Raw genomic sequence first — 72,089 nt, 5'->3', positions numbered from 1 at the left:
ACATGAGGAAACATGCTGCTCTCCATTTCTTCTTAAACCCTTCTGCCCTGAGTCATGCCTTTCCACCTTGGCTGGTAGTTGTGAGTCGTGCCTTTCTGCCTTGGCTGATAATTGTGACTCCTGACTTGTATATCATGTCTGCCTGTCTTGTCTAGGATTTAATTTATTTTGAAGTTTTCCTAACAGGACATGTATACTAATGTTTCCTGAAAGCATTCATGACTCCAGTCCTCCCCATAATTAAGCTTTAAAAATTTTTTTTCTTTTAGAGAAGACTGTGTATAGAGTTTAATATCTCAAATGACTATTAAAGAAATCGAACTGCTTTGCCTTCCCTGTCTTTCAATCCAGATTCTACACGACATTGTTTTATTTAGAGTTAGGGTGTGCATGAACATGAACTTGGGCAAACTTTGGGAGATGGTGAGGGATAGGGAAGCCTGATGCACTGCAGTCCATGAGGTTGCAGAGTCGGACACAACTGAGTGATCAATCAACAACTGGGTGTTGAAAATATTAACTCCTCCATCACTTTATCCTCAGTTTGGAAAACCTGCAGAAAAATTTCTCCTGGATCTAAGGGCAGGAAACCTTTTGCTTCTTCTCTTTAATCAGTACATGTTCATAGATAGTCTTGTGATTCTTATAATAATCATGTTTATTTTTAACTTTGGCACAGGTCTACTATAGTAATTGTGTAAAATGCTATAGCGTGTCTCCTGTCTACTAATTTTCATATTGGGTCTCATCACTACCCAACTTTGTGTGGTTGGTGTTGATTTTTTTCTTAATTTTGGAAGAAGATTTCTCTCCAATGTGCTTATATTTCAAGCTATTTTTAAACTTTTTATTTTGAGCAAATTTTAGGTTCATAGAAAAGCTGCAAACATAGAACAGAGAGGTCCTATGTACTCTTTACCATCTCCTCTTACTTTTAATTTTGTTCTTTTGTATGTATTTGTAGAAGTCACCAACAATTCCTTTTCGAGCAGGCCCACAGGTGTGTCACTGGTTTCATCGTCTAAAACTCTGAGCCTCCGGTCAAACAGGTTGGAAATGACTTATGCATACATCTCTGGAAGCTCTGACATGGGAAGGATGCCTCGCTTAAAAATGAGCTACACCTTCTAACAATTTGCTCAAAAGTGACTTGGCCACAAGGAAACAGGAACTAAAGAATATGATTCAGAAAACTGGCCAATAGGACAATCTGGTTAAAATTCTGAATTTGTAGAAACTGAATTTTTAAAATGTTCATAATCAGTATTAATCATAAGGTGGTTTCATATCTATATAACTGTCTATAAGCATTTGTGTCCATGTATCATATTTTCCCTGTACTATTTGGACTTAAAATAATTCATAACTAGTTTTTCATCAATAGAATATTAGTAATTTTTTCAGCAATTTAGCAATTTGTGGCCTTACAATAGGTTATATTAAAGGTTATGAAACATAGCATGAACATACTTTCAAGGAGTAGATGTGCATGCATGTGTGTGTGTGTATGTGTTGGAAGGAAATAACTCAAGATTTCAAAGTTTCAACTAGATAGACTGAATTTATGTGTTCATAATATCCCTTTTTTCATGTCTATATTTTCTAACATTTTTGTATTGAGTAACTTTGCTTTAATACGGAAAGAAAGTTAATAAAAGAACTTTAATAAAGCATGGAAGAAAACATAAAATTCTGTTTTAATGAATTCCCCTATAAAAGGATAATAAATTATTTTAACCAATCTACTTTTGTCAGCCATTTAGGATATTCCACGGTTGTTGAACAATTCTTTTTAATAATTGGCAACAAGAGCAACACTCAAAGAAATAATTTTAACAACCAGACAGTATGCTACGATTTTACTAAAATCTGAAGTGACATTGGAATTTTTCCATAAAAAACATTTTATCTTTCCAGGTATTGACTTTTCAGGCAATTGTCACAAAGCTAAACTGAATGAAGACATCTAGTGACTATTGTCCCAATGTTCATAACACTTTGCCTTTTGTACACATTGGGATTTGGAAAGGGGAGTCACGGACAGGCTTAGGATGGTTGGTAACCAAAGGTGACTTGGAGAAGAGAATCACGAGTTTAAGTTTTTCATAAGAAGTCTTTTTTTTTTTTTTTTTTTTTTTGGTGCCACATCACCATTCTTAAAACCCTGCACAGTCCGAGGCTGTGATTTCAGGGATTTTTTTTTTTTTTGTTTTACCTCTAGTATCCCCACACTCTACTTGTTCTAAGATAGTTTTACAGCATTTATTTTAAAATAAAAATACTGGGATTTCCCTGGCTGTTGAGTGGTTAAGACTCTATGCTTCCACTGCAGGGAGCTTGGGTTCGATCCCTACTTAGGGAACTAAGATCCCATATGCCAAACAATGTGATCAAAAAATGAAAAATTAAAAAAATCTGCATAGACCAAGCAAATCTGTGGATTGGAAAACAGCCCTAAAACCTATGGTTCTCCTCCTAACTATACAGCTAACTTCCTGAGAGAGCTGCGATAAATCATTGATGACTTTGCTTCTTAGTTTCCCCATCCATCTATATTTCCATCCTTCTGACAGATAATCATTAAGCACCATGACCCTGTGGAAACAAAAATCAGTAGAATCTGATTCCCTTGTCAAGATACTTGGAATTTAAGGGAAAAGACAAGTAAAGAATCAAAGATTATAATTCAGTATGGCAAGTGTGATATTGAAAGTGTGCAAAGAGTGCTAAAAGAGCAATGAGAAAGAACATCAAGTCACACTTGGAGATGTAGAGGGGAGCTCCAGACCACTGTGAAGAAAAGATGATGCCTTCATGGAAAGTTTAACTCTTTTAAATAGGAGAGGTTCATTAGTTGATCTAAAAGAAATGTCTTACATCTATACTCCTATGTTAATTGAAGAAATGCTCATGTGAGCTCCCCATATATGAAGAAGCTTTGCAGAGCTTCGAGGAAGAAACAGAAGATATACATGAATTTGTCTAGTTTATCCATGACCGCCTATACCCTAAAGAGTAGTCTAGGTCTTAATCCCTTTTTCCTAATGTGCCCCAAGAAGAAAATATTCATGTATAGGATTTTCCTGTCACTTGGTGTATTTGTAAGTAGCCATTTGAAGGGTACCTAACCTTCATGAAAAGCAATCACCTCTATAGCCCCCTTCCAACAGGTGTGTCCTCCAAACATTTCCTTGTGGTAAACTGTGTAGTCTTTTTTTTCTAGGTTAATCTAAGTGCTATAATATGGACAGAGAAGCAACCCCCAAACTTTGTTTCCATTTATGGGTACACATAGCCCCAATATTAGTTTTCTGCTAGATATCTCTGGTTACCATTTTTAGATTTCTTTATAAAGCATAAATGCTTTATAAACATTGTATTAGTTACTGCTGTACAGTGAGGTGAATCGGCTGTATATACACATATATTCCTTCCCTTTTGGACCTCCCGCTGCCCTCTCTGGTCCCACCCATCCAGGTAATCCCGGAGCACAGAGCTGAGCTCACTGTGCTTTATAGCTGGTTCCAGGAGCTACCTGCTATACACATGGCGGTGATATGTCAATCCTAATCTTCCCATACATAATACCTCCCTTCTCTGAAAGTGATCTGCTCCAGATCTGAACTAATTATAGACAGAGTTGTCAATCTGAAAAAATTGTTTTAAAAAATCATAAGCAAATCACTTCAGTTTCTAGCAACACTGTTGGTTCCTTTCCCTCTACTTTTTGGTCTACTTTTCCCTCTTCTTTTTCCTAAGAGAATTCCAGTTTGGCTCAGGGTAGATGCTAATTAGCCCAAATCAATCCTGAGAATTCTACCCGCTTCGTTAGTGCTTGGTTTAGGAAAGGGAAATCACCTGGATTGGAGGGACCGAGGAGTTCAGGAAAAGGTTTCCTTCTCCCAAAAGAGAGACACAGGAGGAGGTGTTCTCTTTCCTTCTGGAACACTGCTGGGTCCAGATGTGCCTCTGGAACCACTGAGACCATATTACCTCCAACGGGAGAATGAAGCCAGGCATGGACAAAGGCAGAGCTAGAAGAATCACCCAGGAGTAAAACAGCCTGAAGTATCATGCCTGGACTCCATCTTCCTTGGGCTGTCTTAGTTCTATGAAAGAACAAACAGCCTTGCTGTTTGAGCCATGATGAGTCAAGGTTTTCAATTATTTGCAGCCAAAACACCCTAACGAATAGCCAAGTACACACTAAAGTTTGTGTACTCTGTTTATAGAGCATTATGTCAGGCACTTAGTTCTAGGAAACAGGCTTATCCAATTTCCCAGTTCATAGCAGATTAGAAACAACAGCACATTCAGAAAGAAAGACTTAGAGACAGGTAGCCAGAGAGAGAAGGAAGAGAGGTAAAGGAAGAAACAAGAACTGAGGCTGAAACAGTAGGGGCTTATTTAATGTTGGAACAAACAAGTCCACCTACCTCCATAGCCTTTGTGGGTATCAGAGTGCATCTCAATGACTGATCCATAATGAAGGCCATGTATCATCAATGGAAGTTTGCTTTCTGTTTAGTGTATTCTGTTTTAGAAGGGGATTAAGGCTGATTAGGAGAAGGAAATGCAACCCACTCCAGTATTCTTCCCTGGAAAATCCCATGGTAGGAACCTTCTAGGCTGCAGTCCTTGGGGTCGCAAAGAGTCGGACACGACTGAGCAGCTTCACTTTCATGCATTGGAGAAGGAAATGGCAACCCACTCCAGGGTTCTTGCCTGGAGAATCTCAGAGATGGGGGAGCCCGGTAGGCTGCTGTCTGTAGGTTGCACAGAGTTGGACACGACTGAAGTGACTTAGCAGCAGCAGCAAGGCTGATTAATATTTAAAAAATATTTCTTTGTAAACAAGGAAAAGGTTAAATGACTAAAAGGATAAGATTATCTGAAAAGGCACACAGAGAACAACTCTCTCCCTTTCGAAGCTCGATAAGTGAGTGCTCTGCTGCTGCTAAGTCACTTCAGTCTTGTCCGACTCTGTGCGACCCCATAGATGGCTGTCCATCAGGCTCCCCCATCCCTGGGATTCTCCAGGCAAGAATACTGGAGTGGGTTGCCATTTCCCTCTCCAATGAATGAAAGTGAAGTCGCTCAGTCGTGTCCGACTCTTAGCGACCCCATGGACTGCAGCCTACCAGGTTCCTCTGTCCATGGGATTTACCAGGCAAGAGTACTGGAGTGGGGTGCCGTAAATGAGTGCTCTACACATGTGCAAATAGAATCTGTTAGAAGTTTGCTTCATTGAAAGAAAAGGAGGGGGGATAAAATGGTATTTTGATTGCTACATTGAGAGGCTTTTTTCAGTTTTGATCCCCATGTGGAGCCCCAGCAGAGCAGAAGCAAAGCTGACAGATGAGGACGTGATGCTGCTCTTCTGCAAGTTTCTTTATTTTGGTTGAATGGCTCGGCAAGCCTGGCTAAGCTGTTTCCTCAGAAGCCTGCCTGTAGGAAGTAAATAAGCTGCTTGACTCTTCTCCTAGAGGGGGTTGAACACTCATAATTAAAATGTAAATAATTCTCAGGGCCAACAGCTCGTAGACAAAAATAACTGGAAAGATCATAACCGAAACTGCACCACGCAAAACAGGTCCTAAGTCTTTGTCTACACAAACGCTATGCCCACCAGTTGCTTCAGTCATCTTGGTGAGAAATCATGCAAACTGAGTCATTTGCAAGCATGCAGAGGAAAGCAGCTGGTTGCTGTACACTGCTGACGCCAGGGACTAAAGCTGACAGAGGCTTGTTTACCAAGTTCCCAGGGCATGGGCAACTCAGAACACAAGTGTTACAATGAATTCAGGGCTTTTCTGCAATCAACTGGTGCATTTGTGGGCCCACACACCTTCCATTCCTTGATTGGAAGAGCTGCTCCTGGCCCCACAGCTGTAGGCTCAGCCCAGACCCCCACAAGCCTGCCCACTGCTGAGGCTGGAGGTGTAAGATGAGCTGTCTGTACAGGTCCCCACCCACCCTTTGTTAAAACCCTTCCCTGGTGGCTCAGGGGGTAAAGCGTCTGCCTGCAATGCGGGAGACCTGGGTTCGATCCCTGGGTTGGGAAGATCCCCTGGAGAAGGACATGACAACCCCACTCCAGTATTCCTGCCTGGAGAATCCCATGGATGGAGGAACCTGGTGGGCTATATATACAGTCCATGGGGTTCCAGAGAATCGGACACAACCGAGTGACTTCACTTCACCTCATTTGAAGAGGTTCCTAAAACTTAAAAAAAATGCAAAAGCTCAGTGGTAAAGAATCTCCGGCCAAGGCAGGAGGTGCAAGTTCAAACCCTGGGTTGGGAAGATACCCTGGAAGAGGAAATGGCAATTCACGTCAGTATTCTTGCCTGGGAAACCCCATGGACAGAGGAGCCTGTTGGGCTACAGTCTATGAAGTCACAAAAGAGTTGGACACGACTTAGCGACTAAAAAACGAAAAGTTTAAAATGGAAGAAAACCTAACATCTTTCTATCTAATTACTAACAAATGTTCATGTGCCTTACATAAATAACAAATGATTTATTAACATGAATATGAGAGAGATAAAGAATTAAAGAATTTTATTAAGAATGAAGCTTAAGATGATTTCAGTTAATGGTTTTCAATGGCATTCCCCGCCCCGCCCCCCGCCTTCACACTAGTATATTACCATCCATACTGAGAATATTAGTGATAAGCTGTTGTTGTTAGCCAATATTTTGGTATTTCCTATATGCGCTACATTCATTGTTTCATTCTGTTATCACGATAGCATGTGTATAATTATTAAACCCATTTCACGGATGAAGAACACGAAACTTTGAGATGTAATTGGCCTGGACACATTGAGGAAATGGTTGGATTACCAAACAGGTCCATTCCAGTGGTAAAGCCCTAACCACTACATAGTTACTGACAATAGTTGTACTGAAGGTTTCCAAGATTTTCTAGCTTTTTATTTAAAAGGACCTAAGAATGTCTCACTTGCATTCTAATACGTTGCTTTGAGGGAGGGATGAGGCTAGAATCATGGCTAATATGTGGAAAATAATGAGAAACTATGTATGCTCATGAAATCTCTTGTATGTGTGTCACGGGGAGAAAAGACTGAGATCTAATTTTACAGTTTCTTTTTCAGAGAATTCTAATTTTTGAAACTGAGTTAGTCCAACATTACAGTACTCTCCAATTCAAGGTTCTAAATACTCTTCCTTCTAGTTTTTTCATTCTGAAATGCTTGCTTGATTTTTAAGTTTCATTTAAAAAAACTGATTTTAAAGTTTTTTACACTCTACATTCATTCATATTTTAGACTCATTCTTTCAAATAGTCATTATTTATTGCCTTCATAATGTCTAAACAATTCCAAGTCTGCAGAAAAAGGTATGGCACTAGTGGCTTGTTTCACAGTCTTTCTTGGAAGGCCCCACTTTCCTTCTTGATTACCAGGTTTGGGTTCACAAGATAGACAGGGTTTCATTTTGGTGATCTCCAAGTGGCTTCTACTTAAACTGCCCTTGGGATATATAGGATAGTTCAGGTTTCTGTATTTTAGTATACTGTTTTTCAATATTAAGTATGTATATATATCATATTTAAGTTAAATGATAATTTATATCTATGTATGTATATATGCATGCTTAGTCACTCAGTCATGTCCAGATCTTTGCAGCTCTTTGGACTATAGCCTGTCAGGCTCCTCTGTTCATGGATTTTTCAGGCAGTAATATTGGAGTGGGTTGCCTTTTCCTCCTCCAGGGGATCTTCTCCACTCAGGGATAAAATCCACATCTCTTGTGTCCCCTGCATTGCATGAGGATTCTTTACCCGCTGAGTTATTGGGGAAGTCCTTATGTGTATATACATATATGTATATACATATGGATATATGTTACAAATACATGCTTGCAGTTCCAGTAGTATATACTCACTGGAGTGGAGTATTAAATAACAAGAAGCATATGAAGTTGAGGTGAAACACTTAGATATTTTACTGCCAAATATAAACCAGTTATAAAATTTAGTGTTGTACCTTCCATGTTTTGGAGTTAACTACCTTGTGAAGATTCCCAACTCTCGACCACTTTGGTGGCAACTTCTTTTCCCTTCATTTTTTTAACTGACCCTATTCTACTTAACTTGAGCTTCTTGATGAAAATGAAAGAAGAGAGTTAAAAAGTTAGCTTAAAACTCAACATTCAAAAAACGAAGATCATGGCATCAGGTCCCGTTACTTCATGGCAGATAGATGGGGAAACAATGGAAATAGTGGCAGACTTTATTTTGGGGGGGAGGGGGGCTTCAAAATCACTGCAGGTGGTGACTACAGCCATGAAATTAAAAGACGCTTGCTCCTTGGAAGAAAAGCTATGACCAACCTAGACAGCATAGTAAAAAGCAGAGATATTACTTTGCCAACAAAGGTCAGTATATTCAAAGCTATGGTTTTTCCAGTAGTCATGTATGGATGTGAGAGTTGGACTATAAAGAAAGCTGAGTGCCAAAGAATTGATGCTTTTGACCTGTGGTGTTGGAGAAGACTCTTGAGAATCCGTTGGACTGCAAGGAGATCCAACCAGTCAATCCTAAAGGAAATTCATTGGAGGGACTGATACTGAAGCTGAAACTCCAATACTTTGGCCACCTGATACGAAGAACTGACTCATTGGAAATGACCCTGATGCTGGGAAAGATTGAAGGCAGGAGGAGAAGGGGACGACAGAGGACAAGATGGTTGGATCGCATCACCAACTCGATGGACATGAGTTTGAGCAAGCTCCAGGAGTTGGTGATGGACTGGGAAGCCTGGCGCGTTGCAGTCCATGGGGTTGCAAAGAGCCAGACATGACTGAGCCACTGAACTGACTGACTGATTCTAGTCAATTTGATCTCACTTCCAACAGTTTTTCCTCTGGGTGGTGCCCTGTGCAGGAAGGGAGCTGCTGTCCTCAAATCTACTACTTTGTGTATCTCCTTATCTAAGATTCTCCAGACATCCAGTTGCTCCTCTGCATCCATCTGCACAGACACTGTCTGTGGTTTACTGTCACCTGCTTTTACTTTATGGTCTGTGTACACACCTTGCACACAGTGGAATAGCATATATTATTCATGGGTTTGGGGTACTGTTGTGTTTTAGTCATTTGTTTTTATGCAGAAATACAGAAAGATTCAAAAACCATGTTGCTACTTCCATCTTCCCAGAATCTCCCTCTACCCTCAGGTTTTCTATTTTATAACAAGTTAAGCTAGCTACAGCAAAAGATCAATGCATCTTTAATGGGACCCAGTCTTAGACATGATGTTCTACATGGGATATGTTTGTCAACTTTGGCTCACATCACCATACCTTGGGAGTTGTAGAAGCGCCTGACACCAGGGTCCCATTCCCAAGATTTAATTGGTCTGGGGTGGTTTGCTCCCCAGGTGATTCCAGTGCAGAACCAAGGTTGACAACCAGTAATAGTAAGAAATAAGAAAAACAGTTTTCAAAGCCCAGCAAGCTCTTTAGCAATCTTATCGCATGTGCTTCAGGCTAGGCTGGCTCATACTCTAGCCACTGGAGTAGTCAAGTAACCCAGATGGAGCCAATCAGGGTGCTCGATTCCTGTCCAGGGTAGACACATGACCCAAGTTGAACCAATGAAAAAAATTTCCCAGGATATTTGCTCGAGTTATCATAAAAGAGGTACTTTCTTTTCCTAGAAATTGTGAATTGCAAGATTACTGAACCCTTGAACTTCCTGAGGCTATCATTACTCCAAATGAGGAAAATCTGCCTGAGACTGAAGCACCGAGAGGAAACCACCGTTGAGAGATGGAAAGAGTAGGCAGCATCTTGGTGATGGTATTGACGGAGTTTTTAGGGGTGCAAAATACAACGCCTCTCTTTGCCTAAATTCAGAATAAATTGAGAGATAGATGCAGAGGTTAGGTAAATGGAGATGAAATCATTTTATTACTGAGAAGCCGACTGAGGTCATGGCTTTGGACTGCTGCCCAAAAGAACCTTCTAACACTCTGCTCCTTTGTTAATCTGATTTACAACCAGTCACTGGCAAGGCTGAGATCTTTAGACTTTGCCCTCCATTGCAGGTTGCAAAGGTAGGAGGGCAGACTAGAAGACAGGCTCTCTGACCAGAGAAAATGCAGGGCATTGGGAGAGCAGAACCACGTCCACATGCCAGATCCTTTCCCCAGTTCCCCAGCCGAATAACTCTCTCCAGGGCCATGGCCTGGAGTGGTGATCTGAGTTTCTGTTAAATTTTGGCCCCTACTTGCCCCTACTACATCAGGGCACCTTCAGACCCTGATCACTCCTATTCTCAGGAGAAATGAATGACGAGAAGGAGGATGCTAGAGTTCTTCTCAAGTTTGTTCATCCTGAGTGAGTCACAGCTGCTTGAGTTCCTGGATCCTGCTACTTATAAAGCCACTTGCACTCCTGAATTTCCTGACTGGGGTCAGATAAATTCTCTTTCTTTGTTTAAGTCAGCTTGACATAGGTCTTTGTCATTTAGAAATGAAGTTCTGATGAATATGTCACCTAATTTTCTTATGTTTAATAAAATAAATTTCAAGAAATATGTAATGAGTGGCTGTAGGGAAATACCATTTTTTCTAGTGCCACAAATGAGCCTCCTTTGAGGGCATACATATTAGGTTTGGTATTGGATTTGTATATGATTGTGCTCTTGGAATCTTTGTAACATGGCCTTATCGATTGAGTTCTCACTATTCCTTCACCCTTTGCCTTCTGGTCTGTGGTGATGAGTTTCAGTATTACTGGTCCTAGCATACTGCACCATTTAGAGTTTTTCCCTGCCTACACCTTTGGTAAACAGTCCTTTGATTAAGCCTCCTGGAGTTATTCCACTTGTTCTTGGCCTGCCACCTTTCCCCAGTGGCCTCCTGCCTGATAGCAGAGCAGTTATTATATCACCTTGACACAGACATACCTCCACAGGTCATACCTCCACAAGGTCCGCAGAAGAGCTGATACAGTCACTTTTATTCACAGTTACTATACAAAGGTCAAAACCTTTGAATGTTCCACCTAAGAGAAACTTTTTTTCCACCCCACACACTCCCACGCCTGGCAAACAAGGATAATATTTGGCTATCTACTGAAGAAAAATGAGTTTTTCAAAAGAAATATTCCCCTCCTTTTTCCCCTGGTCAGATTATCAACAATAAAGCACACAAAAATCCAGATAGGAAAAGTGTGCTTACCTCAGAATTCTCCAAGTGGCGAGAAGACATTTAAAAATTCACTTTGTTAATTTAAATTGTAAATATTGCTTTAAAGTATCACTTTAAAAAAGAACTTAAGAATAAAGTGTTTTTTTTTGTGGGGGAGGAATAATGTGCTGTGGCTTTCTCTGTAGCATTCTCAGGTGAGTGAATTATTTCTTTCTAGCTTTTCTCCTCTTTTTTCTCTTTAACCAAGGAAGAAAGAATCAAAAATGTTCTTTCTAATCTTCGTTTTTTCTCATTTCCTACCTACTAACTTCATTTATTGTTGAAAGAGCACTATACATAATTAAAATTACTTTTTGAAAGGGTATTTTAAATGGTATTGAAGTGCTACTAAAGTTCTTTTAGCTACACAGTATAAACAAGTCAATATCCTCACCACATTTCAAAATAACCAATGAGAAAACATAAGGGAGAAAAGACACATCCTATGCACAATAGTATGGAAGAGCATAAAATATTTATAAGTAGCTTTAACAAGAAATGTGCATGACCTATATGAAGACAATTATATAATTTTATTGAATGAATAAAGAAGATGAATAATCATAATAAAAGTTAACATTTTTTTGTACTTTGTGCTAGGCTCTATTTCCCCGTGTCACCTTCTTATCTGTGAAGCACTGCTAGGCACTGCAGTAGCCAGAACATTCCTGAGCCTGACTCGGTTTCCTTAACTTCTCTGTGCTGCAGTTTCTCCACCTGAAAAACCAGGAGAGGTACAATGTGTATCTCATGCAATTGTTATAAGATTTAAATGTCACTGCAAATACTGTGCTCAGAATGGTCCCTGGCAAACAGCAAGCAATTGCTATATATTAGTTATTTTCACCACTTCTTACAACAGTCTCATGACATCAGTCCCATTATTATAATCAGTTGTTGTTGTTGTTTAGTTCCTAAGTCACGTCAGACTCTTTTGCAACGCTATGGACTGTAACCTGTCAGGCTTCTCTGTCTGTGGGATTTTCCAGGCAAGAATACTGGAGTTGCCATTTCTTCCTCCAGGGAATCTTCCTGATCCAGGGACTGAATGCACATCTCCCGTCTTCTCCTGCATGGGCAGGTGGATTCTTTATCACTGAGGACCCGGGAACTGATTATCAGGGAGGCAAGGAGCTTGTCTAATGTCATCCAGGAAGTAAATGACTGGGATTCCTATGCTGGCTTGTCCAATTTAAGAGCTAGAACTCTGCACTTATATGTTTGTGTTTCTAGATGAGAAGGCACTGGTATTTGTTTTGATATTTTGTAGAGTAATTCTAGAGTTCATCTGGTAAAAATTAACAGGTAGAGCATTTTAAAACTAGAGAAGCAATGGGATATTAGTCATAGATGATTGCATGAAAATTATAAATGGTTCTATGTTAAAATAAAAGGTACTTAGGGTGATGGACCTGTTCTCTATCTTCACTGTGGCAGTAAATACACAACAATGTGCTTAGTCGCTCAGTTGTGTCCGACTCTTTGCAACCTCATGGACTGTAGCCCCCCAGGTTCCTCTGTCCTTGGGGATCTTCCAGGCAAGAATACTGGAGTGGGCTGCCACACCCTCCTCCAGGGGATCTTCCCAACCCAGGGACTGAACCCAGGTCTCCTGCATTGCAGGAAGATTCTTTACCGTCTGAGACACCAGGGAAGCCCTTTCCAGCAATAATCCTAGCAAAAACTCTTAAACTTTACACTTACAAGGGGTGAATTTTATGTATGAAATTTTTTCTGCAATAAAACTTGGGAAAAGAAATTAACCATAGTTAAAAAGATAAGCAGTCAAGTAGTAGGTAAATTAGGGAAATTTACCTAAATAGAACAAAGACTTAATAAGCTTGGTATAGCACCAACCAAAGCTAGTCAATCATATAACCTATGATGCAGCAATTCCAGTCCTGTGTATAAATCCATAAGTGTGTGATTATATCTGCCAAAAGATATGTAAAGAATGTTTATAGCAGCCTTATTTGTAATAGTTCCAAACTGCAAACAACCCAAATTTCTGTCAACAATAGGATGAGTAAATGAATTGTGGTATATCCATACAGTAAAATAATAACACAGCAAAGAAAAAGAATAAATGATATATGCAACATGGATGAATCTCCCAAACACAATGGTGAATGAAAGAAGCCTGACATAAGAGTACATACAGGATGTTTCCATTTGTAAGACGTATAATACAGGGTAAACGTATCTATGATGACAGAGATTAGAATATTTGGGAGTGGTGACTACTGACTGGGAGAAGGTGTGGAGGAGTTCTGGGTGCTAAAATTATTCTACATCCTTATCCACCCAAATGTTCATAGTAGCACTATTTAAACAGCTAAGATATGGAAGAAATCTAAGTTTCTATCAACAGATGAATCAATAAAGAAGATGTGGAGTGTGTGTGTGTGATAAAATACTACTCAGACATAAAAAAGAAGGAAATTTTGCCATTTACAACAATATGGATGGACTTGGAGGGTATTAGCTTAGTGAAATAAATCATACAGAGAAAGATAAATATGTTATAAAATACATGGACTCTAAAAAAATAAAACTAATAAATATTAAAAAAAAAAACAAACTCACAGATAGTGGTTATCAGTGGAGAGAGGAAAGGGGGGAGAAGCAAGATAGGGATAGTGGTTTAAGAGACACAACCTACCGTGTTTAAAATAAATAAGCTATAAGGATATATTGTAGGGCACAGGGAATATAGTCTATATTTTATAATAATTGTAAATGAATTATAACCTTTAAAAATTGTGATTCACTGTGATTATCTTCTCCTCCCACCTTCAGTCTTTCCCAGCATCAGGGTCTTTTCCAGTGAGTCAGTTCTTCGCATCAGGTGGCCAAAATATTGGAGTTTCAGCTTCAACATCAGTCTGTCCAATGACTATTCAGGACTGATATGCTTTAGGATGGACTGGTTGGATCTCCTTGCAGTCCAAGGGGCTCTCAACAGTCTTCTCCAACCCCACAGTTCAAAAGCATCAATTCTTCGGCACTCAGTATTTTTTATAGTCCAACTCTCACATCCATACATAACCACTGGAAAAACCATAGCCTTGACTAGACAGACCTGTGTTGACAAAGTAATGTCTCTGCTTTTTACTATGCTGTCTAAGTTAGTCATAGCTTTTCTTCCAAGGAGCAAGTGCCTTTTAACTTTGTGGCTGCAGTCACCATCTGCAGTGATTCTGGAGCCCCCAAAAATAAAGTCTCTCACTGTTTCCATTGTTTCTCCCTCTATTTGCCATGAAGTAATGGGATCAGATGCCATGATCTTAGTTTTCTGAATGTTGAGTTTTAGGCAAAGTTTTTCACCCTTCTCTTTCAATTTCATCAAGAGGCTCTTCACCCTCTGCAATAAGGGTAGTGTCATCTGCATATCTGAGGTTATTGATATTTCTCCCAGAAATCTTGATTCCAGCTTGTGCTTCCTCCAGCCCAGCATTTTGCATGATGTACTCTGCATATAAGTTAAATAAGCAGGGTGACAATATACAGCCTTGACATACTCCTTTCCCAATTTGGAACAAGTTTGTTATTCCATGTACAGTTCTAACTGTTGCTTCCTGACCTGCATACAGATTTCTCAAGAGGCAGGTCAGGTGGTCTGTTATTTCCATCTCTTTAAGAATTTTGCACACTTTGTTGTGATCCACACAGTCAAACGCTTTGGCATAGTCAATAAAGCAGAAATAGACGTTTTTCTGGAACTCTTGTGCTTTTTCAATGATCCAGCAGAGGTTGGCAATTTGGTCTCTGGTTCCTCTGCCTTTACTAAGTACAGCTTGAGCATTTGGAAGTTCACGGTTCATGTACTGTTGAAGCCTAGCTTGAAGAATTTTGAGCATTACCTTACTAGTGTGTGAAATGAGTGCAATTGTGCAGTAGTTTAAGCATTCTTTGGCATTGCCTTTCTTTGGGAATTGTTGTACACCTGAAACATATATTATAAATCAACTATATCACACATGCACAAAAATGTTCTATATCGATCTGGGTGGTGGTTACATGGGTGTGTACATAAGTAAAAATTCATTGGACTGCACACTAAGATTTGTTTACTTGTCTGTATGTAAACTACACCTCAAAAAACAAAAGGATCTAATCTGAATTAATGAAATGGGCAAAGGACTTCAGATCACAAAAGAAGAAATCAACTGACTTAACTCTTATGCCTCATAAAGGCACATTCCATCTGAATAAGCATACAAATGCAAATGAAAGTTATTTTTAAGTTAAAATGCCTATAGCTGAGCAAGATAGGAAGTTATGAGGAAGATGCTAAGATTAAGGTTCACATGCAAATGATTATGAAGGAAGTTCTTAAATAAGAAAGCAGCCAGGGAGTGGAGGCCATAGAATAAGGCCCGAAACTCTGGTGTGTAAATGATATTGCATAGTTTATTCTGTCTCTAGGCAAGTGATCTGGGCTTTCATACTCCTCCTCCTCTATTATTCAGAAGTTGGCTACCTCTTGCCCTGGGGTGACAGGGAAGAACATCAACTTCCTCCCATCCCATTCCCCATTTCTGGCTCCCAGTGCATCCTGCCTAAGAGATTTTTGTAGCCCAAGGGCAGTTCTCCGTAAAAGGTCCAGAAGTTATGCTAAAGTTAATCTTGCAGAAGTTAGGGCAGGGGGTGGGGGTGGGTAGGGGAGTAGACAGATACAACAAGGCAATCCAAGGAATCTAGGTGGAGTGTTGATGGTATCTGCAACAATTATCTTGATGTGATGTTAGGGGTTTAATAGCCTGAGGTATCATCTAGCAGGAGATAGAAATGACCAATTATGACCAGTTGAGCAAGTAGATAAATACAGCCAGGAATGAATAAATCTTCTTTCTTCAAACTACTCTTTCCAATAAACTTCTTATATTTTTATATAAAACAGTTGCTTTATTGCCAAGATTAGCCAAAGGGAAATATAGGTGATTTATAGGCAAATAGGTGAGGAGTTGATTTGTTCAGGAAACTTCAGGTTCTATTGAAATCTTAGAATTTGAGAAGTCATGATTATGTGCCACTTGGGTTGTGAAACTGTGTGTTTGTTTTCTCTGGCAGGTCTATTTGGTCAGCCTCCACTCCTGTCCTACCTTGTACAGTCATACACAGCACCCCTCTTTCCTAGAATATGTTGCACTTTAAGATATTTTACCTTAATGACATCCTGTGAGGCAGCAGGGCCAATTGTTTCCCAAATGAGCAAAGTGAAGTTAGATCCTTTCTTTCTCAGATTTAGCAGCATATCACAGTCTCTCATGAGAGTTATGTAAACTGTTGCTTGGCATGCCTGGAGGTGGAGAGTGATCCCTGTTTTTTAAAAACCTCCCAAGGTGATCCTGAAGTATAGCCAGATGTGGGAGAACTGAGATTAAGTGACCTTCCCAGGTTCCTGAGGAATAAGAAAACACATTCAGGCCATTAATTTATTTCTTAATCATCCACCCACCTATTTACTGAGCATTTCAATTTATGACAAGCATTCTGCTAAATATTGCATCAGTGAAGACAGTTGTAATCCCCTTGGCCTCATAAGAGATCATGATCTGGGGAAGGGCTTAGAGTATAAGTATAGAGTATAAAGTGAGAGCAGTTGGGTATTGCAGCAGACAGTTCCCTGGATGCCATTCAGAGTTAGGCAGACAAAGCCTGCAATGAACATGGGAATGAGATAGACACTGAGCTAAGAATTCCAAATATGATAAACCTTATAAATTAGAGCTTTAGTGTATTTAGGGAATAATAATGTCAATCATCTTCACATATAGGTGTATCTCTGGTCATCTGGGGGCACTGGCTCTTTCCTGTGAAGATAATCAAAATTGCTAACTGGCTATATATTTATATCAAGTGCTCCCTTTCATTAAAATCTTACAGAAGCTACGGGTTGGCTGCTGCACAGAGGTGACCCTGACCACTTGATCTCAAATTCCACAAACCAGATTAAACTCCATATTGTGATTTTTTGTTTTTCAGTTAACTAAGCCAAAGACAGTCCTACAGAGAACTTGCCAAGAGTCCAAAGCGATCTACAATTCATCTCTTATTTCCCATCTTCTTCTAATGATTCAGTAGAGGACTAGAGGATGTTCTCAAAGATAAGACAGATAAACAAATGGCACTTGGTGAAGTTGAACCACAGATTTTAAGGTTTTAAGGTCTTTAAACAAGCACTCATCCATCTCACATGTATGGATGTGAGAGTTGAACCATAAAGAAGGCTGAGTGCCAAAGAATTGATGCTTTTGAACTTTGGTGTTAGAGAAGACTCTTGAGAGTCCCTTGGACTGCAAGGAGATCAAACCAGTCAATCCTAAAGGAAATCAGTCCTGAATATTCATTGGAAGGACTGACACTGAAGTTGAAGCCCCAGTACTTTGGCAACCTGATGTGACTCATTGGAAAAGACCCTGATGCTGGGAAAGACTGAAGGGAAAAGAAGAGGGTGGCATAGGATGAGATGGTTGGATGGCATCACCAACTCAATGGACATGAGTTTGATTAAACCAGGAGCTGGTGAAGGACAGGAAAGCCTGGCATGCTGCAGTCGATCAGGTCACAAAGAGTTGGATATGACTGAACGACTGAACAGCAACAGATAAGCATTCGCCCAAATCAAGTGTGGGCCATTTGTCTGAATCCTGTAGCAGAGAACATGGTGAGGGCAATGGAATGGAATTCCTCTTGCATGAAGACTGGAGAATAAATGCTTTCCTAGATCAGGGCAGCTCCATGGAAAGTCCAGGGAAGAGATGAGGGGACTTGACTCTGGCATGCTTTCCCTTACACAGCGGCTGATAAGACATAAATTTGCCCCATAGAGTTGAGCTCTCTTGGTGTTTAAAAACCTAACCTATTTCTGCAGTGTATTCTTAGCATACTTTTAGCAAGCCTCAAGATTATTTTAAAGAATGATTTAGTCTTCCTGGACCTTTGCTGTTCTGATTGTCAAACTGTCTTTTTTTTTCATGTTGAATTCATCAAATTCTTCGTGACAATCATGTCAATTTCTTTAAATTCTTCTCCTTTTTCTTCCTTTTTGGTATTATTTATGATCTCATTTGGGGTGTGTGGGGGGTGGTACTACCTGAGTTGGTTAAGATTTAGATTTCAAACTATTTCCCTAAAGACAGTATAACATCAACAAAGCAAGTAATTAAACTGAGTAGGTGCTGACTGTGGATGAAGCATATGCCAAGTTGTTAGCACAGCAAGTCATTAAGCAAAGTGACTACTAAACTCAGTAAAGGAAGATGTACCTTGGATAAGCTAACCTGGGATAATATGATAAAAGAGCTGACTGCATTAGGCAAACTTTCAACCAGAGAAAAGTTTCAAGACAAAAGATAATTTGGCACTAAACAACCTTTCAGAGTTGGAGAACTGGAGATCAGAAGATCTCAAAAGATCATCAGGTCCAAGCCCTATTCTTAAATATATGATTAACTGAACCCTCTGGGGTTGGTTGGATGGCATCACTGACTTGATGGACATGAGTTTGAGTAAGCTCCAGGAGTTGGTGATGGACAGGGAAGCCTGGCATGCTGCAGTCCATGGGCTCGCAAAGAGTTGGACATGACTGAGCAACTGAACTGAGTTGAACTGAAGTGGGCTCTACTCCTGTCAACTCTAGTTTTCAAAGTTAATCAGAATATACATGAAACTTACTTATTAAAAATGGCTAGTATTGTAAATGGTTCTTCCTTGCATCCAGATGAATGCTCTCCCTCATTTAAGATGTTTTCCTTGGTCAAATTTCTGACCTCTTGAAAGGAATTGCTCATCATATTTTTCATTAAAGGGATTAAACCTACAGACTCTAGAGTCAGGCTGCCTTGGGCCCACAGCTTCTCAGCCTCTTCCTTAACCTACCTGAGTTTCTTCATTGGTAAAATGAAAATGCTAACAATTAGCTACCTCAGAGAACTGCTATGAGGATTAAATGAAGTAATGTTTTTAAAGCTCTTGATTACTACTGGTATATGCAAAGCATTCAATAATGATGATAATTGTTACTAAATGCTTCTTATATTAAAAGATGGTAATTGAACCAATCCATTCGTCTTCTAAGCATTAAAAAATTCAGTTTCCCTTTGACAACTTCAAAATTGCCTCACTTTTTTTTCTGGACCATCAATCTGAGGCTATTTAACATCACGGTCGATGCCCCTATACCCTCAAAAAACTAAGAAATTTATTATATTGCATCATGTGTTTTTATAATGGTGACCTTGAATCTTTAAAGGAAATACCATATGATATTCAGCACTTTGAAATTCTTAATTTGAAGATGTCAAGCAAGATCCATATTACTTTTTCTTTTTAAACCAATCCTTAAAAGAATCAGCCACATTCTGAAAAAATAGTGATGAAAAATAATAGACATGCTCTTTGCTCTTATAGTGCTACAATCTGGCAGGAGAGACAGATGTTAATAAAGCTGTACTAAAGAATGAGGATGTAATTTATAAGCGAGATAAGTACTATAAAGACACGAAGCATGTTTCTGTGTGACTATATTAAATAGAAGCCTGACCTCACCAGGCTTCCCTGAGGAGGTTAACTCTAGAACCAAGACCAAAGCAGTCAGTCAGAGCCTGGAGCTAAGTGAAGGGGGCGGTGAGGCTGTTTGAAGCAGCTGTGGGAGGGAGTTGCTTTGCCTGAAGGGGCCTGTGGTGAGGGTGGGAGGTGGGTAGAGAATGGGAAGAAATGAGGATCAGAAAGAAAGGCAGTGTGATTGGGGTGCTGACAGCAAGGGGAGGAGTACCACTAGATAAGGCCAGAGGAGAGGCCAGGCCGGTTCCTGCAGGCCCTTACAGGCCTTGCTAAGGGTCATGTTCTTTTCTACAGACTAGTGGGAAGTCACTGAGGAGTCTAAGCAGGTTGTGTAGGACAAGATCTGACCTGCATTTTGCAAAGGTGACTATGACTGCAGTGTGGGAGATGGACAGGTAAGGGGGCTGTAATTGTTACAGGGAGATCAGTAAGGAGACAACAGGAGAAGTGTGAGTGAGATGCACTGGTGATTTGAATGGGTGTTTTCACAGGACAGATGGGAAGAAATGGACTCATGTTATAAATATTTAATAAGCAGGACTAGTTGATAGTTACCATGGTGGCTGAGGAGGAAAAAAGACTTAGAATGACTCCTATGTTTCTGACATGAGTAACTGAAAGAATGAGGTACCACTTACTAAGATGATGAACACTGTAAGAGAACCTCGTATGGGTGTTAGATTACTATGAATTTTGCCTTAGACATGTTGAATTTCATATAATTAGAAGATTTCCAATGAGCATGGAATTCAAACAAAAGATAGGGAGTCCTGATGGACATTGCATCCAACTATGTTTATCTAACATAGCTCTACGGTGACTGTGTTTTTGTTTGCTGGGTTTAGTATCTGTCTTTCTAGAGTAGTTAGAACAAATCTTGCAAATTTTTCTGTAACACTCTGATAATGGCTTAGGATCTGGGTCAGTCCAGTTAAAGATGTCAGATTGAACATAAACATGCAAACCCCTTCCTTCTTTTGCCCAGTTAAGAAAACAACAGAATGATTTTTTTTTTTTTAAACAAAACATAAATGCACAAGGACAAAGGGAATAGGATAGGAGACAATAGCAATAAAATTTAAAAAAACTAGGAAGCAGAGAAACAAGTACTAACTGAATTAGGACAGTCAAGAAAGCTGAATCTTAAACTTAATGATAACCAATCCAATTTATAATACAGAGTCCTAAAAAATGTGAGTAACAGATACTTTAGTGAGCGAGAATGACAGTGGGTTACACAGGGCTTTGGTGGAAAGTCTGTTTAAGAAGCTGGTGGATCAGATTCCTAATTCCCAACTCCTATTCCTTGAAGGCAAGAGACCAATTCTTCCTCATTCAGTATGGAGCTGAAGGCTTATTCCCATGCCAAGAGCTAACAGGGGTGCTCTAGACTGAGACCACCAGGAAAGGAAGAGGACTATTACACTGGAGACTGGGGAATTAAGTGTAAATAATTAAGTTGTGTGTTGACATTTCAACAATCTTCTTCCTCCACTTGGTTCCCAGAACACTGTTAGCCAGGCATATGTTTTCTTGGCAAAAGGCTGGAAGAATCCTCTGGGTAATCTAATCAGCCTAAGAGAAAAAATACTGACATGGTCCTGTATGTTGGCCTATGTTATATCATCCTGAAGTAAATTCAACGGAGAATCCCCTTTCACTTGCAGCACATCCTCTTTTCAGTTGCCTGCTCTTAAAATAATCACAGCCAGTGATCACCAGATATTTGAGGAATGCCTATTAATGCAAGCTACAGACCAAAACAAACAGAAGAAAGCAACTTAAAGGAAACAAATTCTGTCAATAGAAAATTTAGAAAACAAACTATCTTGTCTTTGGAGAGATAAGAGAAGATATGAAACAATAACAGGGTTGTCTATAAAAGGAACAGTTAATAAACTCAAAAGGAACTTAGATATTAAAAATATGACATTAGAAATGAGAAATTCAATATAAGGGCTAAAAGATAAAGTTAAGGCATTCTCCCAAGAAGTAGAAAAGAAGAAAAGACTAACATACAGATAGTAGGAGAGAAAAGTTGAAAATTAAGGAGCAGTATAGGAGATCCAACATCTAATTATAGGGTTACTAAAAGAACCCCATGGGAACTGAGCCAGAACTGTCTTTGAGTGTCTCCTGGGGAGGTACAGGTCAGCAGTGGACTGCCGCAGGGGCAGGGGTTCTGGCTGCAGCAGACCTGGGTGGCATAAGCCCTCTTGAGGGGGTCATCATCAACCCCACCAAAGAGCTGCCAGAACGTACACAGGGCAGGGGAAGTGCCTCTTAGAGGGCACAAACAAAAGCTTATGTGCACCAGGACGCAGGAGAAAGGAGCAGTGATCCCACAAGAGACTAACCCAGACTTGCCCGTGATGTCCAGGAGTCTCCAGCAGAGGCGTGGGTCAGCAGTGGCCCACTGCAGCTTAGGGCACACTGCATACAGCAGGGCATGAATGGGACCTTCTGAAGGAGGTCCCCATTATCTCCATCACCTACACTATAGTTTGGCCTCAGGTCAAACAACAGGGAGGGAACACAGCCCCGCCCATCAACAGAAAATTGGATTAAAGACTTACTGAGCATGGCCCCATCCATCAGAACAAGACCATTTCCCCCTCAGTCACTCTCTGCCATCAGGAAGCTTCTATGCACCTCTTATCCTTCTCCATCAGAGGGCAGACAGAATGAAAATCACAATCATGGAAAACTGACAAATTTGATCACATGGATCACAGCCTTGTCTAACTCAATGAAACTATGAGCCATGCAGTGTAGGGCCACCTAAGATGGATGGGTCATGGTGTAGAGTTCTGACAAAACATGGTCCACTGCAGAAGGGAATGGCAAACCACTTCAGTATTCTTGCCTTGAGAACCCCATGAACAGTATGATAAGGCAAAAAGATAGGACACTGAAAGATGAACTCCCCAGGTCGATAGGTGACCAATATGCTACTGGAGATCAGTGGAGAAATAACTCCAGAAAGAATGAGGAGATGGCGTCAAAGCAAAAACAGTACCCAGTTGTGGATGTGACTGGTGATGGAAGTAAAGTCTGATGTTGTAAAGAGCAATACTGCATAGGAATCTGGAATGTTAGGTCCATGAATCAAGGCAAATTAGAAGTGGTCAAACAGGAGATGGCAAGAGTGAACATCGACAGTTTAGGAATCAGTGAACTGAAATGGACTAGAATGGGTGACTTTAGCTCAGATAACCATTATATCTACAACTGTGGGCAAGAAACCCTTAGAAGAAATGGAGTAGCCCTCATAGTCAACAAAACAGTTGAAATGCAGTACTTGGATGCAATCTCAAAAACAACAGAATGATCTCTGTTCATTTCCAAGGCAAACCATTCAATATTACAGTAATCAAAGTCTATGCCCCAAATAGTAATGCAGAAGAAGCTGAAGTTGAACAGTCCTATGAAGACCTATAAGACCTTCTAGAACTAAAAGATGTTCTTTTCATGATAGGGGACTTGAATCCAAAAGTAGAAAGTCCAGAGATACCTGAAGTAACAGGCAAATTTGGCCTTGGAGTACAAAACAAAGGAGGTGAAAGACTAACAGAGTTGTGCAAAGAGAACGCACTGGTCATAGCAAACATCCTCTTCCAACAACACAAGAGAAGACTCTAAACATGAACATCACCAGATGGTCAATACCAAATCAGATTGATTATATTCTTTGCATCCAAAGATGGAGAAGCTCTATACAGTCAGCAAAAACAAGACCAGGAGCTTACTATGGCTCAGATCATGAACTCCTTATTGCCAAATTCAGACTGAAATTGAAGAAAGTGGAGAAAACCACTAGACCATTCAGGTATGACCTAAATCAAATCCCTTATGACTATACAGTGGAAGTGAGAAATAGATTCAAGGGACTAGATCTGATAGACAGGGTGCCTGATGAACTATGGATGGAGGTTCATGACATTGTACAGGAGGCAGTGATCAAAACCATCCCCAAGAAAAAGAAAGGCAAAAAGGCAAAGTGGTTGTCTGAGGAGGCCTTACAACTAGCTGAGAAAAGAAAAGATGTAAAAGGCAAAGGAGAAAAGGAAAGATATACCCATTTGAATGCAAAATTCCAAAGAATAGTAATGAGAGATAAGAAAGCCTTCCTTAGTTATCAATGCAAATAAATAGAGGAAAACAATAGAATAGTAAAGACTAGAGATCTCTTCAAGAAAATTAAAGATACATCTCATGCAAAGATGGGCTCAATAAAGGACAGAAATGGTATGGACCTCACAGAAGCAGAGGATATTAAGAAGAGATGGCAAGAATACACAGAAGAATTATACAAAAAAGATCTTCATGACTCAGACAACCATGATGGTTTGATCACTCACCTAGAGCTAGACATCGTGGAATGCAAAGTCAAGTGGGCCTTAGGAAGTGTCACCATGAACAAAGTTGGTGGAGCTGGTGGAATTCCAGTGGAGCTATTTCAAATCCTAAAAGATGGTGCTATTAAAGTGCTTCACTCAATATGCCAGCAAATTTGAAATACTCAGCAGTGGCCACAGGACTGGAAAAGGTCAATTTTCATTCCAGTCCCAAAGAAAGGCAATGCCAAAGAATGCTCAAACTACTGCGAAATTGCACTCATCTCACATGGTAGCAAAGTAATGCTCAAAATTCTCTAAGCCAGGCTTCAGTTTCAGTATGTGAACTGTGAACTTCCAGGTGTTCAGCTGGATTTAGAACAGGCAAAGAAACCAGAGGTCAAATTGCCAACATCCGCTGAATCATCGAAAAAGCACAGGAGTTCCAGAAAAACATCTACTTCTGTTTTATTGAGTATGCCAAAGCCTTTGACTGTGTGGATCACAACAAACTGTGCAAAATTCTTAAAGAGATGGAAATACTAAACTACCTGACCTACCTTCTGAGAAATCTGTATGCAGGCCAAGAAGTAACAGTTGGAACTGGACATGGAACAACAGACTAGTTCCAAATCGGGAAAGGAGTATGTCAAGGCTGTATGTTGTCACCTTGTTTATTTAACTTATATGCAGAGTACATCATGCAAAATGCTGGACTGGATGAAGCACAAACTGGAATCAAGATTGTCAGGAGAAATATCAATAACCTCAGATATGCAGATGACACCACCTTTATGACAGAAAGCAAAGAGGAACTAAAGAGCCTCTTGATGAAGGTGAAAGAGAGTGAAAAAGTTGGCTCTAAACTCAGCATTCAGAAAACTAATTTATGGCATCTGGTCCCATCACTTCATGGCAAATAGATGGGGAAACAATGGAAACAGTGACAGACTTTATTTTTGGGGGCTCCAAAATACTGCAAATGGTGACTACAGCTATGAAAGTAAAAGATTCTTGCTCCTTGGAAGAAAAGCTATGACCAACTAGACAGCATATTAAAAAGCAGAATCGTTACTTTGCCAACAAAGGTCCGTCAATCAAAGCTGTGGTTTTTCTAGTAGTCACGTATGGATGTGAGAGTTGGAGTATAAAGAGAACTGAGCGCTGAAGAATTGATGCTTTTGACCTGTGGTGGTGAAGAAGACTCTTGAGAGTCCCTTGGATTGCAAAGAGATCCAACCAGTCCATCCTAAAAGAAATCAGTCCTGAATATTCATTTGAAGGACTGGTGTTGAAGCTGAAACTCCAATACTTTGGCCACCTGATGCAAAGAACTGAATCATTTGAAAAGACCCTGATGCTGGGAAAGATTGAAGGTAGGAGGAGAAGGGGATGACAGAAGATGAGATGGTTGGGTGGCATCACCGACTTGATGGACCTGAGTTTGAGTTAGTTCCGGGAGTTGGTGATGGACAGGGTAGCCTGGTGAGCTGCAGTCCATGGGGTTGCAAAGAGTCGGATACAACTGAGCAACAAAACTGAACTGGAAAGAACAGAGGAGAGTAAATCATAACAAAAATATTAATGGAAATATCCTGCAATCCCATTTTCCAAGGTGAAGAGCCCACCAACTATCCATAACAATGGGTAAAAAAGATGCCCACCTGAAAATATCATGATAATTTTCATTGACATAAGATAGCACCTATAATAGTGTCTAGCACATAGTAGGAACACAATAAATTTGTACCAAGGAATAAACAAAAAATCCAAAACAAGAGGGGCAAGGACATCTAACAAAGCATATTAGATGTAATGAAAATCACTGTATGACTGTCTTAAGTCTGTTCAGGCCACCAAACAAAATACAACAGACTAGGTGGTTTGTAAATTACAGAAATTTATATCTCACTGTTCTGGAGGCTGGAAAGTCCATGGATGAAGGCACTGGGAAATTTGATATCTAGTGAGTGTCCACTTCCTGGTTCATAGATGATGCCTTATTGCTCTAACCTTACATGCCAGAAGGGCTTCCCTGATAGTTCAGTTGGTAAAGAATCTGCCTGCAATGCAGGAGACCCAGGTTCAATTCCTGGGTTGGGAAGATCTGCTGGAGAAGGGATAGGCCACCCACTCCAGTATTCTTGGGCTTCCCTTGCAGCTCAGCTCGTAAAGAATCTGCCTGCAATGTGGGAGACCTGGTTTTGATCCCTGGGTAGGAAAGATCCCCTGGAGAAGGGAAAGGCTATCCACTCCAATATTCTGGAGAATTCCATGGGCTGTATAGTACATGAGGTGGCAAAGAGTCAGACATGACTGAGCGACTTTCAGTTTCACTTTACATGGCAGAAGGGGCAAGGAAATCTCTCTGGGTTCTCTTTTATAAGGACACTAATTCCAGTCATGAGGGCTCTACCCTCAAGTCCTAACCACCGTGGAATGGGCCTAATTCCAAATATTATCACATTGGGAATTAAATTTCAGCAAATGAATTTTGGAGAGCCACATTCAGGCCACAGCAGACTACACAGAATGGGCAGAGGGGAAGAGAGCTCACGATGGGAGTGGGGGATGTGGAAGACAGGGGACTAAATCCTCATTTTCTAGGGTGGAATGACAATAAAGAATGTCTAAAATGTAAAACCCACAAAGTAAGAATTCAAATATGTTATTTAGTGATACGGAGGCAAATTCCTTAAGAATCAGCTGTTTAGGTAGGGAATGACTCTAGACTGTGAGAAATAGGATAGGGAGATAAAGACCAGAGACTGTTGTTTTCAAATAAACCTCAAAGAACTCTGATTTTTAAAATTATGTGTATGTATAACTTTAGTAAAAATAAAATATGAATTAAACAAATCAGACCCTCGAAGTGCCCAAGGGTCCAATTCCTAACACATTAATTGCATGATGTTGGATAGGTTACTTAATTTCCTTGCCTGTCAGTTTCTTCCTGTGAAGAACGGGAATGGCAGTGGTCGCTGTTCTGTGGGGCAACTGAGCCGATCGAGTGAAGTAGCGTGTACAGAGCCTCACCCAGCACCACCCTGGTGCACACTCTTCATCTGGAGCCTCCTTTCACTTTACATCTTGCCAATCACTTTATTTTATTCACTCAGGTTTTCCTTGGATTATCATGTTACCATCACATTTCAGATCAGATTGGCTTCCCAGATGTTAAACCCACTTTATTTTGCTTGGAATTCTGAGTGCTCTCAAATACATTGAATGATTATACCAGTATCTCGCTAAGTGCCAAAAGTATATACAGCGTGATTACATGTACATGAGAAATTCTTCCATAACATCTGGCATGCATTTACCATGAGTCATGAGTAATCCATATTTTCTCCTTTATTGTCTTTTTTTCCCCCCAGTAAAATGGACACATTCCCCCTCTATAAAATCAGGGGGAAAATAGACATTTTAAAAACAACTCTTCTGTGATAAATTTATAATTTCATGTATCTTTCTCATCTATTGTGTGTGAATTTTACTAGTTTGACTCTGTAAGAGCCAAATTATTCCCAAGTTCCTGGGGGCACCTCATTGTTCCTACCCACCAAAGCAATAGTCACAGTCTGTTTGGGGCATAAGTTACTCCACTGTGCCAATACAGAAATTGAGGTTCTCTAGCTTGTTTGAAAATCACCACCAGAAAGGGGCAGGGTGAAGACTCAAGTTCATGTTTTCTCGTTCTAAGCTAAGTATTCTTTCTGCCATAGGAACTGAGTGCCCATCAATAAATGACTTAATCTCTCTGGTCTCAAATTCATGACATGAAGGTATAAAGTAGATAACCTATAAGTTTCTACTAGCCCTAACATTCCATGAATTACTGAGGTATTTCAGTAGATTCTGACTCATAAGAGTTATCCTGTATCATTAACCATATTTATTTCTTCCATATAGAGGCTGTGGTTTCCACCAAGTGCCAAAATCTGTATGATTGTGGAGTCCAAGTTACTTACGTGCAATTTTCAATTCCTGTCTTATTCATAAATACCAAGGCAGAAAACAGCTTTGGGTTTTATTTTCACATTCACAATCAGTTGGGAATTTTATCAAGGCTGAGCAAGAGATTTGGAAACTCATAATGCATTTCCCAAGAACCTGCAAGGGTTGTGAAATTCACAGGGCTCTAGTCTTCCTGAAAGAGTAGGAGCTGACTGGACAAGACAGCTCATTTCCAGTAATGTTCCTGGGTAATTCTCTGGAAATAATGGAGAGGGCATGGTAATTGCTGCCCAGTTTTCTGCTTTCTGCTAGGGCTTGTAAGCAGTGGAACACCCACAGGCTTTTCTTCTCCCTCTGCCCCAGACTTTCACTCAGCAAGCTCCACTTGGAGCTAGGAGAGGTCATAAATGATACAGCCCAGCCCAGTCCCCTGTGGGAACTCAAAGGTGCAAAAACCAAGTTAATGCCATTGACAGTTTCAAACTGGATACAGATCAAAGAGAGTGAGATTGCTTTTTGTTTAACTCTTGGCTAAACTGTGTGTAATTAACTGTTTGACCCACTTTTTTAGGCATTTCACTTCACTTGCCCACCCCTTACAACAATTAGTCAGGAGTCTTCCTTAGTCTGAGTGGTTTTAGGCCTTGATAAATTATACCTCTGTGAAAGATAGCCATCAGTCTATGCTTAAAGACCCATGATTAACTGTCAATAAAATTCTTTTGAAAAAGGAATTGCTATGAAACATCTTTTTAGAGCTGATTGGGAATAAAGGCATAGTACTAAACACCCTTCATAAGAATCCATAAGCAACTAAAGATGGTCTGATGCATTCATTAGAAATTACTCATCCTTGCACATGTCAATACTCAATGAACCACTAAGTAAAGTTAATTATTATAACAATGCAGAGTCAAAAAATCTATCCTGGCCTTTGCTTTTCCCATGCCTCGTAAGCAGGGAGGAGGGTTGGGGCATAAAATTGGGAGAGGAGTGATGGTGGTGATTACACTCCAGAGACTACTCTGAGCAAACTGAACTTTTACTGCATGTCACTGCTTCCTTGTCAGTGGCAGTCTATCCCCACCTGATAATGCATCCATAGGGCTCCCCATTAAAATGGTGTCCTGTAAAGAATATGATAACATCAAGCACAATGATTTATAAAACCTGGTTCCATTTACAGTGTTCCTTCTTTCAGAGAGCTTTCCTGGTGGCTCAGATGGTAATGAATCTGCCTGCAATGCAGGAGACTTAGGTTTGATCCCTGGGTTAGGAAGATCCCCTGCAGAAGGGCATGGCGACCCACTCAGTATTCTTGCCTGGGAAATCTCATGGACAGAGTTTGAACAAGCTCTGGGAGTTGGTGATGAACAAGGAAGCCTGGCGTGCTGCAGTCCACACTAATGAGTGACTGAACTGAACTGAACTCAAAAACAAGAATGCTGTAAAGCTCTTAGCATAGTAGTAGGCACATAGTGAATGCTCAATAAATGTTTTCATTCAATTGTTCGGTCGTATCTGACTCTTTGCAATACCGTGTACTTCAGCATGCTAGGCTTCCCTGTCCATCACCAACTCCTGGAGCTTGCTCAAACTCATGTCCATTGAGTCAGTGATGCCATCCGACTATCTTATCCTCTGTCATCCCCTTCTCCTCCTGCCTTTAATCTTTCCTAGCATCAGGGTCTTTTCCAATGACTCAACTCTTCACATCAGGTGGCCAAAGTATTGGAGTTTCAGCTTCAGCATTAGTTCTTCCAATGAATATTCAGGGATGTTTTCCTTTAGGATGGACTGGTTTGATCTCATTAAAGTCCAAGGGACTCTCAAGAGTCTTCTCTAACATCACAGTTCAAAAGCATCAGTTCTTCAGCACTCAGCCTTCTTTATAGTCCAACTCTCACATCCATACATGACTACTGGTAGAACCATAGCTTTGACCTATATGGATCTTTGTTGGCAAAGTGATGTCTCTTTTTAATATGCTATCTAGGTTGGTCATAGCTTTTCTTCCAAGGAACAAGCATCTTTTAATTTCATGGCTGCAGTCATTGTCCACAGTGATTTTGGAGCCCAAAAAAATAAAGTCTGTCACTGTTTCCATTGTTTCCTCATCTATTTGCCATGAAGTGATGGGACCGGATGCCATTATCTTTCTTTTTTGAATGTTGCGTTTTAGGCCAGAGTTTTCACTCTTTCACTTTCATCAAGAGGCTATTTAGTTTCTCTTTGCTTTCTGCCCTAAGAGTAGTGTCACCTGCATATCTGAGGTTATTAATGTTTCTCCTGGCAATCTTGATTCTGGCTTGTGCTTTATCTAGCCTGGCATTTTGCATGATGTACTCTGCATATAAGCTAAATAAATAGGGTGACAATATTCAGCCTTGACATACACCTTGTCCAATTTGGAACCAGTCTGTTGTTCCACATCCCATTCTAACTGTTGCTTCTTGGCCTGCATACAGGTTTCTCAGGAGGCATGTAAGGTGGTGTGGTCTTCCCATCTCTTTAAGAATTTCAGTTTGTGTGAAAAATTAGCAAATGTTAGCTTATGGATCTTATCACTTAGCTCCTGAGGGTACCGCTGATAAGAAGGTGGTATGGTGAAGTGAGTGAAGTCGCTCAGTCATGTCTGACTCTTTGCGACCCCGTGGACTGTAGCCTACCAGGCTCCTCCATCCATGGGATTCTCCAGGCAAGAATACTGGAGTGGGTTGCCATTTCCTTCTCCAGGGGATCTTCCCGACCCAGGGGTCAAACCCAGGTCTCCTGCATTGCAGGCAGAAGTTTTAACCTCTGAGCCACCAGAGAAGCCTGAAGAAGGTGGCATAATCCACTTTAAATAAACTGCTTGGGACTTGCTCAGAGTCTATAGGCTTCTGGGCTGGTAACTAGAAAGCAATGCATTTAATTTTCTTGACCCTTGATAATGGATTCCTTATGATCCAGAGGCTTATAAGTTTATAAACACTGACAAGAAAACCTTTCAAAGTTTTGGACATATACACACTTCCCCAGAAGGGCCACAAACCAAGAGACTTTGCTGAGATGTCAACTTGAACTGAAAGGAGTTTTCTGAGGCCAGTAAATAAGCTGCTATGCTGATGAACAAGGCCAGAAAACTGCCTGGCATGTGTGTCTCAACTTTCTGGTATTGTTCTCAACTCATTTCACAGGCAGTCAATGGTGTTATTATTTTGTGTGTCTCCCAATTGCTAGTTCTGGCAATGCAAGTGAAATTTTAAGAAAATGATTGTTCTTAGCCAGGCAGCAGAGTTTTGGTGTAGATGAGTATGTAGAATGTATAATTTGGAAGCAATTTCAGTCTATGACAGACATGAATGAGTCTTTTATACCAACAAACAAGAGATTAAAGTGTTTTAGTGAGTAATCCCAGTGCAAAAATAGTTTATCAGGTGAAAATAAAATGTTGGTGAAATGAAAAGGCAGTAATTTATTCAATAGATATCTTCCCAAAATGACATACATCTCAGCTTACACATTACGGCATTGTTTGTAATATCTAAAAATTGGAAAAAAAAAATAACTCAAATATCCATCTGACTCTGCAATCCCGTGAACTGTAGCCCACCAGGCTCCTCTGTCCATGAAATTCTCCAGGCAAGAATACTGGAGTGGGTAGCCATTCCCTTCTCCAGGGAATCTTCCCGACCTAGGGATTGAACGTGGGTCTTCTGCATTGCAGGCAAATTCTTTATCACCTGAGCCACCAGGAAAGCCCATCAAATATACATCAACACGGGATTTATCAAATAAATTATAGTACATTCATCAGAGGAATATCATTAAGACCTGTAAAAGAAAAGCAAGCTATGTATCAGATAAAAAGATCACTAAGCCATATTATAAAGGAAAAAAAGCAAGGGGCAGAATATTGTTAAAAAAGAGATGGAGAGAAAGAGTATATATACATACTTACTTACAAAGGCACATGTTACTTCTGTAATCACAGAGAAGACACCGCTGACTTTGGCAATGGAGGGGGAATAGGAAACTGGGTGACTGGGGACAGAGATAGGAAAGACATCTCACTAGAGACAATTGACCTTAACATTTCTTAATCATGTGAGCATGTTATTGTCTCAAAAATAAACTAGATTAAATTTTTTATTAAAGATGGAATTAAAGAAAAGGCAGTAATTTGTAGGATGTGATTTTGTGTATAGGAAATGACATGTCTACCTGAGGAACAGGCAGAAGTCAAAAACATATATGAAGTTTTTCTGTTTTTCTCAATTTTGTAAATTTCAAAAGTTTTTAGAAATACCCCTTAGAAATGTCAAGCAATGACACCGAACTTATATGATGAACATTTTGGTCATTTATGATCAGTTAAATCTGTGCGTGTCAAATGAGAGAGTAAAAGTGACAAACCAGTATGCTTAATTAGGATTCTATTTTTTTATGCTATATCTTAGCAGAACCTCCATTACAAAATCATGTTTATTACACATGATGGTCTGTCAACATCCATTTGATTCCACCTTTAAGATTAGTTGTCCTATTGTTGGATGGTCAGTGGTGGCCAAGATTAGTATAAAATAATCGCCAGGGACTTCCTTGATGGTTCAGTGGTTAAGACTCTTTGCTCTCAACGCAGGGGGGACAGGTTCAATCCTAGGTTGAGGAACTAAGATCCTTCCTGACATGGCCAAAAAACAAAACAAAACAGAAAACAATCACTGTAATGCCATTTTCCTTACAAATATTTAATTGGTTCAGGAATGGGCAGCCTAAACCAAACCTGAAAAGTTTTTCTGTATGTATTAGTTTTCTATTTCAATTCTACTAATTTATTGGTAAGGTTATATTTTTATAGCAATGATATTATTTAATGCTTTTCTTCATACATGTTTTCAGCTATCATGTTACCTAGACAATAGTCTTTGTAATGAAATTCCTTGATGGACAATAGGCCAGGGCAAGAAGAATTGACTCATTTTATGAAACGCTTCCTCCAGGATGGGGACGAGACCACAGATTCCCCAGCACCTCCCTAGCAGTACAGCTTTCCAAGCGTCTGACGTTGAACCTCACTCCCTGACACAGCACTGGATATTGATTGACAAAGGTTCTATTCCAGAGGTTGCTACGGTTTTTCTATAAAAGGTCAGAGAGTAAATATTTTGGGTTCTGAGTGGTCTCTATCACAACTACTCAACTCTGCCCTTGCTTAGAAGCAGCCTTTGGCAATGGGTGTGGCACTATTCCAGTAAATCTTCATTTACTAAAACAAGTTTGAGGTCATAGTTTGCTGACCTCTGTTCTATTTTTTTTTTTTAATTCAATTTTTAAGCAGAAAATTTCATTTGGGGGATGATATCCAGCATAGGCTACATTTAATTAGAGCTATTTATATCTTGTGATCTGATAACCTGGCCTCCTATATATTGGAGGCACAAACAGAGACACAAACTCTGGAGTCAGAGAAACTAGGTTGAAGTTTCAGCTCTGCTCTGCAGTGGTTATGTGGCCTTGGGGTTTCTCTCTCCTAGCTTTATTTCCCATCTGCGGAATGTGGATCAGGGTCCTACTTTAGACGGGTGTGTAATGATTAAATGAAAGTGTATGTTAACTACCTGACACAAAGAAAATGATCAAAACATTTTAGTTTCCTCTCCACCCCCACAAAAACACATGCAAATTGGGAAATACCCGACCTTATTCACACATATTTTGCAAACCCTCTCTTGGATGGCTAATGTTGGAAATTAAAAATTAAATCTAATTACCTTTAATTTCAGATTATGCTATTTTTAAAAATCTGTTTTCAGTTTCTGGGAATCCTTTTTTTTTTTTTTTTTTTTTTTTTTTAGCTCTTGCAAACTCCTGCATGTTAGCAGCTGGCCAGGACATGTCATCAAAGCATTCAAGCAAAGGCCTTAATTCTGATAATTCTGATTAACTCTCCAGGGAAATAAAGAAAAGCTATAAAAACATACGACTGGATTTTAAAAGCCCAATACTCAAAAGAGATTTTGTGAAAAGAGTAACAGTTTAGATTCTATTTGATGTTTGCTATGACCATGACTCAGCTTTTTGAACTGATTTTATTGTAAAACTTCTTAGGGAAATTACTCTCAGTGCCATAAGTGGTGGATTTTAAAAGCTTGAAATTATTCCCCTTTGATACTTAATACTACTTTAAATTACCCCCTTCAATAAGTTTAATTTAAAAATATACATACATATATGAGGCACTAGTAATAGGAAGTGCTTTCATAGCAGGAGAGTGATTCTGTGTGTTTATTTACTTGTGTAAACATACTATTTCCACAACATTGAGTACATTTATCGCATGCTTTTTAAGTTGGGAAATATTTAAGTCCTCCCATAATTAAAAAAAAAAACTTCAAAGCTTCCTCACTAAGGAAATGATGTGAATCAATGTTAATATGGCTATTTAACATCAATAAAACAATAACATCTTCAAAAAAATAATGTACCACAAAGGCAATATAACTTTGGAAAGTAATAAAACATCCCAATAGATATTTATTATTTCAAGCATGAGAACCGAGAATTGAGTGTCTTGGTCAAGGAGTCTTGTCCATTACTTCCAGAATCAGAGTTCTTCAATAAGTGACTCAATACATCTGTTTCTTGGTTCATTCATTCTTTCATTTACCAAATACACATTTATTTTAAAAATTACCATTTGTGAAGCACTATGCTAGGTTGTTATCAGTCTCTAAGTTGTGTCCAACTCTTTGGGACCCCGTGGACTGCACACGCCAGGCTTCCCTGTCCTTCACCATCTCCCAGAGTTTGCTCAAATTCATGTCCATGGAGTCAGTGACACCATTCAACCATCTCATCCTCTGTCACCCCATTCTCCTGCCTTCAGTCTTTCCCAGGATCAGGATCTTTTCCAATGAGTTGGCTTTTCGCATCAGGTGGCCAAAGTACTAGGTACTAGGAACTTAATTCATTTCAGAGATAGATGCATAATGAGTTAATTACAGGATGTTTTACAAGTGTTACTGCAGAAACATAAAGCTGTAGCTAAAAGAAGAGTGCAAAGGGGAGAATTCTTTTAAAAGATGGCAGACGAGGATTTGGGTAGAGAAGTGGTCAGAGACACTTCATAGAGGATATGAACAGCATCCAGGCTAGGTATTTTCTGAGGATGAAAAAATAGGAATTCTAGACAGAGTGAAGTACATGATCAAAATTTTAAGAGGATAAAAGTGTACTTAGCACCTTTATTAAAAACTATTAATATAGTTGTAATTTAATAAAAGTGGAACATAGTTTCATGGTGGTATGGCGTGGCTAATGCTATATTACAAATCTGAGTCCTTTAACCTGTTGGCCAATGATCCCTTGATCACTATATTGATTTTCTCTCTAACATCTGTCCTTTGAATGGCTGAAAAAGCAGTTGTATTAATGAGGCACTTTCAGGTTATGAGGAGCATAGACATGACGCTAATCTTGGGTAATGGGCATTTACTATATGAGGAGCCTGGCAGGCCATGGTCCGTAGGGTCACCCAGAGTCGAACACGACTAAGCACACATGCATGCACAAGAGGAAACTAGGAAGCAAATATATGGGAGGTCATTTTTGATGAAACAGTTAGGCCTCATGAAGAGCACTGTTCATTGGTCTCCAGGATCACCTTGTAATTCCCATTTCCACAAAGAAATACAGGGGTGATCATCATGTAAGGGTGCTTATTCCTCCTGCACAAGATGCCCTTCCATTCATTTGATTTGACTTCTTTGTTCTCTGCTTCTTCCTCCTGCTGTTGTTTCTGCCCTCTGGCTACTCTACAGTTTATTTATCTCAGGGCTTCTGAGCAGCTGAACTGAACTAACTCGTGGAGTCTGCTTAGTCTCTGTTTAGTTTGCTGGCTCATATTCTGCTTCGCTTCAAAGAGATCTCTCTCTGTGCTTTTATGCAGAAAATAGTTAATAACAGGTCCAAGACTACTGTTCTTAGAAAGATCTGTTTGCAAGAGTGGTCCTTGACTGGCATCTGAGAATTTAGGTTTCTGCAGAGTTCTGACCATTTGCTAAACGATAAGCATAGTTTTTCCAGTGGTCATGTATGGATGTGAGAGTTGGACTGTGAAGAAAGTTGAGTGCTGAAAAATTGATGCTTTTGAACTGTGGTGTTGGAGAAGACTCTTGAGAGTCTCTTGGACTGCAAGGAGATCCAACCAGTCCATCCTGAAGGAGAAAAGTCCTGGGTGTTCATTGGAAGGACTGATGCTGAAGCTGAAACTCCAATACTTTGGCCACCTCATGCGAAAAGTTGACTCATTGGAAAAGACCCTGATGCTGGGAGGGATTGGTGGCAGGAGGAGAAGGGGACGACAGAGGATGAGATGGCTAGATGGCATCACTGACTCGATGTACATGAGTTTGAGTAAACTCCAGGAGTTTGTGATGGACAGGGGGGCCTGGTGTGCTGTGATTCATGGGGTCGCAAAGAGTCGGACACGACTGAGCGACTGAACTGAACTGAACTGAAGCATGGTTTACTGTGCTTAAACTGTACAAAAAATATGGCTTATGCTAGGCATCTGCTTTCCTTCTGGCGGTCAGAAATTGGTATATGCTAGGAAGAGGGTTACCTATGTGACCAATTCTCAATTAAAAACATTGGGTCCTGAGTCTGTAAAGAGCTCCCTGATAGCATTCCATACCTGCTGTCACAATCTGTTGCTAGAGGGATTAAAATCTCCTGTGTGAGTCTACTGGAAGAGGACTCTTGGAAGCTTGCACCTTGCTTCCGCCAATCTTTGCCCTATATGCCTGTTACCTTTGCTGATTTTTCTTTGTGTCCATCCATATCATAGACTAAAGTATGACTATAAGCTAAGTCCTTAGCTTGTGAGTACTCCAGGCAAATTGTTGAAACTGGGAGTGATCTAGAGGAAATCTGACACAACTTGGCTTTCAGGCTCCTGAAAAAGAATATCTTATTCCCAATCTACTACTTGGTCATCATTATGATCTGGATGCTGGCTATGTCTTCATCCTTATCTCTTTTCCCTCCCTCACCCCTTATTTTAGTTATGCCAGATTCCCTACCATTTCTCAAACATTCCAGGCACACTCCTGCTCCAAGGCCTTTGTACTTACTGTTCCTTCTGCCTGTGCCTTTTCTTCCAGCTATCTGCATAGTTGTGTTCATTCATGTCCTACCTACCTAAAAGAGCTATCCCCTCCCACTCATATTTCTTAACTGTCTACTCCTTCCTCTAGATGAATTCTTCATAGCAATTATCAATTTTTTACTTTATATTGTTTGTTTATTGCCTATCTTTCCAAACTACAGTATAACTAAATGAAGGCAGTGACTTTGTTTTGTTCACTGCTCTATTTTTTGTAGCTAGAAAGGTGCTTGGCACATAGAAAAGACTCAATAAATACTGTTTGCAGAAAGAATAATTGATAGCACATCTCTGTTGGGCATATGTCTCAAACCAGGCCACATTATATGCCCATGGACAGTGTACTGATGTCTGCCTTTAGGCTGAGCACTGTGGCAGAGGCTGCGGATTATCCATCTATATCTACTCTTTCCTTATTCTGTAATAATAGGGCCCCTAAGTTTTGGCTCGGCACATAGCTATCAGAAATAAAGAATGTAGTACCCAATCCCCTGTGCTGATAGGTGTAGTGGTGTAAGTGCAGGTCAATCGAGTATGAATGGAAGTTGGATGTACAATACCTAGGAAGTATCCTTATAAAAGTGGATTCTGTTTTCCCTACCTTTTTTCCTTCCTGCTGGGTAAAACAGGCTGTAATAGTTGGGGTTTTGGCAGTCATTTGGATCATGAGCAACCTTGGTGATGGAAGGTACAGTCAACTGAGCAAAACAAGAAAGAAGAGACCAAATAATGTGGAGTCCAATGCCAATTCTGAAGAACCTACCTCTTTGACAAGAGTCAGAAATATACTTTTATCTTCTTTAAGCCATGAATGGTTTTCTCTCACTTGAAATTGGCTCTAATCCTAATAATACAAGCATGAATCTCCAGTTTGACTTCTTGAAGCCAGGTGGAGAGTTACAAAGTACAGAGCATGATAACATACATACTATTTGCTCACTTGTGTAAAGGGAAGTTGTGGGCATGATAGGAAGGTCAGTAAGCGGAATGTTATCCTGTAGGAAATGGCAGCTGTGGGAAAGCATTATACTAATGTCCCCCAGTGATTCATACCTTCCTGAGTCCACATACTTCTTTGCAACTTCCATCAAGAAAAGGAGCCTATCTCTCCACCCCCTTTGCATCTGGCTTGGCCTATGTGACAAAAGTAACATAATGCCTGTTCCAAAGTCTAGTCTGTACAAGACCTTGTAGCTTCCACTTTTGCCACCTGGAATCCTGAGATCACCAAGCTCTGAAGCCTGGTGTAGCTCATAAGAGGATGTGAAACCCTGTGGACGGCAACAGAAGCACCCCAGGGCAGAGCCAGCACCACCTGGCAGACATGTGAATGAGGCCACATAAGTGATGGCAGGCCAGGCAATCAGAAGTCACTCTCAGATGGCCAGTTGACAGAATCATGAAAATGAAACAGCTGCTGTTTTAAGTCACTAAATTTTGACAAGGTTTGTTATTCAGCAATAGGAGCATGAAAATTAATCTAAGTGAATATCTATTTCTTGCTGCAGAAAGATCTTATGACAAAGGCAAATATAAATGAAAAGTACTTAAGTTTGGCAACTTTTCTCTTTTTTTGGCTGTACTACATGCCTTGTAGGATCTTAGTTCCCCAAACAGGATTTGAAACCTGGGCCCCAGCAGTGAAAGCTCTGTATCCTAACCAATGAACTGCCAGGGAACTCCCAAGTTTGGCAACTTTTAAAGAAAAATATAAAATCTTCAGGTTACTGACTTTAACATTAAAAACTAGGAACACATTTTTATTAAAAAATTATAGATTTTTAAAAAGAGTAGCATAAGATAGTCGAAGGAATGTTAGGTGAGAAATTGGTAGAACTGGGTATGGTTCTCTTTTCATTAACTAGCTTTATGACCTAGAAAAAACTGCTTAGCCTTTTGGTGCCTCACTTTTTTTCAACATGAAGCATTGTGTAGTCCATGGAGTCACAAAGAGTAGGCCATGACTGAACGACTAAACAACAAAATGAAGCCTACCCCTTGCTCACTCACTCATTCATTTAAGAAAAACACTGATTATCCTTAACTGTTAGGAGACACTGTCATGAGGGGTGAGATGATAGGAAACTTTGACTTTTATTTACACATTTCTATATGATTTGACTTAAAAAAAATAGATTACTTTTATAATCAACAAAGATTATAAACATATTATGGGCTGAATTTTGCCCCCCAAAATTGGTATGTTGCAGTCGTAACCTCCAGTAACTAAGAATGTAACTGTTCTTGAAAATAGCGACTTTAAAGAGACAAGTTAAAATGAGGTCATTAAAGTCCTAATCCAGTCTGACTGGTACAAAGAATGATAGTCACCCAGTCTGACCAGTGTCCTTGTAAGAAGAGGAAATTTGGATGCATAGACACCAAGGATCCATGTGCCCAGAGAAAGGACCACGTGAGAACACAGTGAGAAGGTGGCCATCTGGAAGTCAAGGAGAGAGGCCTCAGAAGAAACCAATCCTGCTGACAACTTGATCAACCCACCCAATCTGTAGTATTTTGTTAGAGTAGCCCTACCAAACTAACACAGGTATTTTCATCCTGAAAAAGAACTAGTACCTTCAGTGAACACATGGTCCTGATTCTTGAGGTGACCATGTTCAAGCTAGAGAGAGACAGTACATTTTGATACAATGCAATGTGATAAATGCTGTGGTGGGACCATATAAAGAATATGGTTGGAGTCCAGAGAAAGGGGACCTGACCGGCTGTGGAGAGGGAGATGATGGCAGGTCCAGTGCAGAGAGTTTAAGAAACCTATCCCGTGTTGAGATGCCACCTTCAGTATTGAAGGAGAAATAGAGATGATCACACTCCTAAATACTGGCCTTTCTACTGACCCTCTGTGCTTGGTTGTCATGTTGGTCTTAGATAAGGATTGTGAGAATCAGTAAAATCTCAACAAACAAAGACAGAGAATTTGAGGAATGGGTGTATTGATAGTAGTTTTGCTAATGTTCTATTTTACCTGTTTTTAAAAAGGACATTTAAAATGCTGTGCATATCATTAAAGATATTTTAACATTTTCTCATAATAGTCTCTTACATTGAATATGTTTAGCTTTAAGTTTCTTCCTTGTCCTTGGTTTTTGCACTGAACATGCATTAGTAGCATTAGACCAGCATTTGTTGGCCACCAGGGTTTTGAGGCAACTTTTATTAGTTAGGTTAGGAGAACAATATTTAATTTCTTTATATGGCAGAAACTAGTTTTTCTCCAAAATCCATACTTGCCTTCTTCCATAGAAAGAGATTACACTAGGTACATGGCTACTCAGCTAAAGATTATATACCTCCATCCTCTTTTCACAGTTAGATGTGATTATGTGGCTAAGTTTTGGTTGGTGGAATGTAAGTGGAAATGATATGTAAACTGATGTTATATGTAATTTCTGGACCATCTCTATAAATAACTTACCTTGGAGTTCCTCTTTTCCCTCTCCACAGGTTGGAACCCTGAATGTGCCCACATGAATTTTGACAATGAAGCAGTAAATGAAAGGAATCTGGGTCCTTGAATGAATCTGTAGAGTAGAGATTGCCTGCCATGCTGGACCTTATTATAACATTAAAAAAACAAGTTATTTAAGCCTCTGCATATAGATGTATACTTTTTGGGGTTTCTTTCTTGGGACAGCATAATCTTTATCCTAATAAGCAAGTTCTGCTTTCTCTTGCTTTTATAGTCATATTTGCCTTCCAACTTTCCCTTCAGAAATCCCGTGCTACTCCTGTGTATCCCACCCACATGAGATGCATACACTAGTAGGTCACCAGAGACAGACATTAGCAGAGGAGTTTTCTACCTAAGTGTGGGATTCCCCCAGAGGAGAAGGCCAGTTACCTCCCTTCCCCTTTTGCATAGTTTCTCCCACACATCTCTACCTTGTTCCTTTGATCTACTTAGACTGCAGTGAAGGGAACCTTTCACCTGGTAGTTCAACTGCTCAGCCAATGGACACAGCCCATCGTCAGGACTTTCCATCCTGCCTCTATCACTTCCCTTTTTACCTTCTGAGCACTGCCTCTTTTTACTTTCCACAGAACCAGATAATACACATTCCCTTTCAAATTACAAGACACTTTCAACAAATAGTCATTGAACTGGCACTCTATAATGTGTACAATGATGAAACAGGGAAAGTGTTTGATTTTTCAGTCCACTTGGAGAAAGTAGACGACTAAGTTGGCAATTATAAATTAAAATGCAAAGTTCTAAAATTGGAATAAGAACAGTGTGTCGTGGGAAGACTGAGAAGAGGCACCTAACCCAGCATTTGTACAGCAGGGAGTGTTGTCAACAGTGCCAAGTGAAATAAAGGCATAGAAAAGGTCAAGTAAATGGTATGTTGGCTGCAAAATCACCTGTTAGTAACACATCATTTTAAAACTTCAAATAATTTAGAGTATGTGATATAAAAAGTGAAAGTTCTTACTTCTACGCATACTAATTTTAATACCCATAGTGGTTTGCTAATTTTTAGTTCATATTCTTCCAGGTGTATAGATAGGAAAATAGATTTATGAATATATATCCATGTAATGACTGTATCCATTTTACTTCTCAAAAAACCTAATCACAGTATACATATTGTCATGCAGCCTCCTTTATTCCATATGGACTTATTTCCTTATCATGCATATATATTTACCTAACTTAAAAATAGTTTATAGACTTCTCTACTAAGGATACATTAACTCACTTAATAAATGTCTTCCTTTTATTATAACTTTGTTTATTTGTTTTTGGGTGTGCTGGGTCTTTGTTGCAGCTTGGACATTTCTCTAGTTGCAAAGAGTGGGGGCTGCTCTGCACTGGGACGTGCAGGTTCCTCACTGCAGGGCCTTCTCTGCTGAGCACGGGCTCCAGGCCCATGGGCTTCAGCAGCTGCTTGGCACAGGCGCAGTCGTTTCAGTCCCCCAGCTCTGGAGCACCAGCTCAGTAGCTCTAGCACAAGGGTTGAGTTGCTCTACGGCATGTGGGATCTTTCTGGACCAGGGATCAAATCCATATCTCCTTCATTGGCAGGTGGATTCTTTACCACCAATCCACCAGGGAAGCCCAAATCTCTTCTTTTGAACACTTAGGTTGTTTTCCAGTTTTCCCCCTTCTAATAGTAATATTTCAAAGAACATTCTATCCATTGGACTTAGTGACAAATACTGAGAAAAGGATTACAATCTCAAGATTCTACACTTGCCCAAGATATGATAGGTGGCTCATTGGTAAAGAATCTGCCAGCCAATGTAGGAGATGTGGGTTCAATTGCTGAGTTGGGAAGATCCCCTAGAGGAGGAAATGGCAACCCACTCCAATATTCTCGCTGGGAAAATCCCATGGACAAAGGAGCCTGGCAGCAGGGTCCCAAAGAGTCAGATATCACTGACCATGCATGCACACAGAAGGTATAATATGTGTATGAGAAAAAAATTAGACATTTTTGGATTGTAAAGTACTGCTTTTTCTGGGGAATTTACTTGAGAAATTATTCTAGCAAAATCAAAAGCAAAACAAAACTATATCTCAGGGGGATTTAAAATGTACAAACTCATGAATGAGTGGTTAATCCGGCAAAATTTAAAAGACTAGTGTAGAAGATGATAGCATTGTTTCTGAATGGGGAACTTGGATATTATAAAGAAATTGATATTTCCCAAAATAATGCTTAGGCTTCTTTCAATTCCAAACAAACCCTGAGAAGGGTCTATTTTTGAATCATGACAAATTTTTCTAGAAAAATAAGTAAGTAAGAATGGTTAAAGAATGTTTATCAAAAGGGGACTGGAGGTTGATATTTACCTTATTAGATGCTGAAGAAAGCATGTTAAGTACTGAGAATAGTCAAATCAGTGACTCAGAAGTGATATTGTGGAATTAGAGTTTATAAAACATGAAACAATATAAGAACACAAGAGAAGACTCTACACATGGCCATCACCAGATGGTCAACACTGAAATCAGATTGATTATATTCTTTGCAGCCAAAGATGGAGAAGCTCTATACAGTCAGCAAAAACAAGACCAGGAGCTTACTGTGGCTCAGATCATGAACTCCTTATTGCCAAATTCACACTGAAATTGAAGACACTGGAGAAAACCACTAGATCACTCAGGTATGACCTAAATCAAATCCCTTATGACTATACAGTGGAAGTGAGAAATAGATTTAAGGGACTAGATCTGATAGACAGAGTGCCTGATGAACTATGGACAGAAGTTTGTGACATTGTAGAGGAGTCAGGAATCAAGACCATCCCCAAGAAAAAGAAATGCAAAAAAAGCAAAATGGCTGTCTGAGGAGGCCTTACAAATAGCTGTGAAAAGAAGGGAAGTGAAAAGCAAAGGAGAAAAGGAAAGATATTACCATTTGAATGCAGAGTTCCAAAGAAAATAGCAAGGAGAGATAAGAAAGCTTTCCTCAGCAATCAGTGCAAAGAAATAAGAGCAAAACAATAGAATGGGAAAGATCTCTTCAAGAATATTAGAGATACCAAGGGAACATTACATGCAAAGATGGGCTCAATAAAGGACAGAAATGGCAGGAACCTAAGAGAAGCAGAAGATATTAAGAAGAGGTGGCAAGAATACATAGAAGAACTGTACAAAAAAATCTTCATGACCCAGATAATCACGATGGTGTGATCACTCACCTAGAGCCAGACATCTTGGAATGTGAAGTCAAGTGGGCCTTAGGAAGCATCACTATGAACAAAGCTAGTGGAGATGATGGAATTCCAGTTGAGCTATTTCAAATACTAAAGATGATGCTGTGAAAGTGCTGCACTCAATATGCCAGCAAATTTGGAAAACTCAGCAGTGGCCACAGGACTGGAAAAGGTCAGTTTTCATTCCAATCCCAAAGAAAGGCAATCCCAAAGAATGCTCAAACTACTGCACAATTGCACTCATCTCACACGTTAGTAAACTAATGCTTAAAATTCTCTAAGCCAGACTTCAGCAATACGTGAACCGTGGACTTTGAGATGTTCAAGGTGGTTTTAGAAAAGGCAGAGGAACCAGAGATCAAATTGCCAACATCTGCTGGATCATCAAAAAAGCAAGAGAGTTCCAGAAAAACATCTACTTCTGCTTTATTGACTATGCCAAAGTCTTTGACTGTGTGGATCACAACAAACTGTGCAAAATTCTGATAGAGGTGAGAATACTAGACCACCTGACCTGCCTCTTGAGAAACCTGTATGCAGGTCAGGAAGCAACAGTTAGAACTGGACATGGAACAACAGACTGGTTCCAAATAGGAAAAGGAGTACGTCAAAGCTGTATATTGTCACCCTGCTTATTTAACTTATATGCAGAATACATCATGAGAAACGCTGGGCTGGGAGAAGCACAGCTGGAAACAAGATTGCCGGGAGAAATATCAATAACCTCAATATATGCAGATGACACCACCCTTATGGCAGAAAGTGAAGAAGAACTAAAAAGCCTCTTGATGAAAGTGAAATAGGAGAGAGAAAAGGTTGGCTTAAAGCTCAACATTCAGAAAACTAAGATCATGGCATCTGGCCCCATCACTTCATGGCAAATAGATATGGAAACAGTGGAAACAGTGTCAGATTTTATTTTTCTGGACTCTAAAATCACTGCAGATGGTGATTGCAGCCATGAAATCAAAAGACGCTTACTCCTTGGAAGGAAAGTTATGACCAAGCTAAACAGCATATTAAAAAGCAGACATTACTTTGTCAACAAAAGTCCATCTAGTCAAGGCTATGGTTTTTCCAGTGGCCGTGTATGGATGTGAGAGCTGGACTATAAAGCTGAGCACTGAAGAATTGATGCTTTTGAACTGTGGTGTTGGAGAAGACTCTTGAGCATCCCCTGGACTGCAAGGGGATCCAACCAGTCCATCCTAAAGGAGATCAGTCCTGGGTGTTCATTGGTGGGACTGATATTGAAGCTGAAATTCCCAATACTTTGGCCACCTGATGCGAAGAGCTGACTTATTTGAAAAGACCCTGATGCTGGAAAACATTGAGGACAGGAGAAGAAGGGGATGACAGAAGATGAGACAGTTGGATGGCATCATTGACTCGATGGACATGGGTTTGGGTGGACTTTGGGAGTTAGTGATGGACAGGGAGGCCTGCTGTGCTGCGGTTCATGGGGTTGCAAAGAGTCGGACACGACTGAGCGACTGAACTGAACTGACTGAAGGGTAAGGAACTGTTTTCTTAATAACTAATGTAGAGAAAAGGGAACTTTTTGACAACTACTTTATTAAAATTTTGCATCACAGAATACATATGGATAGATTAAAGAGAAAAATTCAACTCTAAAAAATTAGGGTACGTATAGAAATTCATGGGCTTCCCTGGTGGCTCAGATGGTATATCATCTCTTTATGAGGAAGGATTTCTTCAAGCCAGAAAGCGATGAAAGAAACCATAGGAACAGATAATAGATTTTACCATATAAAAATATAAAATTTCTGTGGTTCTAAAAATACATAGATAAAAAGGAAAAGGCAAATCCCAAACTGGGAAATATTTGTACAACATACATTTTTGCAAAAACCAGGTTGCTATTGCTTGTCAAAAGAACTGGTTAAATCCAATTCTTAGCCTAGTTTATGCCTAAACCTTTATAGATGAGTGTGTCTGCAGAGAAATACAAAACTGTGTGCACTTGTTTACTGTTAATTGTTTTCAAGGGAGACTTTAGTCCTGTTCTAAAATTGTAATACATTTCCCTAGGTCAATCACTCTGCCATGTTCTTTGACAACTATTTAGTAGCACCTTCTCATCCAGCATCTCCCCATCTTCACTCTAATTTGATGATCTTGTTTATAGTGGCAATCAGAAGAGGATTTACATACATTTACATCACCATATCACTCCACCCAGTAGCATCTCTCTTCCTGTTGGAGAAGAATCTTCTGTGCTCCCATCAACACCTTCACAAGGGCACTAATTCCCACCCCTCTCAACTATTCACAGACAAGAACCTACCTCCAGAAATTCCCATTTCTCCTTTTCTCTAGTGAAACACTCCCTTCAGCCCCAGTCACATATTTTTTCACATCTTAAAAAAAAAAAAAAAAAACTCTCATCCCAGTTTTCTCTCAAGTTATTGTACCATTTCTCTTTGCTTTGCAACAATCCCTCCAGAAGGAGCTATATACACTTGATTTAACATTTCTAATTCCTTAACTTCTGTTCTCTCTTGAACACAATCCATCGAGGTTTCCATCCCCACAAACTCCTCTGCAACTGCTCTTGTCCATGTCACTAATGACCTTCATTATTGCTGAACCCAGTGATCAACTGAGTTTTCTCTCACGTGATCAGCAGCACTTGATGCAATAATCACCCCTTCCCAGAAATATGTGATTCATCTGGCATCCAGAACACCACTCTCCTGGCTGTGTTCTTCCTGCCTCCCTGTTTTTCATGTCTAAATGGTCCTCCTGATCTTCCACAACCCCCTACGCTGTTTGCAGTGTAGTAGTCTCCATTTCAGTGAGTAACAACTCTATCTTTCCAGGTGCTCAGGCCATAAATTTGAAAGGCAAATATAACTCCTCTCATTTTCTCATATTCCACTTCCAGTCAGACTGAACCTGTTGGCTCTATCTTCAAAATAGATCCAGGTGCTGATCATATTTTACCATCATCACTGCTCCCACCCTGGTGCAAGCCAGGGCACATCTCCAGGGATTAATACATAACCTAACTGATTTCCCTGCATCCACACTTGCTCCTCTTATTCTCCACCCTGCAGTCAGAGTGATGCCGTTAAGTCAGATTAGCATGCCAGGTTTTTGCTGATCACATTCTGAAGGCTTCATGTGTGATAATGCCCCCTCCTCATCCTCATCTTTTACACTCTCTCCTAGTTCACTCTGCTTCAATCCCAGCAGATGGCTTACTGTTCCTGGAAAAAAGTCAGGCAGCTTGAGCCTTTTCAGTAGCTCCCTTCCCTCCTTTGTATCTTCAAATATCTCTTTAGCCATTTCTGATAAATCCCTACCCCTTTCTCTGCTTCATTTTCCACCTCAGTTCTCATTACTTTCTAATGCACTATATAAACAGCAGCAGAAGATAAGAGGTGGCAAGGATACACAGAACTATACAGAAAAGATCTTAATGACCCAGAGAACCATGACGGTGTGATCACTCACCTGGAGCCAGACGTCGTGGAATGCGAAGTCAAGTGGGCCTTAGGAAGCATCATTGTGAACAAAGATAGTGGAGGTGGTGGAATTCCAACTGAGCTGTTTCAAATCCTAAAAAATGATGCTGTGAAAGTGCTGCCAGCAAATTTGGAAAACTCAGCGGTGGCCACAGGACTGGCAAAGTCAGTTTTCATTCCAATCCTAAAGAAAGGCAATCCCAAAGAATGTTCAAACCACCACACAATTACACTCATTTCACATGCTAGCAAAGTAATGCTCAAAATCCTCCAAGCTAGGCTTCAAAGGTATGTGAACCAAGAACTTCCAGATGTTTCAGCTGAATTCAGAAAAGGCAGAGGAACCAGAGATCAAATCACCAACATCTGTAAGTTCATAGAAAAAGCAAGAGAATTCCAGAAAAACATCTATATCTGCCTCACTGACTATGCTAAAGCCTTTGACTCTGTGGATCACAACAAACTGTGGAAAATTCTTCAAGAGATGGGAATACCACACCACCTTACATGTCTCCTGGGAAACCTGTATGCAGGCCAGGAAGCAACAGATAAAACTGGACATGGATCAACAGACTGGTTCCAAATTGGGAAAGGAGTACATCAAGGCTGTATATTGTCCCCCTGCTTATTTAACTTATATGCAGAGTACATCATGAGTAACGCTGGGCTGGATGAAGCAGAAGGTGGAATCAATATTGCTGGGAGAAATATCAATAACCTCAGATATGCAGATGACACTATCCTTATGGCAGAAAGTGAGAAGGAACTAAAGAGCCTCTTAATGAAGGTGAAAGAGGAGAATGAAAAGACTAGCTTAAAACTCAACATTCAAAAAACTAAACTCATGGCATCCAGTCCCACCAGTTCATGGCAAATAGATTGGGAAACAATGGAAAAGTGAGATACTTTTTTTTCTTGGGCTCCAAAATCACTGCAGATGGTGACTGTAGCAATGAGATTAAAAGATCCTTGCTCCTTGGAAGAAAAGCTACGACAAACCTAGATAGCATATTACAAAGCAGAGACATCACTTTGCCAAGAAAGGTCAAAGCTATGATTTTTCAGCAGTCATGTATGAGTGAGAGTTGGACCACAAAGAAGGCTGAGCACCAGAGAATTGATGCTTTTGAACTGTGATATTGGAGAAGACTCTTGAGAGTTCCTTGGACTGCAAGGAGATCCAACCAGTTAATCCTAAAGGAAATCAGTCCTGAATATTCATTAGAAGGACTGATGCTGAAGGTGAAGCTTCAATACTTTGGCCACGATTCGAAGAACTGAGTCATTTGAAAAGACCCTGATTCTGGGAAATACTGAAGGCAGGAGGAGAAGGGGACAATAGAGGATGAGATGGTTGGATGGCATCACCGACTCAATGGACTTGCATTTGAACAAGCTCCAGGAGATGGTGAAGGACAGGGAAGCCTGACTTGCTGCAGTGCATGGGACTGCAAAGTTTCAGACATGACTGAGCAACTGAACCACAAATAAAATTTTACTGATTTATTTGGTTTACTGCTGCTGCTGCTAAGTCGCTTCAGTTGTGTCTGACTCTGTGCGACTCCATAGACAGCAGCCCACCAGGCTCCTCTGTCCTTGGGATTCTGCAGGCATGAATACTGGAGTGGGTTGCCATTTCCTTCTCCAATGCATGCATGCATGATTTGTCTATTGCCAGTTATTTACCTTAGAATGTAAGTTCTACAGACAGGGATTTGTCTGTGTTGGTTTTACTGATGCAGACCCACTGCTGGCACAAGGCTGTTGTTCTCCTGTCTTTGTTTCTCCTTGGCTTTTCTTTCTTACATAGTATTTAAGTCAATCAACCCGCCGACCCAGCAGATATTTTTCCCTTAGTGTCTTGGTCATATTTGTTGTTGTTGTTCAGTTGCTAAGTTGTATTGGACTCTTTGTGACCCTATGAACTGCAGCACACCAGGCTTCCCTGTTCTATATAATCTATGTGCCTCCAAGGTTGGTTGAATCTCTAGATACAGAACTTGAAGATACGGAAGACTAACTATACATATCAGAAGACTTAACTATACACTGAGTAACTTCACTTTTAGAAATTTATCTCAGTTTATCTTGGATTTTCCAAGCTGATATAAAGAAAATATGTACTGTTCCAGACTTTTAATAGGTATATGAAAAGGAAAGGAAACATTCTGAACAACAGTGACAGAAATCTTCCAACCTGTTTTGGTTCTCAAACTTGGTTGTACATATTTATTATCTGAGGGGTTTAAAATATACTTATGCCTGAATCCCACCTTCAGAGATTCTGATTTAATTGGTTTGGATTAGTTGTCTCTCTTGTTATATATTAGCAGCCTTTGATGATTAGTACTGAGATCCATTAATTTATTAGGGGCTATAGATGGTAATTCTGTTCACATCTGTGGGCCTGTATTTTTTCACAAACAAAATTAAGGGTCGTTAGAGTACATTATCTATAAGCATCTTTGCAACTGGAATACTCTATGTTCATACAGGAAAATCTCTTATTCAGATTATAGAAATATTTGCCATCTCTTCCTACTGGTTTATTGGTGTGTGCATGCACATGTGTGTGAAAGAAGAGCACATGTATCAATGTCATAAAGCTCAGAAATAAGAAAACATATTTATTTTTATTATAGAGAAACTGAGATAATAAATCAAAATTTCATAAAGAGTCATCAAGTCTTCCACTCCAACAGGTGTCAGGCTTGATGTTAGGGCAAAATGTCACATGCTTATTGTAGGGCCAGCTAGAGCAAGAAACAGGACTCTGAAACCAGGAGAGCTGTTTTTTTTTTTTTAATAAAATTGTCATTTGCTTATTTTTTCTTATAAATGTCTTGGTCTGTAGGAGCTGCTATAACAGAATACCGTAAACTGGTGGCTTAATTCCTAAACAATAGTAATTGAGAAATATAAATATTTCACAATTCTGTTGACTGGAAAGTCCAAGATCAAGATATTGGCAGATTTGGTATCTGGTGAGAAACTGCCTCCTGGCTCACAGACATCTGTCTTTTTGTTGTGACCTTACATGTTGAGAGGAGCAAGGAAGCTCCTTGGTGTCTTTTTTTAATAAGAGGATTAATTACACCTGTAAGGGCTCTGTCTTCTATACCTGCTACTGCTGCTGCTAAGTCACTTCAGTCATGTCCAACTCTGTTCGACCCCATCCCTGGGATTCTCCAGGCAAGAACACTGGAGTGGGTTGCCATTTCCTTCTCCAATGCATAAAAGTGAAAAGTGAAAGTGAAGTCGCTCAGCCATGTCCGACTCTTCAAGACCCCATGGACTGCAGCCTACCAGGCTCCTCCGTCCATGGGATTTTCCAGGCAAGAGTACTTGAGTGGGATGCCATTGCCTTCTCCGGTCTTCTATACCTAAGCATCTTTCAAAGATCTCACCTCCAAATACTAAAACATCGGTGACTAGATTTTAACACAAACACTAAGGACACAAACATTAAGTAACATACAGCAACACAGGATGCTGAGAAACATTAGCAAGCAACAAGTAATTCTTTCTAAAGCGTCTAGGTATACAGTATGAAAAGGACTTTTGATTTTACAGAAGCCTTCTTATGCTCAATTTGTATGCATGATTTGTAGCATTTTCTACAACATCCCTTTAAGGATAAGGAGTATGATATATACTCCAGTTAGATAAACCTTCCACCAATAAAGAAATAATTTTGTTTTATTAGTTTTGAGTTCAATCAGTTGCCAATATTTTGCTTTTTCAGCTGAATAAACAATAAATTCAGGCAGACATTTACATCTGTGGTACACTTGAAAGTTTAGAACACAGAAGTCAAAGTCATTCACTCTGTTACTAAAAAGATTAATGCAGCTGAGTTGAATTAACTCATTCAGGGATGCATTTCTTCCCAAAGGAAACTACAAAGTTATTCCTCACAAACTAACCTTACTGTCCCCACACAATTAGGCATTAGAGATCAGATAAAATGTCACTGCACTTACTGGGTTTCCCACGTTGTACAGTGGTAAAGAATCTGTTTAATAATACAGGAGACACAAGAGACAAGGCTTTGGTTCCTGGGTCAATAAGATTCTTTGGAGGAGGAAATGGCAACCCATTCTAGTATTCTTGCCTGGAAAATCCCATGGACAGAGGAGCCTGGTGGGCTACAATCCATGGGGTCACGAAGAGTCATACCCAACTGAGCACACAAGGCCTTTTTTTGAACCTTGCCAATTATGCTACAAAGTGGATTATCTCTGTGAGAACACTGTAGTTCTTGTCAGTTTTTTAATTGTTAATTTCACCACACAATATGTTTAGTATCAAACAGGCCTTGGCCAGGTGTTTTCTTGATGTTGTAATACTTTAAAATAGAAGGATAGTACAAAGAAAGTGAAAGTGACCATTGGGGTCCCAGAAACCAGAACCTAGTAGTAAGCATGGGTCGTAGGTCCCGGCCAAACTTACGCACAAGATTTTAATGGATGCACTTCTGTATTGTTCTGGATCTCACTAAGCAATATCTTCTTTATGCAGAGTAGTGGTGTTGAGGTTCTGGGTTTATCACCATCTCAGAATAAGTCTATGTTTGGGCTATGAATATGAGGAAACACCACAGAAAACTAGTCTTAGAAGCAACACCTTGAAGTAATCTTGTAACTATAGTAAAGAATCAGCAATATAGTCCTTATGATCCAACTGGCTGGGCAGAGAGATGAATCTTTATTTCACTGAATGGTAATATTAAGAAAGATTATCTGGGTGGCAATAGTCACTCTTCCAGATACCTCCCCCCCCCTCCTTTTTTTTTTTTAAATAAATTAACCACCACCCTTGAGGAGTGATCAATAGTTTAAAATTGACCTAGGTTGAAGAATTACTGAAATGCCCACTCCAGCCTATTTCTTAAGACTGCCTTTAGTTTTGGTGAATGAGAAAGCACTTGTTGCTATTTCCTTTCTGAGAACTGCTGAGTTAGTAGAGAAGGAAGTGAGAGATGTTCGATTGAATTCTGTCCTGTGGGGGAAGGACAGGCCTGGGCTGTGCCTCTGAGCACTAGCTTCTGCTTTTGTGGGGCTGGCTTCCCAAGTAGCTGGTTCCTATTTATAAATGTCTGTAAAATTGGTTTGAGGAGTCCTACCTAATCCCCTTTCTGGAAACAAATGACCCCAGGTTCAGGGAGTGGCTAACTTTCTTTGCCCAAATTCAGGGCCACAACTCAGTGGAACATTTTAAACTGGTTTCCTGTCCATAAATATTTTAAAGATTTGATCAAACCTTAAGACAAAAAAAAAAAAAAAAAAAGAGGATCTGATTTAAACGTTGCTTCTGTGAGAATTTTTTTTTTTGGTCTGTGTTGAAGAATATAGCTTGAGAAAAGCCTAGTTGAAGCATCAAGTCACATCAGATAATAATGATAGAATGAGAGCTTCTGATCCAGTCTATGGGAGCCCTAATGTTGGATGTAGTTCTGCCATTAACTAACAAGTTTCATTATTTATTTGATATTGAAATCATGCTTATAATATTATTTTACACCATTTTCCAGCATTACATCAGTGTCTTTGGCACACTAGACCTTATTTGTTCATGAACTGAAAGTTTCTTAAGAATGTCTTGACTCTCCTGCTAATGTTGTGATTATCGTTGAAACTCATTTTTTGTGCTGTAATATATCTATGCTGCTTGTTTGTAGATGTTTGGGAAATGGTGTGGTTGAGATAAAAATATTCAGAAAGATTCAAGGAAAAATTAAGTCTTCTGCCAACTAGATTCTCTGATACTCTTATTAACATATGTTACATTTCACATAGTTAATGAGATAATTCTCTAAAGCACCATCTTGCCGCTAATACTTTTATTTCTTTAGTCTGCTTTTTGACTCATAATTTCACCATTGCAATTTAACTCTAAAAATTACCTTTAGGCTGGAGGGCTCTGGGGTCAAGATTGCCTAGATTCAAAACTCAGTTTAGCCTTCTCTGGGCTTCCCTGATGGCTCAAAGGGTAAAGCGTCTGCCTGCAATGTGGGAGACGACCAAGGTTCCATCCCTGGGTGGGGAAGATCCCCTGGAGAAGGAAATGGCAACCCACTCTAGGACTCTTGCCTAAAGAATCCCATGGATGGAGGATATGGTAGACTACAGTCCACGGGGTCCCAAAGAGTTGGACATGACTGAATGACTTCACTTTCTTTCTTTCTTTCTTTTTGGTCTTCCCTGGCTATGTGGTCTCAGGTGAATTTCATTATTTGTAAAATGGGGATAAAAATTTGCAATCACAGAATTATAGAATAGCAAGGGTGAAAATATTCCTTGAGCATCTTTCTACTATTTGTTAGGCACTACTGGACAATTTGGGGCTTCCCAGGTGGCAGAGTAGTGAAGAACTAGCCTGTCTATGCAGGAGACATAAGAGATGCAGGTTCGATCTCTGGGTTGGAAGATTACCTGCAGGAGGGCATGGTAACCCACGCCAGTATTCTTGCCTGGAGAATCCAATGGACGGAGGAGCCTGGCAGGCTAGTCAATAGGGTCACAGAGTCGGACACAACTGAAGCGACTTAGCTTGCGCACACACACATTGGATAATTTATGAGTCCATGTGATGCTCTGTGAAGTAGGCATCCTTTTATTTTTGGATGATTCAATTATGACCAGAAAGCTTAGTCAATTTTCCTAAAGGTCACACAGCTGGTAACTACCTCAAGCTCAGGTTTGTTTCTAAAGCATATGTCCCTTTCACTACATAACATAAAGAAAAATTTACTCTTTTCCCTCCCCAGGTTATAATGTTTCAGGGTTTCCCACTGCTATTACATAGTTGTTTTGCATGTAGAAAACAAATGCTTGACTTGATAGGTCATGACATGGAGGAAATTTAAATTTCCTGAAAGAATTGAACTGAAAGAAGACAATATGAAAAAACTACATACTCTATGATTTCAACATGACATACTGGGAAATGAAGACATTTAAATATCAGTAGTTGCCAGGGATTAGGGGAAAGGGAACGATGAATAAGTGCCACACAGTATTTTTAGGTTGGTGAAACTACTCAGTATGATACTATAATGGTGTAAACACATTATACATTTATCCAATGTATAATATTATAAATGTATTATTATACATTTATACAATGTACAACACCAAGAGCTGACCCTAAGGTAAATTATGGACCTTGGGTGACGTATTAATGTAGATTCATCAACTGCAACAAAGGTACCACTCAGGGGGAAATACTGATAATGGGGAGAGGTTATGCATGTGCAGGTGTAGAGTGTAAGGGAAATCTATGTACCTTCGAAACTTTTTCTGTGAACATAAAACTGTGTTCCACCCCCCCCCCCAAAAAAGATGTCTACTAAAAAACAAGCATAAAGACAAGCAAAATGGTGAAATGGTGTAACTTGAGAGCAGAGTAAGGAAAAATAACTCTGCAAAAGAACTTACCTGCCTAGCACTATAGAGTGAAAAAGACGAAGTCTAAGTCGGACAACTTGTGCTGACGTCCTGCTTGCTCACAGTTACTAGGTGACCTTCAGCAACCTACCTCACCTTTCTGGCGTGTCTGCGTGCTCAGTCGTTTCAGTCATGTCCGACTCTTGGCGACCCTGTGGACCATATGGACCATAGCCCACCAGGCTCCTCTGTCCATGGGATTCTCCAGGCAAGAATACTGGAGCGGGTTGCCATGCCCTCCTCCAGGGAATCTTCCCGACCCAGGGACAGAACCGGTGTCTCTTGCACTGCAGGCGGATTATTTACCGATGAGCCACGGGGAAGCCCCCAACTTTCTGGATCTCAGTTTCAAAATGCTTTAAAATGTGCCGGTTAAACTGATCTCTAACTTCTCTTCCGGCCCTAAAAATCACAGCTTTATATCTAAAGACCCATCCCTACTTTCTTTTCCTTTCAACCCAGAAGAACCACTCTCGCCTAAACCTTGTTTTTACTCAACTGCGTACTTTCTGACGTACTCGCTGGATCTTAAAACAGAGCAACTGGTCCTCGTGACGGCGAAACTAAACAGTGGGGGTGGAAGACTGAACTCTGAGGGGGAAAAAAATGCAAGTAAGCGCAGAAGTTCCACAGCCAGCGGCAGTAACCCGAAGAAGGCAGACAGGGATGGGTAAAAGTGACGCTACGTAGCGACGGCGGAAGCGCGAGGTAGGGTGAGGCCGAGAGCCGATTGGATGGCTGAGGGGGCGGGGCCCGCGCTCACAGCGCCGGGAAGAACGAGGGAGGAACCAGGGAAGCTGCGCGCGCGTCGCTAGATGGTTTCTGCTCCCTGGCTTCCCTTCCCCGGAGCCTGGAGGGCGGGTCGTCGGGCTTGCCGACGCCGTGTGACGTCACAAGGGGCGGGGCGACCCGAGGGTCCTGCCGGCGCGCGGGCGCGTTCCGCAGTCGGTGTTTGGGGCGCTGCGTGTATAGTGACTCGGTCTCTGCTCCGGGTTCGCTGTCACAGCCCAGCCCTCCCTGGAGTCCGGGACGGACAGGGCACGCGCCCGTGTCTATGTGTCAGCGGGACTCAGGACAGAGGCGTCCTCTCGCTGCCTTTTTTTTCTTCCTTTTATCCAAAGAAGGGGGCAGTTCTCACGCTTGCCTTCCTGTCGCCCCGTTGGGAGCGGGGTTGGTGTGCGGAGTGGTTCGTCTTTTTTTCTTTTAAACTTGTGAGCGCTTTTTTTTTTTTCTTCCCCTTTTTTAGGCTCAGTGCCGGCTGGACTGGTTTCCTCGGTCCCTGACTAACCTCTTTCTGCCCCTTCTCTCGCCACCCTCGCCCAAGGTCGCCCCTCCGCCCTCGCCCCTGGCCCGGGGTGGGTGGGAGGCTTTGTCCGGCCCCCTCCCCACCCGAGTCTCCGCAGCGTAGCCGCACCTGCCTCAATATGAACGGGGTCAGGGACCCCCCTCTTTTTATAAAAGATATTAAGCCCGGACTGAAAAACTTAAATGTCGTCTTTATTGTCCTGGAGATAGGTAAGTGGGGTCCGCAGCCCGCCCCGCCGCCCTGTGCGTCCCGGGACAGGAGGGAAGGGCACCGCAGCGGCGAGCCGGGAGCTCCCCTCCCCCTCTCCTCTCTCGCCTCTCCCCTCCCCCATCCACCTGGCCCCGTTGGCCCCCGCCGGCTCGGTAGCCCGCCTGCGGCGAGAACCTGAGGCTCGGCCTCTTCCCACCTTTCAGGTGCAGTTTGATCCTGGAGGAGGAGTTAGTTTTTTGGAAGTCCTCATTATCTAACACACCCCTCCCCCTTTTGATTTTTAAATCTTCACAGGACGCGTGACCAAAACCAAAGACGGCCATGAAGTGAGATCATGCAAAGTAGCAGATAAAACTGGCAGCATCACTATTTCCGTGTGGGATGAAATCGGAGGTCTTATACAGCCAGGGGATATTATTCGGTTGACCAGAGGGTAGGTGTGCTTAAAAGTGTTGGGGAATGAGTGCGCCTCCAAAGTAGGAGTCTGCAGAATCCGAATTGACTGACGCCCGGCACCTTGGCAAGTTCTGGTTAAAGTTTAGGGTTTTCTGTGAGCCACTCCGAGGATTTTTGAGCCCCATCGATGTTAACCTGACATGGTGGACGGCGTTGGGATGTAACACTTTTGCCTTTAAAAAGTTTCAGCTGGGAATCTAAATAGCTACACCTTGTTTACAAGTTAGGTAGATTTTTAAATACCACTCTAGAATTATTCAGTCTTTTAAGAAGATTAAAACTGACAGTTAATACTTAATCTTTTTTCATTGACTATATAATGTAGTTGTCACTTAGTTTATTTCTCCAACTTTTCCTCCTTTTAATAACTTGAAGTCCTACGCATATTTTATTTGTATACACATTTAGACCGTGTGTACTTAAGTTGAGATTGTAACTGGAGAATTTAGCCAGTTTTGTAGTGTGTCAGATTTGTACTCGGAGGTAAAACTTGAAAGAAAGTTTACAATATCTGGAAGGTACATTCTTGAAAATGATTCCTTTTGCCTACTGTTGTAAGGTCAGTGTTGCACAAAAACCAAAATGTTGTGCAGAAAATGTTTGACAGAAGAATATCTATGATACCTCTGTCCAAAAGAGTTAGTTGGCAGATTGGCTTTTAAAATTAGTACATTCTTTTGAGGGGGGCTGGGGGGGGGAGTGGGGGAGGTTAGTAGTTAGACTGCATTTACCAAGATTTTAATTTAGGAAGATAAAATGCTAAAGAAGGATCTTTAGATTTTGGAACCTTTTTGGTTTACAGAATTATAATAATTCATTGGTCAAAACTGTAGGAAAAGTGGGTGGAGATTGATAAAGCTAACACTAAGCTAAAGTGAATAGAATCTCAGAAAAGTGTTGGATCACCCTGAAAGTAGGAACTTAAGAGCCCTTTGATAGTATCTTACAGGTCTTACAGCACCTTCAGGAAGTGAGGCAGAGTATCATCAAAGAAGGAAGTGAGAGTCAGAACTTAGACATTTTTTTCTCATACACTGTGACTCATTATGACACTGGTTAAGTCTTTTAAACTTCCACATTTTTAACTTGAACAAAAGAGAATTTCTACCAGGGAGGGTAGGGTGAAAATTAGCATAATTAAAGTTTTTTGGCTGCCAAAGTATCTCATCCAGTGATTAGAAGTTATTTTATACACTGTAAACAGCTTCTCATTTTGATTATCGCATATTTTGTAGTCACAGAAAATACATAGATGTGTCCATCAAAAAACTGGAAAAACTAAGTAGCCAAGTAGGATCTCCAGGATCTTAAGGAGTATAGTTACCGAGGAGTACAGTGTAAAGGGATATTGAAAACCAAAGAAATCTACTATTTTCTAACTTCTGTTTAATGTTGAAGTTACTACGTTTTCTCAACTTTTCTCTAAAGTGGGAATCCCAGGTGGCGCTAGTGGTAAAGAACCTGCCTGTTAGTGCAGGAGACATGAAGACACATGGGTTCAGTCCCTGGGTTGGGAAGATCTAGAGAAAGAGATAGCAACCCGCTCCAGTATTCCTGCCGGGAGAATCCCATGAAAAGAGGAGCCTGGTGGACTAAAGTCCATGGGGTCACAAAGAGTCAGACACAACTAAAGTAACTTAGCACGCATACCTTACTTACTAAAGTAACATCCTGTGGAGTCTGGCCCATTTGTAAGTCCCTTAAATTCTTGTTGAATCTAACAACAGAAGCTTTTGAAGAAACGTATACATCTCAATAATGGTAATTTGAATATTGGCACACATATCAGAAAATCCTGCAAACATTGATCTCATTCCTGAAATAAGTGAAAGTTAAATGTTTTAGTTGCAGTTAACCAAATTTTCTCTCAAAATAGGTGTTAATTTTTTACTTTAATAAGAGAAGATATTAGTGCACTGTTTCAGTCACTTTTTTGTATAGCAAAGTGATGAATGGAATCTTTAATAAATAACATTTACTAAATGAAGAGAAATACATAATGTGAGACTAGAAGAATTTTACTAACTTGTATTAAAAGATAAACCATCACTGTACTTAAATAATGCTTGGTTATAATTTATCTTTCTAAATCATGAAACTTAATAGTAGTTGTACAAAGAACCAAGCCTTGGACTTATTTTATAATACTAACATATTTTTCATAGATTTGTGTATAGGATTATTTTATATAATGATACTATCTGAATTCAGAATTGTTTAAATGTTCAGAGGTTGTTGCAAAAAATAGGGAATTTGGAAAAGCAAATCAGTGTAAGATTATGATCTTAGTTTTTTAGCCCCTTCCTTGATTAAATTTACTAAATTTTTAGTAACTTAGGAATAACACATACTAGCCTGTGTTTTATAGAGGCAAAGGAAGAACTATTTTACCAATATCTGGTAGACCAATTACGTAAGTGTAAAACACTGGGGTGCAGATTTTATATGTCCTGTGATTGAATAAAGTAATTTCTGCTTAAGTCTCTGCAGTTTGAAAGTTCTCCCTTTGTTAATTGACCAAAGATGTGATCTTTGGAGTATAATAATGCTTCCTTTGCAAAAAGACATCTATTTTCTAGGGTTAGTTATTGTTTAATTATATCAAAATTTGGCAGTAGATTTTTGTTCACATTATTATTTAGTAAGTAACAAGTTAATCAATGGCAGACACAGGGCTTGAGCCCCACCTGCACACCAGTACAAAAATTACAGTATAAAAATTTATTCAAGTTGAAGGAAACATACATATTTTCGTAGAACTGATGTTTCTTTTCTTTCTAGGTATGCATCCATGTGGAAAGGATGTCTGACACTTTATACTGGAAGGGGTGGAGAACTTCAGAAAATTGGGGAGTAAGTATTAAAATATGTTTCATATAATTGAATAAATTACAAAGAATATCAACAGAATAACTGGTAGATGTAAAGTATGCACCTCTTCCTTGACCTTTTTTGACTGGTAAACCGAATGCTTCTAGCAGCTTAACTCCATGTATGTGCTGGTTTAACAGCTATCAGTACTGTTTCCTGTGGTTGAGAATGTCAGTGTTTCCTGGCAGAGAGCATTGAGAAGCTGCACTTGAGACGATCCCCCATGGGACCATTTCTGGGAACGTGTATCTTTCAGGTGTCACAAGTACCATTTGAAGTAAACTCTGTCATCTAGTGAATTTTCATTTAAGAAGCTGAGTATTAGTTTTAGGCAGTAAGTTTAATTTTTTTTCTCTGTTTACGGGTGAATATGTACCCATATATAAAAGGATTTGAAGCAGTGGCAGTTGAATTCCTATATTTATCTAGTCTAGATACTGTACAGGCTGCCACAGTGTGAGCTTCCATAAACTACTACCCTGGCTATCTCCACCTTGACTTTGAGGAACCATCCTCTCTAGGAGTGTAAAGGTAGTTCAGTTTCCACATTGGCCTAGACATTTGGGATGTACTCATAAAGTATGGTGTAGGCAGTGAACCAAACCATTAAGTCCATTCTATTTGGTTTATGCCTAAGACACCTACTTAATGCCTATCAAAATAGAGGATATTTAAAGGGAGAAGCCACAAATGGCACCAGAAATCAAATAAAGGAAGAATGTATTCTACACTGCAGGCATAAGATACTTTGGGAAAAATAAGCAATCTGTGAGCTTTTTTTTTTTTTTTTGAGCTTTTAAAGATAATAAACTGGTAACACTGCTTTGGCTAGGAGGAAAATTAGAGTTCACTTTTGTTCATATTTAGAGTAATGTTAGAGCAATGTGCTATGAGAGGTCTTAGCATCAGTATTACAGAAAGAATTAGGATTCTGACACAACCTTCACACACATGTACAGTATTTATAATTATGGAGGTTAGTTACATGAAGAACCACTGGAGGTCACTCAGAGCATAGTGACTTTGTGTTGGGGTCAGTATAGGAGTTACCAAAACTGATTCTAATTTGTGGGTTGAGGAGCTAAGAAAATGCTTATGTGTAATGTTAATTAATATACACTATAGTCAGCTGATAAGAAGTCTTGGGATAAACTGTTTTCTTGATAGCCAGTTGTCTTTTATTAATGCCTGTAAAATCCACTTTTAACCTTGAATGATTATCTTTGCAGATTCACAGCAATTGATCAAAAGAATGACTATGAGTGGATGAGAGTGTGTGAGTGGATCAGTGCAAATCCATCACCACTGCTGGAAAAACCACTCTGGAACCCTATACAGAGGCATCAGTCAGCCTGTGTGGAAAAACAGGACAAAGATGTGTTCCTGTGCCCTTGATCTTTGACATTTAGTTTCTGCAGTACAAAATTAGAACTAAAATACAAAATAGAATGTTTCTGACATTGTAGACAATCAAGTATTTGAGGTTTTTTTTTTTTTTTTAATGAAACAAAGCTTTTAGGAAGTTTTGTTGTAAATGAATAGAGTTAGCATGTTGCTGTTTGGTTAATTCATTGACATCTAAGTTCTTTCTTCCTGTTAGTTATGCATACTATATAAAGGTTGATTATTTCAGAAATCATTCAAATTGTCCTTTATTATCTTTCAGATTTTGTATGGTTTATTCAGAATTGCCAAATTTCAGTGAACCTAACCCAGATTATCGAGGACAACAGAACAAAGGGGTAATTAATCCAAATGTATTGTCTGTTTTTATGATTTGGCTAATTTGACTGTGTAATATAATTCTATGGCTAGGTTGCCAAGCTTTTCATATCCTAAGTATAATGGAAACAGTTTTAAAAAGAATCTTTTAAAGGTCATTTTCATTTTATGTGTTTTGTGAGTCTGTATAGGATCTGAAATGGTGCTGATGAACCTATTTGCAGGGAAGGAATGGAGACAAAGGCGTGGAAAATGGGCTGGTGGACAGAGTGGGGGAAGGAGAGGGTGGGACACATGAGCAAGTAGCATTAGCATATATACGTTATCTTGTGTAAAGCAGTTAATGGGAAGCTGCTGCATGACGCAGGGACCAGCCTGGCCTCTGTGACGGCCTTAGAGGGGTGGGGCTGGGTGACTGGTGGGAGGGAGGCTCAGAAGGGAGGGGACACACACACAGGTTTGAGGTGTACAAGCAGAAGTCAACACCACATTGTAAAGTAATTATCCTCCGATTACAAATAAACTTTAAAAATTGTTTGAAAAAGCCTTGAAAGTTAAAAAAAAAAAGAATGGATACATGTTTTATGTTTATTTTGAAATCTTTATTTGATTAAGTGAAAACTTTTTTTTTTAATAGGCACACAATGAACAGAAGAATAATTCCATGAATAATAGTAACAGTGTGGGTACAGGTACATTTGGACCAGTGGGTAAGATTTTTTTTTTGGCATATTTGTGGTCAGGTATAAGAATTAAGGGAATCTCTCAAATGCAAAAAACTTGTCTTTAGGCAAAAATTAGTACTAAAAGGGAAAGTACTGTGAAAGAGGAAATTCTCAACTAATTTTTCTAGAAAAAACAGATACCCTCATAAGCTAATTTATTGAACACATTCTATATTTAAACATTTGGACCAGTTACTGGGAACACAGTGATTAAGAAATTAAGTTTTGTTGATGCATTATGCTATTTTTTGTTGATTTTTACAGAATTTCTATAATCTAGTAATTATTTATAGTAGATGCAGAATAACTGGTTATTTTTGTGTACTGAAAGCAGTTTATTCTCAGATTAATAGCTCACCTTAGTTTTTCATATGCGAATAGCTGGCCTTTACCCCTCAAATACCCTCAAAGGTCAGTGACTCTTATATCCTTGTTAAAGGTCTTTTGAAGCCTTTATTCTTAAAGACATAGGGAAAACTCTTTAGTGACTGGAATTCATTAGGGTGGCTGAGGGCTTATCTGGCTGCTTAGACGGTAGAGAATCCACCTGCAATGCAGGAGACCTGGGTTCAATCCCTGGGTTGGTAAGATTCCCTGGAGAAAGGGCATAGCAACCTACTCCACTATTCCTGCCTAAAGAATCCCCATGGACAGAGGAGCCTGGCGGACTGAGGCCTGTAGGGCCGCTGAGCTGGACACAACTGAGCATGCAGCACGGTGTGGCTGGAGTTTACGTGACCTGTTGGCTACATGCTTTGGCACAGCTCTGATAATTGTTATGTTGTGGGACACTGCTGTTTTTTCTTTAGAAAGTTAGAATTATAGTCTCTCTCTCAAAACATTACTGACCTTATTTGAATCAAATGCCAATTGCTTTTACTTTTTCCCTCAATACAGGTAGTACAGTATATATGCTTTTTTCCTACTTTGTTATCTTCTCATTCAGTTGCCCAAGTTGCTCTTTTCCCCCACTCCTTATTGATACAAGCATCAAGTTAATACATTTGAAGTAATTACACATTTGGAAAAACCTAGAACTCACACTGAGTTTTTTCCAGTAGTTTACAAATAAAGGTGTTTATTTTCCATAATATTCTTATAAGCATTAATAGCATGTGTTACAACTTTAAATAGATATAATTCTGTCTGAAAATGGTGATGATTTTTTTATATTCTTTCTTAGGAAATGGGATTCAGACTGGCCCAGAAGCGAGGGGATGCCAATTTTCATATGCTGGTAGAAGCAATGGCCGGGGACCTATAAATCCACAGCTACCAGGAACAGCTAATAATCAAACAGTCATGACCACAATAAGTAATGGCAGGGACCCTCGGAGAGCCTTTAAAAGATGACCTTTGCCAAATACTCGCATGTAGTTTTTAAACTATATGCCCTACTTGAACACTTATTGCACTTTTATTTATTGTTAACTGTGAAAACTGTTCTTTACCTGTTTCTTTTTATGTTTTTGGTTTGTTAACAAGAGTGGTTTGTTTTTTATAGAAGAACTATTAAGCTGCTCGAGTCTCCTATTGAAGAATGGGAACACTCTGAAGAATAGGGGCATTTATTTTTAGAGCAAAAAGATCTTTGGATATCCTCTAAAAAACCTGCACCCATTTCATGGGTGAGTTACTTATGCCATCAGCATTTTAGCCTCTATGAGTCTGTCTTCTATATAAATTTTGTAATATTTAAAATAAGGCTTAGTGGGAGATGTTCTTTTGTCTTAAATACAGATATTGCCAACTAAAGCAATAACCACCAAAAAAACAAAAATCTGGTCAATGTTAACAGCAATTTTTGAGTGTGACTCCAGGGAATGGTTGACTTCTTCATTGAGTGACTGCCATTAAGATTTTCCAAGGACTGAATCATCCTAAACTCTTGTTTTATTACCGAAAAGCATATTCTTTATCAGAATTATGGAACAGAATGTGATCTGTATTATGACAAATTTTTAGAAGGAATCTACATTTATTTTAAAGTAGTCCCATTAATATTTATCAGCTTTGTGTGTTACACTGAATGGAAATTTAAACCTGAGGCCTTGAATGTTTATTTTTGGAAACTACTGTGTCAAATATTAAAGTTTAATTTGAGGGAGTTATGAAGTCATAATAAACATTGATCTAATTTTTACAAATTATGGTAGATAAATATAATAGTGAAGGCAATTCAAATTGAATTTATATTCAATCTTACAGGGTCCTGGGTATTTGCAGAAAATCAGCCTGGAGTGAAAATCCTAGGTACTTACTTATTTGAAGGGAGTGTGTGTGTGTGTGTTTATTGTTAAAGTTTCTGAACACAATTCACAAAGCCTTATCAGCAGAAGTTAAGAAATGGCTCTCCCAAAGAAGCAAATACAGCTTTATTTAGAAATATAAAGGTTACATTTACTCATGTGATGTTAAATGGTGTCCAGTTCCACTTTGCACTGTAGGGTGGATAACTGGAAAATTTTTCCTTTGTTAGAATTAAACTCTTCAAAATTATCTCTTGAATAAAATTTGCATTAATGTTAACAGACCTACCTTATTTTTGCTCTTTTCATGATTTACAGTGGAGAGCCAGTACTTTTTTTATTTTTATTTTTTACTGTAACTGTAGTCATGACTTCAGCCTGGGTGACTGCTTAGCTCTGTATTTGTCACTTTGTCTTTTTTCTCCCACCTCAAATAGCAAAATAGTTTTAAGTAGGCTTTGTTTTCTGACAGTGCCGTGGCATTTGAATATAAAACTCTGCGCCAGATACTTATTTGCTGTAATCCAGTTTCTAACTGTGCCACACATCAGGCACTGTGTCAGTAGTGTTAAGGGGTAAATGAAGCAATGAATAAACTCAGGAAGTTTGTTTATGGTACTTAAGTAACTGGGGATTATATGTTATAGAAATAAGTTTTCCCTTTATTCACATACTGATTATTATAGTTCATTTGGTTTTGTAACTAGTATTTTTTCAAGATGTTCACAAAATTACAAATGTTTGAAGTTAAAAAAAATTGCAAATTAGTATTTTTTTTGTTTTTTTAAAAATCTTTTAAGTAAGGGTAGGAGCCCTAAGACTGAATTATTTGTGGGAGATTAGTATTAAAAGTGATTTTGAAAGAAAGAATTGTAGTTTTAAAAAAAATAATCATGTATTGGCTTGCTGAGATGCTTATCCTGGCCTGATTCTCTTCACCTGTGGTATTGGACAAGCTGTTCACTTAAAACCTCTGTAAGCCTTAGGTTCCATAACTGTAAAAATAAGTAAGTGATATTACTCCTTATTTAAGATTTTTCCATGTGAATGATTAGAATGATTTCTGGCTCCTAATAAGCAGTCAAATGTTTGTTGTCTAATCATACCTCAAGAATAGAAAAAAATGCAGGAGTTAGGTGTGGAGGTATTGTTACCCTTTAATGTGTTGAGATTAAGTAGAGAAAGACCTTACGTTTTAATTTTGTGATTGATGTTTGCCTCAATAATTTAACCTTGCTGTTCTGTGGGGTTTTTTTTTAAATCATTTATTAACAAATTTCTTTTTTCTTAAGGGAAGCCTCCAAAACCAAAGCAAAGTGAGTTACAATTCATAATGAATATTTGCCTTCTCAGCCTGCTTGGACAGTACTCATCAAGAAGTTAAGAGGAAGAAAGTTTCCTACTTTTCCTCCTTCTTGGCGCTTTCAGCTAACAACTTCATAAGTTTAAACACCTACTGAAAACAAAGGCCATTTGGTATAGAAATACACACTACTGGGTTTAGGTCCCACTTTATTTTTATAAGTCAGTTCTGAAGTGAATTGAAGTCTCATTAGGCAGGTGGCCCCTTCTCTCTGGGCAGGTTCTTTGGGGGGTTACTACAATACAGACTTGGAAACACGAAGCCCATGAAACAAGGTGGTGATGCGTATTAGTGAAGCCTGCAGTATGCTTTCCCATGGACATTTACGCCAACTCATTTTTGCTTGGTTCCTGTAGTTTTAGTAATTGCATTTTAAATTTGAGGACAGTTTAGCTTGAAGCTCACCTAAATAATTGTATCACTGAGAAGTGAGTATTTGTCACTTGTAGTTTTATCTTTCAACATTTTAAGAGAATGTTTAATTTGCTGGGTTGAGTAATATCTCCAAGGCAATGATACTAAAAACAAATAGATGCAAGTTTAGTAAAATCAATGATCTATAAAGAACTTGTAAAGTAATCAGAAGGTGGTTAACCAGCCCTAGAAAGTTTTCTCAGAAGGTACAAGTTTGAGAGTATTTTACATCAGTCTTAAGACTCAGTAGAAGTTCTTAGTTAATGTGGATCTGACATTCCAATGTAATTACTGACATGCCTTCCTTTTTTATACCTTAATAATACCATTATAATGTACCATAATAAGAGGTTGCTCCAGTTGTAGGCTGCTGTGACTTAAAGAGACTTGAATGTATTCACAAATGTTCTATAAACAACAAACAAGAAAACCACGTGAAAAGCAGTTTTAACATAAGACTTTTTCACACCAAACTCTGTTTTTTCCTCTAGACTTGTTTTTGGGGTAGCTTCTGCTATGATGCTTTTTTTTTAAATCTACTTTTCCTTCTGTTAATTTGTTTTATCCCCTATCCAATGGAAGTGAACATTTCTAGTAGAAGAGAATCACAGTTGTTCTCTGGTACAGTATTAATGATAAGCAAAAGCAGATATGCTTGGTCATAGTGACAATCTGTGTATTGAGGTTCCAGCCAATTATTAAATAGATGTTAGGGTAAACAGCCCCACATTTCACAAAGTAGCCATGATGACTAACAGTTGAGGTATGCTTTTGAGGAAACCTAATTGTGACCTTGGGAAAACAACACTATCCTGAATGGTATGTTGTTAGGACCTGAGGAGGAGAAACTAGAAAAACTTTCCAGGTGTGTTCAAGTTTTTTTTTTTCCCCAAATCTCTTCAGGTTTACTTTATTAGGGATGCACCAGAATTTGTTCCAATGCTGTGACCAGAGAACTCCAGGTTTCTGAGCTAAAAGTGTATAATGATGTTTCTTAAAACAGTGATTACAGATGAGAGAACCAAGTTCAGACCATCTGACAAGCCATTTATGTAGTATGTTTCCTCATTAAGAACATTAGGTCCAAAGATGTTCCTAAGAGCTGTTTACCACTAAGATTATCAGTGTGATGAAGAGAAAAGGAGCATTTTAACAAGTTTTGACTAGTAAGACATTCCATTTGTCTTTTTCAAGGCCTTGATAAGTAACACGTCTTTAAAAGTAAGATCTTTAACCATTTTTAACCAAAATTTTGAGTACATTTTTGTTTCATACCAACAATATTTATACTTCTGGACATAAAGAGTCCAGTTTCTTTGTCCACATATTGATACCGCATAAAACTCTCAAAGAATGGTTTATAAACCTATATGAGATTTTCCCCAGGAACTTGTTAGGTGTATGGATTATTTCTCTGCTCCACCAGAAGAATGTGTAAGTGTAGGTTGGAGAGAGCTGCACTTGAAACAGTCCCTGAAGATTTTTGTATCCTGCCCTTGATATTAACACAGAAATAGCTTTATCTTGAAATATATGTACACATGTACATACAGTTTATTTTTTGTGAGGTTAGAATGTATCAAGGTTCTAGATATAAAAAATAGTACTTAGACATATACACCTCCAAAAGTCAGAATTGATGGGTAAAACGGTAATTCCAAGCAGGGTAGAGTTTGAATACAGCCTCTGTTAGCACGCTTGAGTTTTGAGTTAGGTTCAAATAGAGTATCTTAGGGTCAGGTTATCCATAGTGGAATTGCGTGGCTTCCTCTGGACCTATATTGATCAAAGTGAAAATAAAACATTAGTTTTCTGTTAAAAAGAATTATAATAGATTTCATCATTGCTTATTTGAGCAAGCCTGTTTGCAGCAGCATCTGCCTTCCTCCTGTCTCCCAAAGCATTCCTCAATTCCTTTTATTGTGTAGAGAGGCTGGCCAAATTGAAAAGTAGTGGAATTGGAGGCCTGATAAACTGCTGAGAATACCTCCAGAACCTACCCTCATTGACCTCAATCCTGTTCTTCAGAGGGGCAGGTATCATAAATAGTTTACATAAATGAGTAATAAGCAAGGCATAGTTAGACTGCCTGGTGGGGCTAGTCTTGATTAAAATATTTATAACCCTAACAGGAAGCTGAGTAAGACCTTTGACCTAAGACTAAGATGGAAAACCAATAAAAACAGGGTAGTCAGCATAATTAGTGCCATCTACTGGATGGTTATGAAATCGTTTCAGTAATTTAGGAATCTGGCTTAAAGTGGGAGAAAGTTGCCATTATTCCATCAGATGGGAATTTTTTTGATGTTTAAGCATGTGTGGAAGATCAATAAGGAGAAGTTGAGCTATATGTTTATAATTGATGAACAAGCAACACGGACATCAAAAGTAGATTCCTTTCAGTTAAACAGCTTTATTAAATCCTGTATAGCTCCCTGAAGGGTCAGAAAATATGGGAATTTTTGCCAAGTTTTGTACTCTTGTTACATATTTCAATAATACTGGTGGGAAGTGTAAATTGTTAAAAATACCTTTGGGTGGGCGGTGGTTTGGTGAAAACAGTTGGAAGTAGAACACGAAACTGCTCTTATAAATTTTATTCCTTTACTAATGATATTTTGTCAAATCCTGGCCAAGTGACTGCTGTTCTTGGAGTTATGTTAGCTTTGCAGAACATAACCTATTTTAATTGCCAGAGACAATGTGCTTTGGTGAAAAGAACATAGTTTTGAGCTGAGGAGATCTTGGTTTGAGACCTAGATCTATTTTCTGGCTCTATGGTCATGAGCTTCATTATAAAAAAAGGAATTGGAGGCTATCTATATACTAACAGAGAGATGAGAACTGTGTGAGCCAATGTATGCAAAACATCTGTTCCATATCTAGAGCTCAACAAGTGTTATGTTTTTTTCCCCATGAGCAATGGAAATAAGAGGCAAATACTGGTCATTTCTCCATGCCATTATTAGGAGACAACCTTTTCTATAATATCTGGAATATTAAGCAGTTTGTATAATTGCAATTAGGTTCCTTTTTTAAACAAGCTTTTAGAGTTCTGGATGCAGAAAAGTACTATGCTGAGAATTTACCATGACAGTTGCTGGATTGAGTCTTCATCACAAAATCTGTCCAATAGCTGAGTACTTTGCACTGTTTTTTTCCATTCATCCTTTCCCAGAGGGTGAAGGCGTGACTATGAAAGTGCAGGGGAAGAAGAATGTGTGGGCCAGGGTTTGTGTCAGGGAGAAAGTCAGTGACCAAGGGGAAAACAGAGGGTATTGGAAGGGATTCTGTATTTCCAGTGACACCCTCAGTGTTGCTGTATACCCAGAGTTTGCCAGTTTGCTTCTGATAAAGCATCAGGTAACTTTCCCCAATATTCTATTATGAAAAATTTTAAATGTGTTGAAAGAGTTGTAGACACGTGTTCTCACCAGTGAGATATTACCATTACTATCTGACTCTGCTTGTTTTTATTCCATCCATCTATTCATCCTGTTCTATTCATGAGTCTTTTTAATACATTTCAACTAAACCGTAGACATCAATGAACAATATTTCACTATCTTGGCATATGTGTTCATTAATGGAGTTCAAGGTAGGTTTTTAGTGTAAAATTTAATGCACAAATCTCAGATGTACATTTGTGAGCTTTAATGAATGCCTATGCCACCTGTGTAACTCCAGCCCCTGTGGAGATACGGAACATTGTCATCATTCCAGAATGTTCTCTCATGTAGCTTCCCAAGTGAATTCCTTATCCCCACAGACCCAGTGGCAGTCACTTTTCTTATATTTTAAAAACCACTCAGCTTAAAGCTAACAGTTTCCCATGTACCAAGGGCAGCTCTAAATTGCCTCAGTGAGTTACATAATTCCTGTCTCAACCATGCCAGAGTACAACCAAGCCCAGTACCCTCACACACCTCACAAGTGTAATTCCATGACCTTGGTATTTTTGAGTCTCTCCTTGTTTCAGTTTAGCTCCAGCTCTGCCCCTACTAACATCTATTTTTTCCCCCTCAACATTTACGTCTGACACCCTAGACTCTTGGGGCAGAAACTGCTGGAATGAAGACCAGCTGAGCAGTGCAGTCCTACGAGTGTGACTGAAAGGAGTTGGTTACCTGGCACACACCACTGCCGAGAGCAGCTCTGTCAGGGATGAGAGGGGGAGCCTCTGGCAGGATATGATGTGAAGTCTTCTGGGATGGAGTGTCAGGAGTAGAAGAGACACACTGGAACTTCAGTGTTTGCAGGTCTAATGCTCAGCTGTTTAGCAGATCTTGAGTCTAAAACTGATTTCTTAAGGCATGAGCTGGCCAGAAGTGTCTTCTGCTTACGGTTTTGCCTTTTCTTCCCATCAGTTGGCTTCAAAGCTGGCATACTCAGAGTGTGTGAAAGTTCCTTGCCAAGCAGAGGCCTGCCACTCTCAGACTATAGGGAAGCATCCCCAAGTGAAACACACTGAAGAAAACACTATTGTGTGTTCTTTCCAATTTATGTACACATGTATACACACATAGTAATCACTGTCAACAAAGTTTTTTCTGCATTAAGCCCACATTTCTCAGTCTTAGATACTTGCCTTTTTCTATTACTTGGTCTCTCCACTTCTTTAATGGGTACCCATAATTTATTGCACCCTTGCTATGGGCCAGCACTGTACTTATGAGTTCCCTACATTATCTCATTGATTTATTAAATGACCCTGTGAAGGTTTTCTTATCCTCACAGCTTAAAGATAAAAATGACTTAAGATTTAGGAGGGTTGAGCAGTTTGCCTGAGATCATACAATCAGGAATTTATACTTTCAACTACCCCAGTAATATGGAAACTGGGAGGCCCCTGCTGACTCACTGGGCAGTGTGGACAGGAGTTGGGGTGTGAGTTAGTTTTAAAAGGGAGTGTAAATTCAGCTATAGATAGAGGCAGAGATGGAGAACAAGAATGCAGAATTTGACTAAGTCATATTTTCACTTGGAATTAGTCATACTTTAAATGTCAACTGAATACACACCCAATTAAAGAAATTTAATCTACAACAAAGGTGGTATCTTGATAAGGAAATGCATAATTAGATCCCCTCTCAACACACAAATATAGAACAACATGGATGAATCCCCTCATTATTTGGAGAAGGAGAAAAGTTATTCCAACAATGGCTCAAAATCTAGAAACATGGTTTAAAAAAAAAACTATGAAGACAAATTGGGAACAATATTTGTAATTTATATCACTGATAAAGGTCTGAAAGTCCTAATATATAAAAAGCTTGTAAAAGTAGAGATGACCAATTACTATGAAAGAAATGGACAAGAAATATAGGCAGTTCACAAAAAATTCAAATGGTTCCTAAGCATATGAGAAGAATGCTCAATCTCATTTATATTGGGAGATGTAAATTAAATTGCCACTGAGCTCCATCACTCGCTTTTAGAGCAACAAAAATATAAAAGTTTGAAAATTGTTGACACCGAGAAACAAGCACTGCACTCCTAGTGGGAGGGAATACAAATGGTCTAATCCCTAGAGTTAGGGGTAGGGAGAATCGGAAGTTTTACATTGGAATTTGCCCTGTGACCCAACATCCTAGTCCAGGGGATCTATCCTTTTGGTGGATTGTAAATGACTTCTAGAGTACTTCTGCCTGTACGCATATCTTTGGGTGGTCACTCTCTTCCCCAAACAGTGGGTTTGTCTGAGTACCCTGGGACAGTAGCAAAGTTAATGCAAACAGAAGATCGAGAAGTACTCGTGCACTGGGGCTTGTCTCTCTTAATGTGCTTGGAACCCTGAGATTGGCACAAGAACGTATAAACGAGTGCTAGCTAGCCTACTGGGTGGTGAGAGGCCACTCGTGGCATCTTGGTTGACAGCTGACCAACCTCCTGCCATGTGAATGATTCTAC

General features: G+C 39.6%; 1 protein-coding gene and 1 long non-coding RNA gene across 4 annotated transcripts; one reads left to right on the top strand and one right to left on the bottom strand.

Moving 5' to 3' along the window:
- Nucleotides 1-11,738: 11,738 nt before the first annotated feature.
- LOC136163269 (uncharacterized) lies at nucleotides 11,739-55,420 on the bottom strand. 2 transcript variants are annotated; one of them, XR_010662205.1, is made up of 4 exons: nucleotides 54,852-55,420; nucleotides 47,402-47,596; nucleotides 16,392-16,628; nucleotides 11,739-11,941 (listed from the first exon to the last, which is right to left on the bottom strand). It is a non-coding gene; the product is annotated as an uncharacterized lncRNA (long non-coding RNA). The 2 variants fall into 2 exon arrangements; XR_010662204.1 differs by lacking the exon at nucleotides 47,402-47,596.
- A 376-nt stretch (nucleotides 55,421-55,796) lies between these two features.
- Nucleotides 55,797-64,679, top strand: NABP1 (nucleic acid binding protein 1). Of its 2 annotated transcripts, none has more exons than XM_065930931.1 (6): nucleotides 55,797-56,375; nucleotides 56,671-56,809; nucleotides 59,614-59,685; nucleotides 61,370-61,445; nucleotides 62,063-62,135; nucleotides 63,334-64,679. In XM_065930931.1, exons 1-6 carry the CDS (start codon nucleotides 56,285-56,287, stop codon nucleotides 63,501-63,503), a joined length of 621 nt encoding a protein of 206 aa, XP_065787003.1. In that variant the 5' UTR covers nucleotides 55,797-56,284; the 3' UTR covers nucleotides 63,504-64,679. The 2 variants fall into 2 exon arrangements, with proteins under 2 accessions (XP_065787003.1, XP_065787004.1); XM_065930932.1 differs by having other exon boundaries at nucleotides 55,798-56,071.
- The last annotated feature ends 7,410 nt before the right edge of the window (nucleotides 64,680-72,089 follow it).

Source organism: Muntiacus reevesi, chromosome 3, assembly GCF_963930625.1.
Source record: "Muntiacus reevesi chromosome 3, mMunRee1.1, whole genome shotgun sequence".
In the NCBI taxonomy this organism is placed as follows: domain Eukaryota; kingdom Metazoa; phylum Chordata; class Mammalia; order Artiodactyla; family Cervidae; genus Muntiacus; species Muntiacus reevesi.
The sequence above is the reverse complement of the archived record's forward strand: the minus strand, read 5'-3'. Positions and strand labels throughout refer to the sequence as shown.

Bases quoted from the DNA above. Each gene is read 5' to 3' on its own strand.
- NABP1 (XM_065930931.1), top strand. From the start codon at position 56,285: ATGAACGGGGTCAGGGACCCCCCTCTTTTTATAAAAGATATTAAGCCC. The intron at 56,810-59,613 runs GTAGGTGTGCTT...TTTTCTTTCTAG, and splicing joins ATTATTCGGTTGACCAGAGG to GTATGCATCCATGTGGAAAG. The intron at 59,686-61,369 runs GTAAGTATTAAA...ATTATCTTTCAG, and splicing joins GAACTTCAGAAAATTGGGGA to ATTTTGTATGGTTTATTCAG.